At 49.7% G+C, this 68,682-nt stretch overlaps 1 protein-coding gene across 1 annotated transcript; it reads right to left on the reverse strand.

The window, feature by feature from the left end:
- Window positions 1-28,811: 28,811 nt before the first annotated feature.
- Window positions 28,812-58,938, reverse strand: C4H8orf82 (chromosome 4 C8orf82 homolog). Its single transcript, XM_075272037.1, has 3 exons — window positions 58,729-58,938; window positions 48,136-48,184; window positions 28,812-29,723 (listed from the first exon to the last, which is right to left on the reverse strand). Exons 1-3 carry the CDS (start codon window positions 58,897-58,899, stop codon window positions 29,290-29,292), a joined length of 654 nt encoding a protein of 217 aa, XP_075128138.1. The 5' UTR covers window positions 58,900-58,938; the 3' UTR covers window positions 28,812-29,289.
- Between the last annotated feature and the right edge of the window lie 9,744 nt (window positions 58,939-68,682).

Here is a 68,682-nt window from a genome sequence, read left to right on the forward strand (position 1 = left end):
TGGCCGAGCATGGACAGCCCGCTTCAAATCATCCCACAGATGTTCAATGATATTCAGGTCTGGGGACTGGGATGGCCATTCCAGAACATTGTAATTGTTCCTCTGCATGAATGCCTGAGGATTTGGAGCGGTGTTTTGGATCATTGTCTTGCTGAAATCTCCATCCCCGGCGTAACTTCAACTTCGTCACTGATTCTTGAACATTATTCTCAAGAATCTGCTGATACTGAGTGGAATCCATGCGACTCTCAACTTTAACAAGATTCCCGATGCCGGCATTGGCCACACAGCCCCAAAGCATGATGGAACCTCCACCAAATTTTACAGTGGGTAGCATGTGTTTTTCTTGGAATGCTGTTTCTTTTTGGACGCCATGCATAACGCCTTTTTTTATAACCAAACAACTCAATTTTTGTTTCCAAAATGAAGCTGCCTTGTCCAAATGTGCTTTTTCATACCTCAGGCAACTCTATTTGTGGCGTACGTGCAGAAACGGCTTCTTTCTCATCACTCTCCCATACAGCTTCCATTTCCTTACTATGTTCCTCACAGTGGAAACTGACAGGTTAAATCTCTGAGACAACGTTTTGTATCCTTCCCCTGAACAACTATGTTGAACAATCTTTGTTTTCAGATCATTTGAGAGCGGGCTGTCCATGTTCAGCGACCATCAAACTTAACTGAACTTGAATTGTTTTGTAAAAAGAAATGGTCCAAAATCCCTTCATCCAGGATCCAGGAACTGATTAAAAGCTACAGGAAGCGACTAGAGGCTGTTATCTTTGCAAAAGGAGGATCTACTAAATATTAATGTCACTTTTCTGTTGAGGTGCCCAGACTTTTGCACCGGTCAAATTTTGGTTTAATGCATATTGCACATTTTCTGTTAGTACAATAAACCTCATTTCAATCCTGAAATATTACTGTGTCCATCAGTTATTAGATATATCAAACTGAAATGGCTGCTGCAAATACCAAAATATTTAGAACTAAAAATGATTAAGATTAATAGGGGTGCCCAAACATTTTCATAGGACTGTATATAACTGCATATCATATGTCATGTGGCTGCTCCTAATGACATCATACATTAACCCTTTATGAACCCATATGATAAGCCTGACGTGTAGCGCTCTCTCGGCCGTGCCCTCATTGATCTTCCCCGTCTTGTATTGTTCCGTAGACGTGTGCTGCAGATTTGCTGCTGTCCTTCGTGGTGTCGTCCCGGCTTCCTGTGTCTTCTTTATTGTATAATTGATGAATATAAGATGATTCAGGGGCCACTTAATAATGATGATTAATCAGAGGCGCGCGGCGGTGAGGAGTTCGCTCGCTGCCAAGCCACAATGTTTCCTGAACCCGCGCCGAGACGTTAATCAGATCTAATTAACCGGGGACGTTTTTCCTTTGTTGAAGTGTCGGCCTCGTCCGTGTCCCCAGATGTGGCGGCTGCAACGCGGACATAATAAAGGATCCTCCATGGTAACCACTTATAATAACCACATTATAATCACCGGTCATTACCACAAGGTCCCGTCTCATCCTCCTCCCAGGGGCGGTCATCATGGAAGGCCCAAAATGGCAGACCTATCAGACAGTGGGGGAGGGAGAGCTCTACTCCAGTCACACCTAGAGCTGCATTTACAGTCCTGCTGGAGTCCTCTGTGCAACAACTCTGCAGGACAAACCATGATACATGTCACATATAACACAATACTGACACACGTCACGTATAACACAATATTGTCACAGGTAACACAACACACGTCACATGTGAGTAACACGCCTGTGACTGCCACTTTGTGACTCTTCCCTTAGTTAGGGGTTAATAATCCTCCGGCTGCTCTCTGTACATCTGTATATAATATGAGCGGCTGCCAGAGGACGCAGGAACAATCGGAAGAGTCCCCGGGATTCTATAAATGAAGGCAATATGGCTGAGGAGATTTTCTTGGCCGCCATCCATGGATGATCCAGGCGCAGCGCTCAGCCGAGTCCCCGCTTCTCCAATGACCTCTAAAAGAAAACGGAATAAACTTTACAAATAAATCTGCGCAGCCGAGGGCAGAAGAGAAAGACCGCCAGACTGTGAGCACGTGTACAACCACCAGACTGTACAGCACCAGACTGTGCAACCACCAGACTGTGCAACCACCAGACTGTACAACCACCAGACTGTGCAACCACCAGACTGTGCAACCACCAGACTGTGCAACCACCACACTGTACAGCACCAGACTGTACAACCACCAGACTGTACAACCACCAGACTGTACAGCACCAGACTGTGCAACCACCAGACTGTACAACCACCACACTGTACAGCACCAGACTGTACAACCACCAGACTGTACAACCACCAGACTGTGCAACCACCAGACTGTACAACCACCAGACTGTGCAACCACCACACTGTACAGCACCAGACTGTGCAACCACCAGACTGTGCAACCACCAGACTGTGCAACCACCAGACTGTGCAACCACCAGACTGTACAACCACCAGACTGTGCAACCACCACACTGTACAGCACCAGACTGTACAACCACCACACTGTACAGCACCAGACTGTGCAACCACCAGACTGTACAACCACCACACTGTACAGCACCAGACTGTACAACCACCAGACTGTACAACCACCAGACTGTGCAACCACCAGACTGTGCAACCACCAGACTGTGCAACCACCAGACTGTGCAACCACCAGACTGTACAACCACCAGACTGTGCAACCACCACACTGTACAGCACCAGACTGTGCAACCACCAGACTGTGCAACCACCAGACTGTGCAACCACCAGACTGTGCAACCACCAGACTGTACAACCACCAGACTGTACAACCACCACACTGTACAACCACCACACTGTACAACCACCACACTGTACAACCACCACACTGTACAGCACCAGACTGTGCAACCACCAGACTGTACAACCACCAGACTGTGCAACCACCAGACTGTACAACCACCAGACTGTACAACCACCACACTGTACAGCACCAGACTGTGCAACCACCAGACTGTACAACCACCAGACTGTACAACCACCAGACTGTGCAACCACCAGACTGTACAACCACCAGACTGTGCAACCACCAGACTGTACAACCACCAGACTGTACAGCACCAGACTGTGCAACCACCAGACTGTACTGTTGCATCCTCTTATAGGGGCTCCCTCTCCCTCCGTTCTTTCTTACTTACCACAGTGGCTTTACTGAACGAGCTGGGCTGGCTAGTAAACTGGCAGAAGTCGGTGGTGGTTCCATCAACCCGGATCAAGTTCCTGGGATTTATCTTGGGCTCTCTCAGTATGACGATCTCCCTGCCCTCTCCTCGCAAGGAGAAGATTGGTCGAGCGGCTCATCACCTGTCCATCACCTGGAAGGTTACTATCAGGACGGCCATGAAGGTCCTAGGTCTTATGTCCGCCACCATTGAGGCAGTTTCGTGGGACCTGTGGCACATGCGCCTGTTACAAAGCGAGGTCTTGAGAGTCTGGAACCACAGTCCTTCAGGACTACAGAAGCCTATCCAGTTATCCATCAGAACCCGTCGATCACTGGCTTAGTGGTCTCATCTCCAAGATGGGAAGTCCACGGTCCAGACCTCTTGGACCCTGTTGACTACAGATGCCTCCCTCACAGGATGGGGAGCGCATCTAGGGGAGACCCCAGTACAAGGTGCATGGAATCAACGGGAGAGAACGCGCTCATCCAATTGGCGCAAGCTTATGGCAGTCCACCGAGCACTTCTGACGTTTGCACCCCAACTGCAGGGACAAGCTGTGAAGATAAGGACGGACAACTTAACAGCAGTCCATTACATCAACAAGCAAGGGGGAACCAGATCCCCCTCTCTCCTTCAGGTGACCAACCTAATATTTTCCTGGGCAGAGGAGAATCTGTCCCAGGTGACGGCAGTTCACATCCGAGGCCGATTGAACATCCTAGCGGATCAGCTCAGCAGAGGCCTGGTGACGTCAGGTGGATGGTCCCTAGACCAGGACATCTTTCATTGTCTCACCGAGATGTGGAGTCCCCCCGAGGTGGATCTGAAGCCCACCCAATACAACACCAAAGTGGAAAGGTTTTGCTCCCTGTACTGGGAAGACAACCCTTTGGCGGTGGATGCCCTGTCAATACCTTGGAGGTTCAGACTGACGTACGTTTTTCCTCTGATTCCGATGATACCGAAGGTATTGGCAAAACTCAGGCAGGACCAGACCTCGGCAATAGTGCTCATGCCGTTCTGGCCAAAGAGGGCATGGTTTACCCACCTCATCCTAATGAGTCGGGGGAACTACTGGAGACTTCCATCAGTCCACAACCTGGTAACTCTAAACAGACAGATCTGCCAGGACCTGGACAGGTTCAACCTCACTGCCTGGAGGTTAACCGCGCCGTATGTGGAGATAGAGGATTGTCCCAGGGAGCGCTAAGGACGCTAGCCCATTCAAGAGTGGAATCAACTAACTGGAGCTACCAGAGGATCGCCCGGATATTCCAAAACTGGTGTACGAATAACCAGCGCAATTCGGATAGAAATTCAGTCGTGGAATTCCTGCAAGATGGCCTAGAGAGGGGGCTATCACCAGCCACCCGGAAGTTTCAAGCTTCAGCGCTATCCGCTCTCCTGGAGACTCAGTTATCACAAGATCCTCTAATCAAGCAATTCCTAAGAGGGGCCGCCAGGCTCCTCCCCCAGGTACAGCCTCCAGTCCCTAAGTGGGACCTGGCTGCGGTTCTACAGGGGCTCTGTGCTCCTCCCCTTGAACCCCTATCTGAAGTGGATTGGAAGTACCGGTCATACAAGGTTACCTTTCTGTTGGCAATAACCTCCGCCAAGAGGGTTGGAGAACTACAGGCCCTGGCGGCCTCCGAACCCTTTATAACCTTCTTCCCGGACAGGGTACAACTAAGGTTCGTCCCGGGATTCTTGCCAAAGGTACCAACACTTCAGAACATCAACCAGGTAATTTCTTTACCGGCCTTCTTTCCCTCTCTCACTTCTGAGTGGGAGGAGAAGATGCACAAGCTGGACTTGGTCAGAGCACTGCGGATTTACCTGGACCGCACAGCCTCCTTCCGAAGGTCGGAGAATCTGTTAGTCAATGTGTTTGGCCACAACTGGTGGTGGAGGCAGAATAATGTGATACAACCCCATACCCCCATACAACCCCATAGGATTAGATACGCGGCTCGGTATACGGTATCGCGCGGGATAGGATTAGATACGCGGCTCGCTATACGGTATCGCGCGGGATAGGATTAGATACGCGGCTCGCTATACGGTATCGCGCGGGATAGGATTAGATACGCGGCTCGCTATACGGTATCGCGCGGGATAGGATTAGATACGCGGCTCGCTATACGGTATCGCGCGGGATAGGATTAGATACGCGGCTCGCTATACGGTATCGCGCGGGATAGGATTAGATACGCGGCTCGCTATAACGGTATCGCGCGGGATAGGATTAGATACGCGGCTCGCTATACGGTATCGCGCGGGATAGGATTAGATACGCGGCTCGCTATACGGTATCGCGCGGGATAGGATTAGATACGCGGCTCGCTATACGGTATCGCGCGGGATAGGATTAGATACGCGGCTCGCTATACGGTATCGCGCGGGATAGGATTAGATACGCGGCTCGCTATACGGTATCGCGCGGGATAGGATTAGATACGCGGCTCGCTATACGGTATCGCGCGGGATAGGATTAGATACGCGGCTCGCTATACGGTATCGCGCGGGATAGGATTAGATACGCCGGCTCGCTATACGGTATCGCGCGGGATAGAGATCCCTCGCTATACGGTATCGCGCGGATATACCGCTCGCTATACGGTATCGCGCGGGATAGGATTAGATACCCGGCTCGCTATACGGTATCGCGCGGGATAGGATTAGATACCCGGCTCGCTATACGGTATCGCGCGGGATAGGATTAGATACCCGGCTCGCTATACGGTATCGCGCGGGATAGGATTAGATACCCGGCTCGCTATACGGTATCGCGCGGGATAGGATTAGATACCCGGCCTCGCTATACGGTATCGCGCGGGATAGGATTAGATACCCGGCTCGCTATACGGTATCGCGCGGGATAGGATTAGATACCCGGCTCGCTATACGGTATCGCGCGGGATAGGATTAGATACCCGGCTCGCTATACGGGTATCGCGCGGGATAGGATTAGATACCCGGCTCGCTATACGGTATCGCGCGGGATAGGATTAGATACCCGGCTCGCTATACGGTATCGCGCGGGGATAGGATTAGATACCCGGCTCGCTATACGGTATCGCGCGGGATAGGATTAGATACCCGGCTCGCTATACGGTATCGCGCGGGATAGGATTAGATACCCGGCTCGCTATACGGTATCGCGCGGGATAGGATTAGATACCCGGCTCGCTATACGGTATCGCGCGGGGACCTAGGATTAGATACCCGGCTCGCTATACGGTATCGCGCGGGGATAAGGAACCCCGGCTCGCTATACGGTATCGCGCGGGATAGGATTAGATACCCGGCTCGCTATACGGTATCGCGCGGGATAGGATTAGATACCCGGGCTCGCTATACGGTATCGCGCGGGATAGGATTAGATACCCGGCTCGCTATACGGTATCGCGCGGGATAGGATTAGATACCCGGCTCGCTATACGGTATCGCGCGGGATAGGATTAGATACCCGGGCTCGCTATACGGTATCGCGCGGGATAGGATTAGATACCCGGCTCGCTATACGGTATCGCGCGGAGATAGGATTAGATACCCGGCTCGCTATACGGTATCGCGCGGGATAGGATTAGATACCCGGCTCGCTATACGGTATCGCGCGGGATAGGATTAGATACCCGGCTCGCTATACGGTATCGCGCGGGATAGGATTAGATACCCGGCTCGCTATACGGTATCGCGCGGGATAGGATTAGATACCCGGCTCGCTATACGGTATCGCGCGGGATAGGATTAGATACCCGGCTCGCTATACGGTATCGCGCGGGATAGGATTAGATACCCGGCTCGCTATACGGTATCGCGCGGGATAGGATTAGATACCCGGCTCGCTATACGGTATCGCGCGGGATAGGATTAGATACCCGGCTCGCTATACGGTATCGCGCGGGATAGGATTAGATACCCGGCTCGCTATACGGTATCGCGCGGGATAGGATTAGATACCCGGCTCGCTATACGGTATCGCGCGGGATAGGATTAGATACCCGGCTCGCTATACGGTATCGCGCGGGATAGGATTAGATACCCGGCTCGCTATACGGTATCGCGCGGGATAGGATTAGATACCCGCTCGCTATACGGTATCGCGCGGGATAGGATTAGATACCCGGCTCGCTATACGGTATCGCGCGGGATAGGATTAGATACCCGGCTCGCTATACGGTATCGCGCGGGATAGGATTAGATACCCGGCTCGCTATACGGTATCGCGCGGGATAGGATTAGATACCCGGCTCGCTATACGGTATCGCGCGGGATAGGATTAGATACCCGGCTCGCTATACGGTATCGCGCGGGATAGGATTAGATACCCGGCTCGCTATACGGTATCGCGCGGGATAGGATTAGATACCCGGCTCGCTATACGGTATCGCGCGGGATAGGATTAGATACCCGGCTCGCTATACGGTATCGCGCGGGATAGGATTAGATACCCGGCTCGCTATACGGTATCGCGCGGGATAGGATTAGATACCCGGCTCGCTATACGGTATCGCGCGGGATAGGATTAGATACCCGGCTCGCTATAACGGTATCGCGCGGGATAGGATTAGATACCCGGCTCGCTATACGGTATCGCGCGGGATAGGATTAGATACCCGGCTCGCTATACGGTATCGCGCGGGATAGGATTAGATACCCGGCTCGCTATACGGTATCGCGCGGGATAGGATTAGATACCCGGCTCGCTATAACGGTATCGCGCGGGATAGGATTAGATACCCGGCTCGCTATACGGTATCGCGCGGGATAGGATTAGATACCCCGGCTCGCTATACGGTATCGCGCGGGATAGGATTAGATACCCGGCTCGCTATACGGTATCGCGCGGGATAGGATTAGATACCCCGGCTCGCTATACGGTATCGCGCGGGATAGGATTAGATACCCGCTCGCTATACGGTATCGCGCGGGATAGGATTAGATACCCGGGCTCGCTATATACGGTATCGCGCGGGATAGGATTAGATACCCGGCTCGCTATAACGGTATCGCGCGGGATAGGATTAGATACCCGGCTCGCTATACGGTATCGCGCGGGATAGGATTAGATACCCGGCTCGCTATAACGGTATCGCGCGGGATAGGATTAGATACCCGGCTCGCTATAACGGTATCGCGCGGGATAGGATTAGATACCCGGCTCGCTATAGCGGTATCGCGCGGGATAGGATTAGATACCCGGCTCGCTATACGGTATCGCGCGGGATAGGATTAGATACCCGGCTCGCTATACGGTATCGCGCGGGATAGGATTAGATACCCCGGCTCGCTATACGGTATCGCGCGGGATAGGATTAGATACCCGGCTCGCTATACGGTATCGCGCGGGATAGGATTAGATACCCGGCTCGCTATAACGGTATCGCGCGGGATAGGATTAGATACCCGGCTCGCTATACGGGTATCGCGCGGGATAGGATTAGATACCCGGCTCGCTATACGGTATCGCGCGGGATAGGATTAGATACCCGGCTCGCTATACGGTATCGCGCGGGATAGGATTAGATACCCCGGCTCGCTATACGGTATCGCGCGGGATAGGATTAGATACCCGGCTCGCTATACGGTATCGCGCGGGATAGGATTAGATACCCGGCTCGCTATAGCGGTATCGCGCGGGATAGGGATTAGATACCCGGCTCGCTATACGGTATCGCGCGGGATAGGATTAGATACCCCGGCTCGCTATACGGTATCGCGCGGGATAGGATTAGATACCCGGCTCGCTATACGGTATCGCGCGGGGATAGGATTAGATACCCGGCTCGCTATACGGTATCAGCGCGGGATAGGATTAGATACCCGGCTCGCTATACGTATCGCGCGGGATAGGATTAGATACCCGGCTCCGCTATACGGTATCGCGCGGGATAGGATTAGATACCCGGCTCGCTATACGGTATCGCGCGGGATAGGATTAGATACCCGGCTCGCTATACGGTATCGCGCGGGATAGGATTAGATACCCGGCTCGCTATACGGTATCGAGCGCGGGATAGGATTAGATACCCGGCTCGCTATACGGTATCGCGCGGGATAGGATTAGATACCCGGCTCGCTATACGGTATCGCGCGGGATAGATTAGATACCCGGCTCGCTATACGGTATCGCGCGGGATAGGATTAGATACCCGGCTCGCTATACGGTATCGCGCGGGATAGGATTAGATACCCGGCTCGCTATACGGTATCGCGCGGGATAGGATTAGATACCCGGCTCGCTATAACGGTATCGCGCGGGATAGGATTAGATACCCGGGCTCGCTATACGGTATCGCGCGGGATAGGATTAGATACCCGGGCTCGCTATTACGGTATCGCGCGGGATAGGATTAGATACCCGGCTCGCTATACGGTATCGCGCGGGATAGGATTAGATACCCGGCTCGCTATACGGTATCGCGCGGGATAGGATTAGATACCCGGCTCGCTATACGGTATCGCGCGGGATAGGATTAGATACCCGGCTCGCGATAACGGTATCGCGCGGGATAGGATTAGATACCCGGCTCGCTATACGGTATCGCGCGGGATAGGATTAGATACGCGGCTCGCTATACGGTATCGCGCGGGATAGGATTAGATACGCGGCTCGCTATACGGTATCGCGCGGGATAGGATTAGATACGCGGCTCGCTATACGGTATCGCGCGGGGATAGGATTAGATACGCGGCTCGCTATACGGTATCGCGCGGGATAGGATTAGATACGCGGCTCGCTATACGGGTATCGCGCGGGGATAGGATTAGATACGCGGCTCGCTATAACGGTATCGCGCGGGATAGGATTAGATACGCGGCTCGCTATACGGGTATCGCGCGGGATAGGATTAGATACGCGGCTCGCTATACGGTATCGCGCGGGATAGGATTAGATACGCGGCTCGCTATACGGTATCGCGCGGGATAGGATTAGATACGCGGCTCGCTATACGGTATCGCGCGGGATAGGATTAGATACGCGGCTCGCTATACGGTATCGCGCGGGATAGGAATTAGATACGCGGCTCGCTATACAGTATCGCGCCGGGATAGGATTAGATACGCGGCTCGCTATACAGTATCGCGCGGGATAGGATTAGATACGCGGCTCGCTATACAGTATCGCGCGGGATAGGATTAGATACGCGGCTCGGTATACAGTATCGCGCGGGATAGGATTAGATACGCGGCTCGGTATACAGTATCGCGCGGGATAGGATTAGATACGCGGCTCGGTATACAGTATCGCGCGGGATAGGATTAGATACGCGGCTCGGTATACAGTATCGCGCGGGATAGGATTAGATACGCGGCTCGGTATACAGTATCGCGCGGGATAGGATTAGATACGCGGCTCGGTATACAGTATCGCGCGGGATAGGATTAGATACGCGGCTCGGTATACAGTATCGCGCGGGATAGGATTAGATACGCGGCTCGGTATACAGTATCGCGCGGGATAGGATTAGATACGCGGCTCGGTATACAGTATCGCGCGGGATAGGATTAGATACGCGGCTCGGTATACAGTATCGCGCGGGATAGGATTAGATACGCGGCTCGGTATACAGTATCGCGCGGGATAGGATTAGATACGCGGCTCGGTATACAGTATCGCGCGGGATAGGATTAGATACGCGGCTCGGTATACAGTATCGCGCGGGATAGGATTAGATACGCGGCTCGGTTATACAGTATCGCGCGGGATAGGATTAGATACGCGGCTCGGTATACAGTATCGCGCGGGATAGGATTAGATACGCGGCTCGGTATAACAGTATCGCGCGGGATAGGATTAGATACGCGGGCTCGGTATACAGTATCGCGCGGGATAGGATTAGATACGCGGCTCGGTATACAGTATCAGCGCGGGATAGGATTAGATTACGCGGCTCGGTATACAGTATCGACGCGGGATAGGAAGTTAGAATACGCGGCTCGGTATACAGTATCACACGGGATAGGATTAGATACGCGGCTCGGTATACAGTATCACACGGGATAGGATTAGATACGCGGCTCGGTATACAGTATCACACGGGATAGGATTAGATACGCGGCTCGGTATACAGTATCACACGGGATAGGATTAGATAGCGCGGCTCGGTATACAGTATCACACGGGATAGGCACGGGATAGGATTAGATACGCGGCTCGGTATACAGTATCACACGGGATAGGATTAGATACGCGGCTCGGTATACAGTATCACACGGGATAGGATTAGATACGCGGCTCGGTATACAGTATCACACGGGATAGGATTAGATACGCGGCTCGGTATACAGTATCACACGGGATAGGATTAGATACGCGGCTCGGTATACAGTATCACACGGGATAGGATTAGATACGCGGCTCGGTATACAGTATCACACGGGATAGGATTAGATACGCGGCTCGGTATACAGTATCACACGGGATAGGATTAGATACGCGGCTCGGTATACAGTATCACACGGGATAGGATTAGATACGCGGCTCGGTATACAGTATCACACGGGATAGGATTAGATACGCGGCTCGGTATACAGTATCACACGGGATAGGATTAGATACGCGGCTCGGTATACAGTATCACACGGGATAGGATTAGATACGCGGCTCGGTATACAGTATCACACGGGATAGGATTAGATACGCGGCTCGGTATACAGTATCACACGGGATAGGATTAGATACGCGGCTCGGTATACAGTATCACACGGGATAGGATTAGATACGCGGCTCGGTATACAGTATCACACGGGATAGGATTAGATACGCGGCTCGGTATACAGTATCACACGGGATAGGATTAGATACGCGGCTCGGTATACAGTATCACACGGGATAGGATTAGATACGCGGCTCGGTATACAGTATCACACGGGATAGGATTAGATACGCGGCTCGGTATACAGTATCACACGGGATAGGATTAGATACGCGGCTCGGTATACAGTATCACACGGGATAGGATTAGATACGCGGCTCGGTATACAGTATCACACGGGATAGGATTAGATACGCGGGCTCGGTATACAGTATCACACGGGATAGGATTAGATACGCGGCTCGGTATACAGTATCACACGGGATAGGATTAGATACGCGGCTCGGTATACAGTATCACACGGGATAGGATTAGATACGCGGCTCGGTATACAGTATCACACGGGATAGGATTAGATACGCGGCTCGGTATACAGTATCACACGGGATAGGATTAGATACGCGGCTCGGTATACAGTATCACACGGGATAGGATTAGATACGCGGCTCGGTATACAGTATCACACGGGATAGGATTAGATACGCGGCTCGGTATACAGTATCACACGGGATAGGATTAGATACGCGGCTCGGTATACAGTATCACACGGGATAGGATTAGATACGCGGCTCGGTATACAGTATCACACGGGATAGGATTAGATACGCGGCTCGGTATACAGTATCACACGGGATAGGATTAGATACGCGGCTCGGTATACAGTATCACACGGGATAGGATTAGATACGCGGCTCGGTATACAGTATCACACGGGATAGGATTAGATACGCGGCTCGGTATACAGTATCACACGGGATAGGATTAGATACGCGGCTCGGTATACAGTATCACACGGGATAGGATTAGATACGCGGCTCGGTATACAGTATCACACGGGATAGGATTAGATACGCGGCTCGGTATACAGTATCACACGGGATAGGATTAGATACGCGGCTCGGTATACAGTATCACACGGGATAGGATTAGATACGCGGCTCGGTAATACAGTATCACACGGGATAGGATTAGATACGCGGCTCGGTATACAGTATCACACGGGATAGGATTAGATACGCGGCTCGGTATACAGTATCACACGGGATAGGATTAGATACGCGGCTCGGTATACAGTATCACACGGGATAGGATTAGATACGCGGCTCGGTATACAGTATCACACGGGATAGGATTAGATACGCGGCTCGGTATACAGTATCACACGGGATAGGATTAGATACGCGGCTCGGTATACAGTATCACACGGGATAGGATTAGATACGCGGCTCGGTATACAGTATCACACGGGATAGGATTAGATACGCGGCTCGGTATACAGTATCACACGGGATAGGATTAGATACGCGGCTCGGTATACAGTATCACACGGGATAGGATTAGATACGCGGCTCGGTATACAGTATCACACGGGATAGGATTAGATACGCGGCTCGGTATACAGTATCACACGGGATAGGATTAGATACGCGGCTCGGTATACAGTATCACACGGGATAGGATTAGATACGCGGCTCGGTATACAGTATCACACGGGATAGGATTAGATACGCGGCTCGGTTATACAGTATCACACGGGATAGGATTAGATACGCGGCTCGGTATACAGTATCACACGGGATAGGATTAGATACGCGGCTCGGTATACAGTATCACACGGGATAGGATTAGATACGCGGCTCGGTATACAGTATCACACGGGATAGGATTAGATACGCGGCTCGGTATACAGTATCACACGGGATAGGATTAGATACGCGGCTCGGTATACAGTATCACACGGGATAGGATTAGATACGCGGCTCGGTATACAGTATCACACGGGATAGGATTAGATACGCGGCTCGGTATACAGTATCACACGGGATAGGATTAGATACGCGGCTCGGTATACAGTATCACACGGGATAGGATTAGATACGCGGCTCGGTATACAGTATCACACGGGATAGGATTAGATACGCGGCTCGGTATACAGTATCACACGGGATAGGATTAGATACGCGGCTCGGTATACAGTATCACACGGGATAGGATTAGATACGCGGCTCGGTATACAGTATCACACGGGATAGGATTAGATACGCGGCTCGGTATACAGTATCACACGGGATAGGATTAGATACGCGGCTCGGTATACAGTATCACACGGGATAGGATTAGATACGCGGCTCGGTATACAGTATCACACGGGATAGGATTAGATACGCGGCTCGGTATACAGTGAATCACACGGGATAGGATTAGATACGCGGCTCGGTATACAGTATCACACGGGATAGGATTAGATACGCGGCTCGGTATACAGTATCACACGGGATAGGATTAGATACGCGGCTCGGTATACAGTATCACACGGGATAGGATTAGATACGCGGCTCGGTATACAGTATCACACGGGATAGGATTAGATACGCGGCTCGGTATACAGTATCACACGGGATAGGATTAGATACGCGGCTCGGTATACAGTATCACACGGATAGGATTAGATACGCGGCTCGGTATACAGTATCACACGGGATAGGATTAGATACGCGGCTCGGTATACCAGTATCACACGGGATAGGATTAGATACGCGGCTCGGTATACAGTATCACACGGATAGGATTAGATACGCGGCTCGGTATACAGTATCACACGGGATAGGATTAGATACGCGGCTCGGTATACAGTATCACACGGGATAGGATTAGATACGCGGCTCGGTATACAGATATCACACGGGATAGGACGGCTCGGTATACAGTATCACACGGGATAGGATTAGATACGCGGCTCGGTATACAGTATCACACGGGATAGGATTAGATACGCGGCTCGGTATACAGTATCACACGGGATAGGATTAGATACGCGGCTCGGTATACAGTATCACACGGGATAGGATTAGATACGCGGCTCGGTATACAGTATCACACGGGATAGGATTAGATACGCGGCTCGGTATACAGTATCACACGGGATAGGATTAGATACGCGGCTCGGTATACAGTATCACACGGGATAGGATTAGATACGCGGCTCGGTATACAGTATCACACGGGATAGGATTAGATACGCGGCTCGGTATACAGTATCACACGGGATAGGATTAGATACGCGCTCGGTATACAGTATCACACGGGATAGGATTAGATACGCGGCTCGGTATACAGTATCACACGGATAGGATTAGATACGCGGCTCGGTATACAGTATCACACGGGATAGGATTAGATACGCGGCTCGGTATACAGTATCACACGGGATAGGATTAGATACGCAGCTCGGTATACAGTATCACACGGGATAGGATTAGATACGCAGCTCGGTATACAGTATCACACGGGATAGGATTAGATACGCAGCTCGGTATACAGTATCACACGGGATAGGATTAGATACGCAGCTCGGTATACAGTATCACACGGGATAGGATTAGATACGCAGCTCGGTATACAGTATCACACGGGATAGGATTAGATACGCAGCTCGGTATACAGTATCACACGGGATAGGATTAGATACGCAGCTCGGTATACAGTATCACACGGGATAGGATTAGATACGCAGCTCGGTATACAGTATCACACGGGATAGGATTAGATACACCGCTCGGTATACAGTATCACACGGGATAGGATTAGATACACCGCTCGGTATACAGTATCACACGGGATAGGATTAGATACACCGCTCGGTATACAGTATCACACGGGATAGGATTAGATACACCGCTCGGTATACAGTATCACACGGGATAGGATTAGATACACCGCTCGGTATACAGTATCACACGGGATAGGATTAGATACACCGCTCGGTATACAGTATCACACGGGATAGGATTAGATACACCGCTCGGTATACAGTATCACACGGATAGGATTAGATACACCGCTCGGTATACAGTATCACACGGGATAGGATTAGATACACCGCTCGGTATACAGTATCACACGGGATAGGATTAGATACACCGCTCGGTATACAGTATCACACGGGATAGGATTAGATACACCGCTCGGTATACAGTATCACACGGGATAGGATTAGATACACCGCTCGGTATACAGTATCACACGGGATAGGATTAGATACACCGCTCGGTATACAGTATCACACGGGATAGGATTAGATACACCGCTCGGTATACAGTATCACACGGGATAGGATTAGATACACCGCTCGGTATACAGTATCACACGGGATAGGATTAGATACACCGCTCGGTATACAGTATCACACGGGATAGGATTAGATACACCGCTCGGTATACAGTATCACACGGGATAGGATTAGATACACCGCTCGGTATACAGTATCACACGGGATAGGATTAGATACACCGCTCGGTATACAGTATCACACGGGATAGGATTAGATACACCGCTCGGTATACAGTATCACACGGGATAGGATTAGATACACAGCTCGGTATACAGTATCACACGGGATAGGATTAGATACACAGCTCGGTATACAGTATCACACGGGATAGGATTAGATACACAGCTCGGTATACAGTATCACACGGGATAGGATTAGATACACAGCTCAGGTATACAGTATCACACGGGATAGGATTAGATACACAGCTCAGTATACAGTATCACACGGGATAGGATTAGATACACAGCTCAGTATACAGTATCACACGGGATAGGATTAGATACACAGCTCAGTATACAGTATCACACGGGATAGGATTAGATACACAGCTCAGTATACAGTATCACACGGGATAGGATTAGATACACAGCTCAGTATACAGTATCACACGGGATAGGATTAGATACACAGCTCAGTATACAGTATCACACGGGATAGGATCAGATACACAGCTCAGTATACAGTATCACACGGGATAGGATCAGATACACAGCTCAGTATACAGTATCACACAGGGTAGGATTAGATATACAGCTCAGTATACAGTATCACACAGGATAGGATCAGATACAGCTCAGTATACAGTATCACACAGGATAGGATTAGATACACAGCTCAGTATACAGTATCACACAGGATAGGATTAGATACACAGCTCAGTATACAGTATCACACAGGATAGGATTAGATACAGCACAGTATACAGTATCACACAGGATAGGATTAGATACACAGCTCAGTATACAGTATCACACAGGATAGGATTAGATACACAGCTCAGTATACAGTATCACACAGGATAGGATTAGATACACAGCTCAGTATACAGTATCACACAGGATAGGATTAGATACACAGCTCAGTATACAGTATCACACAGGATAGGATTAGATACACAGCTCGGTATACAGTATCACACAGGATAGGATTAGATACACAGCTCGGTATACAGTATCACACAGGATAGGATTAGATACAGCTCAGTATACAGTATCACACAGGATAGGATTAGATACACAGCTCAGTATACAGTATCACACAGGATAGGATTAGATACACAGCTCAGTATACAGTATCACACAGGATAGGATTAGATACACAGCTCAGTATACAGTATCACACAGGATAGGATTAGATACACAGCTCAGTATACAGTATCTACACCGCTGACCTCTACACCTCCTATACCTACGCCCCTGACCAAGACTAATCTGTTCTAGCCATAAATCTTGGGTCATGTGATCACTAATGACAGCAGGTTTCCACGTTTCCTTGTTTCGTTACAATGTATCACTATGTGCAGACCTTTCTTTAGATCTAATTTGCAGCTTTTTTCCAGAATCCCTCAAACCCATAAGAGGAACCGGATAAAAGTATTAACCCCTTCCTCCCCCCAGCTGGCTAATCAGCTGTATCCAGGAGCCACAAACAGCAGCTTAATCTCAGCGCCGGCCGGTAACTGGGGCATCGTCTCCTTATAAGTCACTGCCAGGAAGACATTTCAATTAAACTAAAAGTAGTGGAATTATAGGAGCGGGCACACGGGGCGGTCTGCATGCGTCCTGCGGCCTGGCTGATAACACCGAGCGCCCGCCGCACATTTAACGCCTTTTCTGGGTTTCATTTCTTGGTGTTTTGAAGAGATGTGAAGGATCTTTGAGCCAATTCCTTGTATTCTCTCCAGTAGTCAGCACAGTGGGGAAGGGGAGGAGGAGGGGGGGCTATAGTCTTGATTTTCCGACCTCCTCTTTACACAACTTTCATGCAGATTCGCTGACATTCTCAGAATATTCATCTTCACCTCATTTGCATTTCTCATTTTCCTCATCGGCTTCTATCTGGATGAGTTAGCGCAGAGCTCGGAGTGTGGCGAGTGGCGGAGAGGAGTGGGAGCGAACCCTGGAGAAACCCAGACATTACAGAGGAGAGGGAGCGAACCCTGGAGAAACCCAGACATTACAGAGGAGAGGGAGCGAACCCTGGAGAAACCCAGACATTACAGAGGAGAGGGAGCGAACCCTGGAGAAACCCGCACATTACAGAGGAGTGAGAGCGAACCCTGGAGAAACCCACACATTACAGAGGAGTGAGCGCGGACCCTGGAGAAACCCGCACATTACAGAGGAGTGAGAGCGAACCCTGGAGAAACCCGCACATTACAGAGGAGTGAGAGCGAACCCTGGAGAAACCCGCACATTACAGAGGAGTGAGAGTGAACCCTGGAGAAACCCAGACATTACAGAGGAGAGGGAGCGAACCCTGGAGAAACCCAGACATTACAGAGGAGAGGGAGCGAACCCTGGAGAAACCCAGACATTACAGAGGAGAGGGAGCGAACCCTGGAGAAACCCAGACATTACAGAGGAGAGGGAGCGAACCCTGGAGAAACCCGCACATTACAGAGGAGTGAGAGCGAACCCTGGAGAAACCCGCACATTACAGAGGAGTGAGCGCGGACCCTGGAGAAACCCGCACATTACAGAGGAGTGAGAGCGAACCCTGGAGAAACCCGCACATTACAGAGGAGTGAGAGCGAACCCTGGAGAAACCCACACATTACAGAGGAGTGGGAGCGAACCCTGGAGAAACCCAGACATTACAGAGGAGTGAGAGCGAACCCTGGAGAAACCCAGACATTACAGAGGAGAGGGAGCGAACCCTGGAGAAACCCGCACATTACAGAGGAGTGAGAGCGAACCCTGGAGAAACCCGCACATTACAGAGGAGTGAGAGCGAACCCTGGAGAAACCCAGACATTACAGAGGAGTGAGCGCGGACCCTGGAGAAACCCGCACATTACAGAGGAGTGAGAGCGAACCCTGGAGAAACCCGCACATTACAGAGTGACAGTGAACCCTGGAGAAACCCGCACATTACAGAGGAGTGAGCGCGGACCCTGGAGAAACCTGCACATTACAGAGGAGTGAGAGCGAACCCTGGAGAAACCCGCACATTACAGAGGAGTGACAGTGAACCCTGGAGAAACCTGCACATTACAGAGGAGTGGGAGCAAACCCTGGAGAAACCCGCACATTACAGAGGAGTGACAGTGAACCCTGGAGAAACCCACACATTACAGAGGAGTGACAGTGAACCCTGGAGAAACCCGCACATTACAGAGGAGTGAGAGCGAACCCTGGAGAAACCCGCACATTACAGAGGAGTGAGAGCGAACCCTGGAGAAACCCGCACATTACAGAGGAGTGGGAGCAAACCCTGGAGAAACCCGCACATTACAGAGGAGTGAGAGCAGACCCTGGAGAAACCTGTACATTACAGAGGAGTGACAGCGAACCCTGGAGAAACCTGCACATTACAGAGGAGTGACAGCGAACCCTGGAGAAACCCGCACATTACAGAGGAGTGAGAGCGAACCCTGGAGAAACCCGCACATTACAGAGGAGTGACAGTGAACCCTGGAGAAACCCGCACATTACAGAGGAGTGACAGTGAACCCTGGAGAAACCTGTACATTACAGAGGAGTGACAGTGAACCCTGGAGAAACCTGTACATTACAGAGGAGTAAGAGCGAACCCTGGAGAAACCCGCACATTACAGAGGAGTGGGAGCGAACCCTGAAGAAACCTGCATATTACAGAGGAGAGGGAGCGAACCCTGAAGAAACCCGCACATTACAGAGGAGTGAGCGCGGACCCTGGAGAAACCCGCACATTACAGAGGAGTGAGAGCGAACCCTGGAGAAACCTGCATATTACAGAGGAGTGGGAGCGAACCCTGAAGAAACCTGCATATTACAGAGGAGAGGGAGCGAACCCTGAAGAAACCCGCACATTACAGAGGAGTGAGCGCGGACCCTGGAGAAACCCGCACATTACAGAGGAGTGAGAGCGAACCCTGGAGAAACCCGCACATTACAGAGGAGTGAGCGCCATACCCTCGAGAAACCCGCACATTACAGAGGAGTGAGCGCCATACCCTCGAGAAACCCGCATATTACACACCAGGCCGAAAGATGCCACATACACAGGACTGACTGGACTGTATATAACAAAAGGATTGTAAATGCAGATTCTAATGTGACTGGAGTATATTGGACATAACAATATACTGTACATAAGATAAGATAATCCTTTAATAGTCCCACAATGGGTACATTCAGTGATACAGTTTCATAGATGGTACAGTAGTATATAACAAGAGAGAAAACACATACAAGCTCATGGCAGATAGAGAAATCCTAGGAATCAGAGCAACTAAAAAGAAAGAAACACAGACACACTGCAGGATCATATAGTTCTCTATGTGAAGTGATGTTAATAATACAGCCCGTGGTTGGAGGACACGAGGAGGGGAGTCACAGCATGTAGATATAACAGGCAGAAACGTTTTTTTGCAGAGGTGGGGGACATAGGTAGCTATCATGATAACATGTGGCAGTTCCTCTGGTAGGTGGTGAGATCTCCTGCTCACAGCTGATAGTTCGGTATCTTGCATCAGCACTATTGTCCATTAACCACAAAAAATGCCCCAAATGTCCTCCATCACAAGCCCTCCTCCTCCTCCTCCTCCTTTCTTCTTACCACTGTGTTCTACTGCCCAGAGAGGTCTGAAGCCATCCAGGTATACATGGTGCTGCTCTCTTGCCAAGCTTCCATAACTCCTGGGGTAGGTGGGTGTTGGTTCCCAGGCTGTAGCAGAGTCCCACGTGTCCACAGTAATAGATGGAAATACCAGTCAGCTGTAGCATCTTCACACACCAGCAATAGCCGCCAAAAATCATCTCCTTGAAAGAAGAAGTCCACACTTCCATGTAGGTTTGTCCTCCATGCCGCATGGTGTCCATGCTGTCCGTAGCTCCTGGGGGGATGGTAACAGGCACATGTGCAAACAGGAAAACTCCAGCTGATTCAGGTCTTGAGACCCAACAGTTTAATAATAGCAGTTTCAGTTTGAACATATTGGGTCTGAATGGAGCTGCCAGGTGAACCTCTTCAGAAGAATCTCACAGGGATCACTCAACAAATAACATTACTGTGTGCCCGTGGCCTTATTAACCAATCCCCACTTCTGCTCACGTCCACCTCCCCGTCTGCAGTCAGTAAAGTTGTGAGCAGGACAGGGGATCGATAAGTAAACAGGGTCCATTACTTCCTGGAGCCTATGTATCAGCAGGGGCCCACCGGGCCCCGTAAGGTCCATGGCCTCAAAGCAGATGAAACGGCTCTTTATGGTAAATTTAGACACTGTGATGCTATCCTATCTGCAGGGCTGGGGTGATATGCTGGGGTCTGGTGACAGTAACCTATCTATCTGCAGGGCTGGGGTGATATACAGGTTCTGGTGACAGTAACCTATCTATCTGCAGGGCTGGGGTGATATGCTGGGTCTGGTGACAGTAACCTATCTATCTGCAGGGCTGGGGTGATATACAGGTTCTGGTGACAGTAACCTATCTATCTGCAGGGCTGGGGTGATATGCTGGGTCTGGTGACAGTAACCTATCTATCTGCAGGACTGGGGTGATATACTGGTTCTGGTGACAGTAACCTATCTATCTGCAGGACTGGGGTGATATACTGGTTCTGGTGACAGTAACCTATCTATCTGCAGGGCTGGGGTGATATGCTGGTTCTGGTGACAGTAACCTATCTATCTGCAGGGCTTGGGTGGTGTCCTGGTTCTGGTGACAGTAACCTATCTATCTGCAGGGCTGGGGTGATATGCTGGTTTTGGTGACACTAACCTATCTATCTGCAGGGCTGGAGTGATATGCTGGTTCTGGTGACAGTAACCTATCTATCTGCAGGGCTGGAGTGATATGCTGGGATCTGGTGACAGTAACCTATCTATCTGCAGGGCTGGAGTGATATGCTGGGGTCTGGTGACAGTAACCTATCTATCTGCAGGGCTTGGGTGATGTCCTGGTTCTGGTGACAGTAACCTATCTATCTGTAGGGCTGGGGTGATATGCTGGGATCTGGTGACAGTAACCTATCTATCTGCAGGGCTTGGGTGATGTCCTGGTTCTGGTGACAGTAACCTATCTATCTGCAGGGCTGGAGTGATATGCTGGTTCTGGTGACAGTAACCTATCTATCTGCAGGGCCGGGGTGATATGCTGGGTCTGGTGACAGTAACCTATCTATCTGCAGGGCCGGGGTGATATGCTGGTTCTGTTGACAGTAACCTATCTATCTGCAGGGCTGGGGTGATATGCTGGTTCTGGTGACAGTAACCTATCTATCTGCAGGGCTGGGGTGATATGCTGGTTCTGGTGACAGTAACCTATCTATCTGCAGGGCTGGGGTGATATGCTGGTTCTGGTGACAGTAACCTATCTATCTGCAGGACTGGGGTGATATGCTGGGTCTGGTGACAGTAACCTATCTATCTGCAGGACTGGGGTGATATACTGGTTCTGGTGACAGTAACCTATCTATCTGCAGGACTGGGGTGATATACTGGTTCTGGTGACAGTAACCTATCTATCTGCAGGGCTGGGGTGATATGCTGGTTCTGGTGACAGTAACCTATCTATCTGCGGGGTTGGGGTGATATGCTGGTTCTGGTGACAGTAACCTATCTGCAGGGCTGGGGTGATATGCTGGTTCTGGTGACACTAACCTATCTATCTGCAGGGCTTGGGTGATGTCCTGGTTCTGGTGACAGTAACCTATCTATCTGCAGGGCTGGGGTGATATGCTGGTTTTGGTGACACTAACCTATCTATCTGCAGGGCTGGAGTGATATGCTGGTTCTGGTGACAGTAACCTATCTATCTGCAGGGCTGGAGTGATATGCTGGGATCTGGTGACAGTAACCTATCTATCTGCAGGGCTTGGGTGATGTCCTGGTTCTGGTGACAGTAACCTATCTATCTGTAGGGCTGGGGTGATATGCTGGGATCTGGTGACAGTAACCTATCTATCTGCAGGGCTTGGGTGATGTCCTGGTTCTGGTGACAGTAACCTATCTATCTGCAGGGCTGGAGTGATATGCTGGTTCTGGTGACAGTAACCTATCTATCTGCAGGGCCGGGGTGATATGCTGGGTCTGGTGACAGTAACCTATCTATCTGCAGGGCTGGGGTGATATGCTGGTTCTGTTGACAGTAACCTATCTATCTGCAGGGCTGGGGTGATATGCTGGTTCTGTTGACAGTAACCTATCTATCTGCAGGGCTGGGGTGATATGCTGGGTCTGTTGACAGTAACCTATCTATCTGCAGGGCTGGGGTGATATGCTGGGTCTGTTGACAGTAACCTATCTATCTGCAGGGCTGGGGTGATATGCTGGGTCTGGTGACAGTAACCTATCTGCAGGGCTGGGGTGATATGCTGGTTCTGGTGACAGTAACCTATCTATCTGCAGGGCTGGGGTGATATGCTGGTTCTGGTGACAGTAACCTATCTATCTGCAGGGCCGGGGTGATATGCTGGGTCTGGTGACAGTAACCTATCTATCTGCAGGGCTGGGGTGATATGCTGGTTCTGTTGACAGTAACCTATCTATCTGCAGGGCTGGGGTGATATGCTGGTTCTGTTGACAGTAACCTATCTATCTGCAGGGCTGGGGTGATATGCTGGGTCTGTTGACAGTAACCTATCTATCTGCAGGGCTGGGGTGATATGCTGGGTCTGTTGACAGTAACCTATCTATCTGCAGGGCTGGGGTGATATGCTGGGTCTGGTGACAGTAACCTATCTGCAGGGCTGGGGTGATATGCTGGTTCTGTTGACAGTAACCTATCTATCTGCAGGCCTGGGGTGATATGCTGATATGTCCACCACACTCCGACCATAATGGTAAATGAGACGACAACTAGTCCCGAAGACCGGTGTAGCCTGACTTCTCGCATGAGTAAAGACCTTGGTTCTAGATCTGATATTATACTTTGACCAATTTCAAGAATGAGAGCCGCCACCGCCTGTGAGAGCCGCCACCGCCTGTGAGAGCCGCCACCGCCTGTGAGAGCCGCCACCGCCTGTGAGAGCCGCCACCGTCTATGTTAGCCATTTCCATTGCCTGCGAGAGCTGCTGACACCCGTGAGAGCTGCCACTGTGGCAACCGCTGCCTGAGAGCGATGGATCTGTTTTCCTTCAGAAGATGGAATGGGATAGACATTGATTTCCCGTTCGTGCATAGCCGGCTTCATTTGTATTAGTAATGAGGATCTGCAGATAAGATGTCACTGACTAACGGCTGATACGGACAGACTGACAAGCGTTGCGTGCACGGCCTCCTGAGAGCGCCGCCAGCACACACAGGGTTAAATGGCCACCAGATTTCATCTCATTATATCTGGGCGGGAAAGAAAACAGTGAGCAAAGTACTAATGACTGCACGTGTCTCCCGGAGCGACAAGACAGAGCGGCGGCGAAGAAGTCCTGCAGACATAACATCTGCCGACAGCCCGAGTAATGGTGGAGGAGGAAGAGGAGACGGCAAAGGAAGAAGAGACGGGAAAGATGGAGAGAAGAGAAAACCAAGAAGAGATGGAGAGAAAACACACAGAGGACACCGAGAACATGCCGAAGACCGCACTCGTCTGATCCTCACATCCTTCTGGTTCTTTCCTTCAACCTCATCTTACATATCCTCCATTTTTAAAATATCAACCGAAAAATTCCACCAAAACCATGAAGAACGTCCCCGTGGACACCCAGTAGATGAGTCCACCTCCTCATACTGGTCAGTCTCCCAGAAGGTCTTCATCACCACCATTATATCCTTCATGAGGTCTCACAATTTGGAAATGTCAACTGGACAGTCCTTGGATGTGTCCTGGAGTTGTCAGCATTGTGCTACAGGAGACGTCACAAGGCCCTGAGACTCCTCTAAGACAATGGCCAAAAACCAACATTACCATAAGGAGTAAATGAAGACTAAGATGGCAAAACCCCCAGTGCAGTCACCTCCAGTCCGCTACATTTGGTCACCTGTGGTCACCTCCAGTCCGCTGCATCTGGTCTCCTGTGGTCACCTCCAGTCTGCTCCATCTGGTCTCCTGTGGATACCTCCAGTCCACTCCACCTGAACACCTGTGGTCACCTCCAGACCGCTGCATCTGGTCACCTGTGGTCACCTCCAGTCCGCTCCATCTGGTCTCCTGTGGTCACCTCCAGTCCGCTCCATCTGGTCTCCTGTGGTCACCTCCAGTCCGCTCCACCTGGACACCTGTGCTCATCTCCAGTCCGCTCCATCTGGACACCTGTGGTCACCTCCAATCCGCTCCACCTGAACACCTGTGGTCACCTCCAGTCCGCTCCACCTGGACACCTGTGGTCACCTCCAGTCCGCTCCACCTGGACACCTGTGCTCATCTCCAGTCCGCTCCATCTGGTCACCTGTGGTCACCTCCAGTCCGCTCCACCTGGACACCTGTGGTCACCTCCAGTCCGCTCCACCTGGACACCTGTGCTCATCTCCAGTCCGCTCCATCTGGACACCTGTGGTCACCTCCAGTCCGCTCCACCTGGACACCTGTGGTCACCTCCAGTCCATTCCACCTGGACACCTGTAGTCTCCTCCAATCCGCTCCACCTGGACACCTGTAGTCACCTCCATTCCGCTCCACCTGGACACCTGTGGTCATCTCCAGTCCGCTCCATCTGGACACCTGTGGTCACCTCCAGTCCGCTCCACCTGGACACCTGTGGTCATCTCCAGTCCGCTCCATCTGGACACCTGTGGTCACCTCCAGTCTGTTCCATCTGGTCACCTGTGGTCACCTCCAGTCCGCTCCATCTGAACACCTGTGGTCACCTCCAGTCCACTCCATCAGATCACTTGTGGTCATCTCCAGTCTGCTCCACCTGGACACCTGTGGTCACCTCCAGTCCATTCCACCTGGACACCTGTAGTCACCTCCAATCCGCTCCACCTGGACACCTGTAGTCACCTCCATTCCGCTCCACCTGGACACCTGTGGTCACCTCCAGTCCGCTCCACCTGGACACCTGTAGTCACCTCCAATCCGCTCCACCTGGACACCTGTAGTCATCTCCAGTCCGCTCCATCTGGACACCTGTAGTCACCTCCAGTCTGTTCCACCTGGACACCTCCAGTGAATCTATATAATCAGCGTGCGGTCAGCTCCTGAGCTCCCTCTAGTGGTGACTGTATATAATCAGCGTGCGGTCAGCTCCTGAGATCCCTCTAGTGGTGACTGTATATAATCAGTCTGCGGTCAGCTCCTGAGATCCCTCTAGTGGTGTCTGTATATAATCAGTCTGCGGTCAGCTCCTGAGCTCCCTCTAGTGGTGACTGTATATAATCAGTCTGTGGTTAGCTCCTGAGATCCCTCTAGTAGTGTCTGTATATAATCAGTCTGCGGTCAGTTCCTGAGCTCCCTCTAGTGGTGACTGTATATAATCAGTCTGCGGTCAGTTCCTGAGCTCCCCCTAGTGGTGACTGTATATAATCAGTCTGTGGTCAGCTCCTGAGCTCCTGGTATACATGGTGTATACTTAGCCTCACTTTACTGCTTGTTTTACTTCCTGCCCCTCACACGATCTTCTATCTGACCTCTGGCCTTGTAGGACCCTCCATGGAGTCCCCACTTTGTAGATCCTGACATCTGTGGAGGATTCCTGAATGCCTGGCCATGTTTCGCTATGTGCAGTGTCCGCTGAGACTCGCCCATCACTCTATGGATTATATGACAACTCTCATCATCTGCTTTTCGATTTGTCTTAATTACTTTTAGATTTAATTATTCAGCTAATGGATTTGGCACTGCAGGGACTACTGAGGTATCAGCGCCAGACAAACAACATCATGGACTGACACAAGGAAGAGACTGTCCATGACCATTACAATCAGCCGCCAAGCTCATCATCCAGCTTTCCTGAGAACCTGAACATAAAACCATTTTGGACTATGATATAAGGGTCAGTACACACAGGACATCACAGCTTGTGTATATGGGGTGTCAGCTCTCACATGTGTTCTTGGCGGTCTCTTGTGAATCTTCTCGGCGCTCATGCATGTGTTTTCGACTCTCTTTCATGTTCTCGGTGCTCTCACACGTCTTCCTGGCTCTCTTACGTGTTCTCGGCGCTCTCACACGTGTTCTTGGCTCTCTTACGTGTTCTAGGCGCTCTCACACGTGTTCTTGGCGCTCTCACACGTCTTCTTGGCTCACTTATGTGTTCTTGGCGCTCTCACGCGTGTTCTTGGTGCTCTCGCGTGTGTTCTCAGCGCTCTTTCCTTGTTCGGATAGTCGGGGTCATCCATCATGTCCTCGCAGATTTCAGTGTCGCTCTCCACCTGTTACGTGTAATCTGCTCCACATTTATCTCGCCTCCTTTCTATGGACGCCGCGGTCGCGTTACTGATGGATGAAGCCACAAAGTCCTGATTATACAGAGGCGAGGACGGCGGATTTATCATCCCTCGGAGAGGAGGCAGCGGGGGAGGGGGAGTTATGGAGCCGGATTCAGGAGGTAACACCGCATATACAGACAGTCACAGATTATCTATAGGGGAAGGCCGGGGGGGCCAAGGACCAGACTGTAAGTGTAAGGAGTCTCCAAGGTCACAACATAGAATAGCGCCCCCTGCCTTCTAAGATAAACTGAAGTTTCAGAGACAACCTCCGTATACTAATCAGTCCACCCAGCGACAACCCCCGTATACTACTGACCCCAACTAGCACTGACCCCAATAATACTACTCAGTACACTATTCATCCCACCTGAAGGCAAGCTCTGTATACTACTCAGCCAATTTGGCTTTATTAGGCCCCACTCCTGCTCGAATCCAGTGTCCTCTACATTGCACCTGTCACTGTCTCTGCCCCATGGCATCCTATACGCGGAATATTCCTGTAAGGTTCTGTAGACAATGTCACTGCTATAGATAACACAAGAGTCCAAGCCAGAACCTTCAGCAGGATCCTCTCCCCATCCCCGCCCGTGCACCAGCAGGAGGCGCCGCTCTCGTTCTATGGTTTGGTATCTTCCCCGGAGAGATTTTGGCGCTTCCTCTTCATCCGGACTGATACTAATAAAATCTGGTCTGAATGAGGAGAGACGGGACGAAACGTCACCGCAACAAACCGGACATTGTCATCTACAGTTTGTTGCGCCCTCCAAACCATAAACCAAATACCCTCCCAGCTCTGCTACATCAATACCCCATGTAACTGGAGAGTCGCCCATCAGGTTCAGATCTGGCAGTGACATTTCCTGTTCGTCTCGGTCTACAATTATAGTTTCACATCGTAAACCCTTTTCCTCACTGCGATACCGTCCTCTAGCAGGGTCACATGACACGAGATTTACGTTGACTGCCTGTTATGTCCCCTCCCCCTCTACACGGCTCTTATATACAGAGAGAGAGAACACAGCACTACATCCCGCTCCACCAGATTGGTCAATCATTGCTGTGATGACAGCGCCCCCTCTGTCCCCAGACACACATAGCCGTCGATGTGAATGTATCCTTGTATTTATTGTTATCAGCCGCACTCCGTCTATAGCTGACCGTCCCAGGATGGCCGCACCTCTCCGTCCTCTAGATCTCCGAGCAAGGACTGGACATTGGGCCGGAGCACAGGGGTGGAGGTTAACCCTTCATTAACCATTCTCTCAGCAAATTCAACAATCTAAAAAAAGCAAAAAGACCCGAAACACACCAAAGCAACTGAGATTGAGTGCGGAGATCGAGGTCCTTCAGTGTGCAAAATCCAGAGCAAAAGGGGCCGTCAACATGGGGGCCCCGGGCGAGTGTGACCTCAGCCCCCCGGATGGGAAGAATCTTAGTGGGCACCAAGTAGAAGACAAAACCATGAATGGGGCCTCAACTACACCTAACGCTGACCCCCACTCCGTGCTCTTCACCTCCCCATTGTTGGCTCCTTCTTCTTCGCCCCCATGTGCCCAATGTCTACGGATTCATTCCAGATCCAGAAGAACCTCACCACATCTCAGAGGAGGTCGAGGAGCTCATTAGTCAGATCGTAACGCTGCCCCTTCCAGTGGAAACAGACGGGCGTCCCAGTATTGGCTCCTGCAGGAAATTCAAAGCAAGGACTCAACTCGAACGCCAGAGACGACTTCACCAGTCCCACCCCTCCGGCCTTCTCTGGCGCTGGGTGATACACTCGCCCGTTCTCGGGTAACATGACCAGTTTTTCAGGCTCAAACTTGACCATGAGCTTGTCCCCCCCTCCGCAGTATGACAAGTGCTGGGCGCCGGAGCTCTCCTCGCTTAGCAGGTGGGTGAAGACTATCGGGCGGTCGTCACAGCGGATGTAATTCCTCTCCCTGCCACAGGGGGAGATGTAAGCGAAATCCTTCACGTAACGGCCGCTCTCATTTCTCCGAACTTGTTTGAAGAAGAAAACCAAAAATTGTTTGTCTGAAAAAGAAGAGAAATGACAGGGAATTAGGGAAAGGCAGAGGATCATGGGAGGAGCACAAAGAACTAGGCCCAGCTACAGCCCAGTGACCACCCCTTATAGACCAGACCCGCACCGAGGATGGGTCACCTACCGAAAGACAAGGAGGACCAATGGCTGCAGGGAGAGGACTGCGAATCGTAGGGGCATATTCACACTAAATATGGCAGCACCACATGGCAGAAATCAATGGCCGAGAGTCTCTAGAAGTGAATCTTGGATCTGAATGGACATGAAGCTGCACAATGTCAGTCAGCTACTGCTAAAGTCTGCAGGATATTAAAAGATTCATGGACCATAATATTACAATAAGAAGATCACAAGGAGGACACCCTGAAGATGTAGAACAAGTAAAAAGAGGTCTAGAGAACCCTCTCATAAGACCCCTGACATTCATGCAGTGATGCTGGTGGTAATGTCTGATATGAGTGACCAATCTAGTAACTCTATGTATGTATATATATATATATATATATGTATATACATACACACACACTTCCTATAGGTCATTACGGCAGGTTCTTGTCTCTGGGTCCTAGTGCTCTCCTGCTGTTCTTTTTTGGGTCAGTTCTGTATTAAGGGTTAACTATGAATTGTTTGGATAAGGGGCTGGGGCTTAAGTACCAGGGTAGCAACTGTCACAGGGCCCGGGAAATTAGGGGCCCCTGCCTCCCGGCACTTGCATAATGACAGCGGGAAGAAACTTCTATCTCCTGCCCGCTGTCCCCAAGCCCTGGTACCTTTTGCCGGCATCTATCTTAGTAGGTTTAAGACCTGTGTTATGACGTCATCAAAGGTCCTTTAATCTACTAAGATAGAATCAAAGTATTGTGTGGACAGAGCCATCTGGATTGTACAGGTCAGTGTAGAATGGGGGGAATAGGTTACAGGCTGCCTGTGAGCAAGAGGGGTACATGGCGGTGCAGGCTGTGTGTGAGAAAGAAAGGGGAATGGGGGTGCAGGCTGTGTGTGAGAAAGAAGGGGGAATGGGGGTGCAGGCTGTCTGTGAGAAAGAAGGGGGAATGGGGGTGCAGGCTGTGTGTGAGAAAGAAGGGGGAATGGGGGTGCAGGCTGTGTGTGAGAAAGAAAGGGGAATGGGAGTGCAGGCTGTGTGTGAAAAAGAAGGGGGAATGGGAGTGCAGGCTGTGTGTGAGAAAGAAGGGGGAATGGGAGTGCAGGCTGTGTGTGAGAAAGAAGGGGGAATGGGGGTGCAGGCTGTGTGTGAGAAAGAAGGGGGAATGGGGGTGCAGGCTGTGTGTGAGAAAGAAGGGGGAATGGGAGTGCAGGCTGTGTGTGAGAAAGAAGGGGGAATGGGGGTGCAGGCTGTGTGTGAGAAAGAAGGGGGAATGGGGGTGCAGGCTGTGTGTGAGAAAGAAGGGGGAATGGGGGTGCAGGCTGTGTGTGAGAAAGAAGGGGGAATGGGGGTGCAGGCTGTGTGTGAGAAAGAAGGGGGAATGGGGGTGCAGGCTGTGTGTGAGAAAGAAGGGGGAATGGGGGTGCAGGCTGTGTGTGAGAAAGAAGGGGGAATGGGGGTGCAGGCTGTGTGTGAGAAAGAAGGGGGAATGGGGGTGCAGGCTGTGTGTGAGAAAGAAGGGGGAATGGGGGTGCAGGCTGTGTGTGAGAAAGAAGGGGGAATGGGGGTGCAGGCTGTGTGTGAGAAAGAAGGGGGAATGGGGGTGCAGGCTGTGTGTGAGAAAGAAGGGGGAATGGGGGTGCAGGCTGTGTGTGAGAAAGAAGGGGGAATGGGGGTGCAGGCTGTGTGTGAGAAAGAAGGGGGAATGGGGGTGCAGGCTGTGTGTGAGAAAGAAGGGGGAATGGGGGTGCAGGCTGTGTGTGAGAAAGAAGGGGGAATGGGAGTGCAGGCTGTGTGTGAGAAAGAAGGGGGAATGGGAGTGCAGGCTGTGTGTGAGAAAGAAGGGGGAATGGGGGTGCAGGCTGTGTGTGAGAAAGAAGGGGGAATGGGGGTGCAGGCTGTGTGTGAGAAAGAAGGGGGAATGGGGGTGCAGGCTGTGTGTGAGAAAGAAGGGGGAATGGGGGTGCAGGCTGTGTGTGAGAAAGAAGGGGGAATGGGGGTGCAGGCTGTGTGTGAGAAAGAAGGGGGAATGGGGGTGCAGGCTGTGTGTGAGAAAGAAGGGGGAATGGGGGTGCAGGCTGTGTGTGAGAAAGAAGGGGGAATGGGAGTGCAGGCTGTGTGTGAGAAAGAAGGGGGAATGGGGGTGCAGGCTGTGTGTGAGAAAGAAGGGGGAATGGGGGTGCAGGCTGTGTGTGAGAAAGAAGGGGGAATGGGGGTGCAGGCTGTGTGTGAGAAAGAAGGGGGAATGGCGGTGCAGGCCGTGTGTGAGAGAGTATGGTGGAATAAGGGGTTCCCCGCCCCATATCACCCTCTTGCTCGCACACAGGTTGCACCCCTATTCCCCCCACTTTTTCATACATACTCTGCACCCCACGTCACCCTCTTGTTCACAAACAGCCTGCACGCCCACATACCCCTCTTGAGGAGGGGGGGGGGAGACCATGTCAAAAGTTTGCCACAGAGCCCCGCCATTACTAGTTACGCCACTGATAAGGAGTACCTGGTACTAGAGTCATGAATCTAGAACTGTGACACCGTTTGTACCTGGGAATGGAGATTACTATTAGGTGGAGTCCAGTGATGCCCCTGGGGGTCTTTTTAGACCAATGTTATATCACCGATACACTGAACCAGTGAGTATCTGTCACATGATATCATGTAGTGTTACGTCACCTTCATTACTCTTACACCCGCTCCATATGGGACAGGGGGCACCAGGACATCTATAACCTGCGCTATACTTACACCCCTCTCCATGTCTCTAGGTCAGACTATATGGGACAGGGGGCACCAGGACATCTATAACCTGCGCTATACTTACACTCCTCTCCGTGTCTCTAGACCAAACCATATGGGACAGGGGGCACCAGGACATCTATAACCTGCGCTATACTTACACCCCTCTCCATGTCTCTAGGTCAGACCATATGGGACAGGGGGCACCAGGACATCTATAACCTGCGCTATACTTACACTCCTCTCCGTGTCTCTAGGTCAGACCATATGGGACAGGGGGCACCAGGACATCTATAACCTGCGCTAGATTTACACCCCTCTCCATGTCTCTAGGTCAGACCATATGGGACAGGGGGCACCAGGACATCTATAACCTGCGCTATACTTACACCCCTCTCCGTGTCTCTACGTCGGACCATATGGGACAGGGGGCACCAGGACATCTATAACCTGCGCTATACTTACACCCCTCTCCATGTCTCTAGGTCAGACCATATGGGACAGGGGGCACCAGGACATCTATAACCTGCGCTATACTTACACCCCTCTCCGTGTCTCTACGTCGGACCATATGGGACAGGGGGCACCAGGACATCTATAACCTGCGCTATACTTACACCCCTCTCCATGTCTCTAGGTCAGACCATATGGGACAGGGGGCACCAGGACATCTATAACCTGCGCTATACTTACACCCCTCTCCGTGTCTCTACGTCGGACCATATGGGACAGGGGGCACCAGGACATCTATAACCTGCGCTATACTTACACCCCTCTCCATGTCTCTAGGTCAGACCATATGGGACAGGGGGCACCAGGACATCTATAACCTGCGCTATACTTACACCCCTCTCCGTGTCTCTACGTCGGACCATATGGGACAGGGGGCACCAGGACATCTATAACCTGCGCTATACTTACACCCCTCTCCGTGTCTCTACGTCGGACCATATGGGACAGGGGGCACCAGGACATCTATAACCTGCGCTATACTTACACCCCTCTCCGTGTCTCTACGTCGGACCATATGGGACAGGGGGCACCAGGACATCTATAACCTGCGCTATATTTACACCCCTCTCCATGTCTCTAGGTCAGACCATATGGGACGACAGAAGGTAAAGACAATCCAATGCTTCATATACGCCATTATAGAGGAGGATGTAACATGGCTAGACTGTTAGCGTGTTTTTGGATCGAGGACAGAACTGATGTCCTGGGGTTCTGGTGCCTGCAAGGACCCAGGAGAGAATACTGCCCCCTCCTGCGCCGCACATGTACTGCAGCCCCAGAGCTGCTTTGTGCCTGTACAGTATAATGTGATGTATACAGACGCGGCGGCAGATGGCGAAGACAATTAACTGCCTAATGATACGGCAAATGCAAAATGAGACAAAATAATAACAAATCAAATCCTGAAAAATATCACAATTCTGGGAGTGGGAGGGGGCGCACAAAGCAGGAGGGGGACGCTCGGCATCCATCACAGCAAGGAACTCACCAGAGAGGGTCAGCGGCTACACGGGGCCCCTGGAATGACACCTGTGGCCCCTGTGAGGTTATACACATTCCCAGCACTGGTGCATCTGATATATAGTATACAGCGGCCGCCCCCGGCAAACAAAACTGTCAGCGACGTCTTATCACATTAACTAATGTGCGGTGCTAATATGTTATTGTGCTAGATGAGCGGAGACGTGTGAGTGAGAGAGCGCGAGGAGGAGGGCGAGGACAGAACCTGCACGGGATACTGAAACACTCTGTGCTGCTGGGGACCCTGCACTATACACTACATAACTCTCAGCCTATGACCTCCCCATCAGCAGAATAGTGAGCGCAGCTCTGGAGTATAATACAGGATAAGTAATGTAATGTATGTACACAGTGACTGCACCGGCAGAATAGTGAGCGCAGCTCTGGAGTATAATACAGGATAAGTAATGTAATGTATGTACACAGTGACTGCACCGGCAGAATAGTGAGCGCAGCTCTGGAGTATAATACAGGAGAAGTAATGTAATGTATGTACACAGTGACAGTACCGGCAGAATAGTGAGCGCAGCTCTGGAGTATAATACAGGAGAAGTAATGTAATGTATGTACACAGTGACTGTACCGGCAGAATAGTGAGCGCCGCTCCGGGGTATAATACAGGATAAGTAATGTAATGTATGTACACAGTGACTGTACCGGCAGAATAGTGAGCGCAGCTCCAGAGTATAATACAGGATAAGTAATGTAATGTATGTACACAGTGACTGTACCGGCAGAATAGTGAGCGCAGCTCTGGAGTATAATACAGGATAAGTAATGTAATGTATGTACACAGTGACTGTACCGGCAGAATAGTGAGCGCCGCTCCGGGGTATAATACAGGATAAGTAATGTAATGTATGTACACAGTGACTGTACCGGCAGAATAGTGAGCGCAGCTCCGGAGTATAATACAGGATAAGTAATGTAATGTATGTATACAGTGACTGCACCAGCAGAATAGTGAGCGCAGCTCTGGAGTATAATACAGGATAAGTAATGTAATGTATGTACACAGTGACTGTACCAGCAGAATAGTGAGCGCAGCTCTGGAGTATAATACAGGATAAGTAATGTATGTACACAGTGACTGTACCAGCAGAATAGTGAGCGCAGCTCTGGAGTATAATACAGGATAAGTAATGTAATGTATGTACACAGTGACTGCACCAGCAGCATAGTGAGCGCAGCTCTGGAGTATAATACAGGATAAGTAATGTAATGTATGTACACAGTGACTGCACCAGCAGAATAGTGAGCGCAGCTCTGGAGTATAATACAGGATAAGTAATGTAATGTATGTACACAGTGACTGCACCAGCAGAATAGTGAGCGCAGCTCTGGAGTATAATACAGGATAAGTAATGTAATGTATGTACACAGTGACTGCACCAGCAGAATAGTGAGCGCAGCTCTGGAGTATAATACAGGATAAGTAATGTAATGTATGTACACAGTGACTGCACCAGCAGAATAGTGAGCGCAGCTCTGGAGTATAATACAGGATAAGTAATGTAATGTATGTACACAGTGACTGCACCAGCAGAATAGTGAGCGCAGCTCTGGAGTATAATACAGGATAAGTAATGTAATGTATGTACACAGTGACTGCACCAGCAGAATAGTGAGCGCAGCTCTGGAGTATAATACAGGATAAGTAATGTAATGTATGTACACAGTGACTGCACCAGCAGAATAGTGAGCGCAGCTCTGGAGTATAATACAGGATAAGTAATGTAATGTATGTACACAGTGACTGCACCAGCAGAATAGTGAGCGCAGCTCTGGAGTATAATACAGGATAAGTAATGTAATGTATGTACACAGTGACTGCACCAGCAGAATAGTGAGCGCAGCTCTGGAGTATAATACAGGATAAGTAATGTAATGTATGTACACAGTGACTGCACCAGCAGAATAGTGAGCGCAGCTCTGGAGTATAATACAGGATAAGTAATGTAATGTATGTACACAGTGACTGCACCAGCAGAATAGTGAGCGCAGCTCTGGAGTATAATACAGGATAAGTAATGTAATGTATGTACACAGTGACTGCACCAGCAGAATAGTGAGCGCAGCTCTGGAGTATAATACAGGATAAGTAATGTAATGTATGTACACAGTGACTGCACCAGCAGAATAGTGAGCGCAGCTCTGGAGTATAATACAGGATCAGTATTGAATGTACACAGGGCTTCATTATGCATGATATAGTTACTAGAGAATAAGTGACAGTATAAATATTGATGTAATAATTATATCGTGTTCCTATAAGAAATGGCAAGTCCTGCAGAGCTGAACTCCTGTGTTCTCCTCTTGTCATATGTACAGTACAAGGAGAACCCAGCATGTGTCAGCAGGAAGCTGTAGATAGCTGCGGTGCTGTCACAGTGTTGTCTCTTCCAGGGCAGGCCTCTTTTCAAGCTCTCTACAGGAGGCCGCCATACTGCTGACTGATAATGATCTGTAGACTCCGGGATGAATCTTCTCCTCCGCTCCAGGACATGACATGTCTGTCTGGATGTCTCTGAACTTCATAAAACTTCTATCTTCAGGACACAATTGAGCAGTGCACGTGTAATATACCGCACATGTAATATACCGCACAGGCCAGGACTGGGTCACACGTGCTGCACATAATACACTGTGTGAACCACGACTTACACACCGCACTTCATTATATTACTGCAGGTGACAGATGGGAGTGACAGTCCTGAGCAGAGGAGCTTACAATCTATACGGAGCTAGTCATTGCTCTAAGGAAGGGTCTTAGCTTTTAGTGTTTCCAGCACTATAACCCCCAGGATGTCTAGCAGAAGGGGCCCCTTCGGTGCTGCCCTGACGCCCCCTCCTCACACAGTCTTGCGCCGGTTTGGTTGTATTTCGTGGTATTTCTGGTCCATTTACACGTAACATTTAGATTCCGATGTGTAGCGGTGCGATTAAGTCGTCTCCTGGCTGCTCGGAGCGGAGTCTCCTGAAATATAATTAATTCTTCGCTTCCTCTGCCCTTTTCGTTTCCATGTGCCCAGGACATGTCTGGCATGCTGAGTGAGGGGCCGGCGCGGCCTGGACATAATGAATACACAGGAGTGGGGGCCGCCGCTGATGTCGCATCTACAATGAAAGGAGGGAGAAGAGGCCCAAGAGGTGAGCGGAGATAACCCCGTCCTATCCACCGCCTCAAGAAATGTCAGCGCAAAATCCACTGGTTTTACTACACGCGGAGGCAAAAAAGTGACAGTGACCTGCAGCCGAGGATTATGGGAGCAGAGAATATGGAAAAGCCAGCACAGGAAATATACAGGCGTGAGACGATATTCAAGAGGATACACGGAAAGGACTAGAACATGAACAATATGAACAGTCATCAATACAAACACCGATCAGGACCATCCACCTAAGAGCTGCAGTACCAGACATAGCCACTACCAAATGTACGGCGCTGTGCCTGACCGATAAGTAAAGAGTAATGTCTACACCACTGACTGATGGAAGAGCGAGGAGTCAGACCCCGACCAATATCATGTACAGAAACAGTCCAAAGGATCAAGATAATCGGCCACAGAAAAGAACAGATTTACTAAAGATACTATCATGTCCAATGAAGTTCAAAGTAGTTTATAAGTTTTATTAGTGAAAGATTCACCTGAGACCAGAGACCGAACGAGATGAAGAGATGAAGTACAAGAATATAACTACTATAATACTGCCCCCTACGTACAAGAATATAACTACTATAATACTACCTCCTACGTACAAGAATATAACTACTATAATACTACCTCCTACGTACAAGAATATAACTACTATAATACTACCTCCTACGTACAAGAATATAACTACTATAATACTACCTCCTACGTACAAGAATATAACTACTATAATACTACCTCCTACGTACAAGAATATAACTACTATAATACTGCTCCTATGTACAAGAATATAACTACTATAATACTGCTCCTATGTACAAGAATATAACTACTATAATACTACTCCTATGTACAAGAATATAACTACTATAATACTACCTCCTATGTACAAGAATATAACTACTATAATACTGCTCCTATGTACAAGAATATAACTACTATAATACTACTCCTATGTACAAGAATATAACTACTATAATACTACTCCTATATACAAGAATATAACTACTATAATACTACTCCTATGTACAAGAATATAACTACTATAATACTACTCCTATATACAAGAATATAACTACTATAATACTACTCCTATATACAAGAATATAACTACTATAATACTACCTCCTATGTACAAGAATATAACTACTATAATACTACTCCTATGTACAAGAATATAACTACTATAATACTACTCCTATGTACAAGAATATAACTACTATAATACTACCTCCTATATACAAGAATATAACTACTATAATACTACTCCTATGTACAAGAATATAACTACTATAATACTACTCCTATATACAAGAATATAACTACTATAATACTACTCCTATATACAAGAATATAACTACTATAATACTACCTCCTATGTACAAGAATATAACTACTATAATACTACTCCTATATACAAGAATATAACTACTATAATACTACTCCTATATACAAGAATATAACTACTATAATACTACCTCCTATGTACAAGAATATAACTACTATAATACTACTCCTATGTACAAGAATATAACTACTATAATACTACTCCTATGTACAAGAATATAACTACTATAATACTACTCCTATGTACAAGAATATAACTACTATAATACTACTCCTATGTACAATAATATAACTACTATAATACTACCTCCTACGTACAAGAATATAACTACTATAATACTACTCCTATGTACAAGAATATAACTACTATAATACTGCCCCTATGTACAAGAATATAACTACTATAATACTACTCCTATGTACAAGAATATAACTACTATAATACTACTCCTATGTACAAGAATATAACTACTATAATACTACTCCTATGTACAATAATATAACTACTATAATACTACCTCCTACGTACAAGAATATAACTACTATAATACTACCTCCTACGTACAAGAATATAACTACTATAATACTGCTCCTACGTACAAGAATATAACTACTATAATACTGCCCCTACGTACAAGAATATAACTACTATAATACTACTCCTATGTACAAGAATATAACTACTACTATACTACTCCTATGTACAAGAATATAACTACTATAATACTACTCCTATGTACAAGAATATAACTACTATAATACTACCTCCTATGTACAAGAATATAACTACTATAATACTACTCCTATGTACAAGAATATAACTACTATAATACTGCCTCCTATGTACAAGAATATAACTACTATAATACTACTCCTATGTACAAGAATATAACTACTATAATACTACTCCTATGTACAAGAATATAACTACTATAATACTACTCCTATGTACAAGAATATAACTACTATAATACTACCTCCTATGTACAAGATGGAGGCGACTGAAGAGACACAGACGTATCCGGCAAACACGGGGCGGGGAAAAGCGACATGAGGGGTGCAGTATAAATACAGCGACACCCCAGCTCTACACAGGGGAGTCTGCTCAGGACTCTGCTGCCATCTAGTGGCCAGTATATGAACTACAGTGATGTTAACAATGAGGGGTCAGATCGGAGACCCTTCCTCTACTGGACTCTTCCTATAAGACAGATATTGTACAATAAAGCGGTGCTTTAAAGTTTGTGAACCCTTCAGAATTATTTATATTTGTGCAGAAATGTGACCTAAGAATTTCACACAAGTCAGAAAGACTTCTATAAGAAAAGGCTCCGATGTGACTTATGTGTGAACCTTTAAAGGGATCCTATCAGTCAGACACAATGTTTTGTAGGTACCACGTCGGATTAGCCTTAAGAAAAGCTATTCGCCTCCTACCTTTCATCGTCTTCTCTGCGCCACCGTTCGCCTACAATCCCGGTTCTTGTCGGTATGTAAATGAGTTCTTTCGCAGCACTAGGGGCGTCTCCAATGCTGCGACAGAACTCTCTCCAGTGTCGCCTCCTCTTCTTCCGGCGGTGGCTTGTAACTTCTAAGGCCTCGGGCAGAGCAGACTGCGCATGCCCAAAGGCCACGAGAAAATGGCCACTTACAATACTGTGCAAGCGGCCATTTTCTCGTGGCCTGTGGGCATGCACAGTCTTCTCTGCCCATTCCCACATATGATGTAAAGATCCCTGTGTGTAGAAACTCAGACATTTCTGAAAGCCATGCAGAGAATGCATTCATCTACTGAACAGAAAAACCAATTGTTCAGAATATGGCTTCCTATTGATTGTACAGAACATTTGTCTGCAAAAATGTCTTCTGATAATGAGTCGAATGAATGGTTAAAAGACAGTGATGTGGAGAGAGTAAAGAAAGTAATCTGGTGCACTGGAGGTGACAACATCTGAGATACTGAATGAGATAAAGATAGGAAGAAATGAAGGCACATTCACATTCATGTCTGAATTTGAGAGAACATACAAAACTGTCATTAAAAACATGAACTCGTCATCTATGGGGAAAAGTTTTGTTAAAAAGTTCACATTTTTGGATCCAGTCCAGTATTGCGTATAAACCATATTTATATTCCATACAAGGAAGTCCACAAATTAGAATTCCATTCTCAACTGAAAATACAGAGAAATTGGATCAGCCAAACCTATTGCTACTGATAGTCCAAAGATTGTATCTGAGAATGGACCAGGTGTCTCCAAGATGTCCGATCTTCCCAGTCACCCAGTGAGATCTGAGCTGCCTCATATTGTTAGGAGAAGGGCAAGCTTGGCAATCTCATGACCTGTTGGAGTTATTGTGGGATGTGACTGACAGGAAAGTCAGGGGGCGAATGTAAAAGTATCTCTGAAGGAATGGCGGCCTACTGAGGGTTACTTATGTACTATCTGGCTATATAAGGAGAAATCCGTTCTATATGAGAAGTCCAATGATCAGGTATAAGCCACATGGTTATGTTATGAGGTTTATAAATCAATCCTAATTATGCTATTGTGAATAATACTATGGATTATATATATATATATATATATATAGATATAGAGAGAGAGAGAGAGAGAGAGAGAGAGAGAGAGAGAGAGAGAGAGAGAGAGAGAGAGAGAGAGAGAGAGAGAGAGAGAGAGAGAGAGTCAAGTATGTTGATCTCACTCTGATGTGTGGTGATATCTTTCTGCCATAGGCCACTCTCTGGGTGCAGGGAGAGCAGGGACATGTTCTATACAATATATGAATATGATCAGATAGTATTAGGAGTCCATAAAGTTATTAAGCTTGCCAATGGTTACATTCATTATTGTATCACTTTGGTTTTTGCTAAAGTTTATCTATTTTTTCTCTTCACATAGGTCATATATGGAGCAATGCAGCCGTTCAATCAGTGATGTCCATTCATTTATCATTCCTTCCTTATAGCCAAAAGAATACATGGAGTGTCTGGATATTAAATGTGATAAACAGATTAATATGGTGTGACTAATAACAATACATGATAAAGTGATAGAAGTTATAACTTACCTTAGGCATGTTTTTAGTATTTTCATGTACAGTCATGCCCAAAAGTTCTGAGACTGCCACAAATCTCCTCTCGTCACATGATCTGCTCCCTCTGGTTTCTGTGTGTTTGTCAGATGTTTTTATCACATACAGAAATAGAATTGCAATCATATTCTGAGTAATAAAAGCTTATAGTGACAGTTAGAAGGAGTTAGTGCAGCGGTGTAATATTTGCAGTGTTGCCCCTTCTTCTTCTTCAGGACCTCTACAATTCTCCCTGGCAGCTCTCAATCACCTTCTGCACCAAATCCTGACTGATAGCCCTCCATTCTTGCACAATCAATGCTTGCATTTTGTCAGAATTTGTAGGTTTTTGTTTGGCCACCCGTCTCTTGATGATTGACCACAAGTTCTCAATGGGATTAAGATCTGGGGAGTTTCCAGGCCATGGACCCAAAATCTCTCTGTTTTGTTCCCTGAGCCATTTAGTTCTCCCCTTTGCTTTATGGCAAGGTGCTCCATCATGCTGGAGAAGGCATTGTTGATGGCCAAACTGCTCTTGGAGGGTTGGGAGAAGTTGATCTTGGAGGACATTCTGGTCCCATTCTGTATTCATGGCTGTGTTTTTAGGCGAGACTGTGAGAGCCGATTCCCTTGGCTGAGAAGCCACCCCACACATGAATGGTTTCAGGATGCTTTACAGTTGGCATGAGACAAGACTAGTGGTAGCGCTCACCTCCTCTTCTCCCAATAAGCTGTTCTCCAGATGTCCCAAACAATCGAAAAGGGGATTCATCAGAGAAAATGACTTTCCCCCAGTCCTCAGCAGTCACTCCCTGGACCTTCTGCAGAATATCAGTCCGTCCCTGATGTGTTTTCTGGAGAGAAGTGGCTTCTTTGCTGCCCTCCTTGAGACCAGGCCTTGTTCCAAGAGTCTCCGCAGTCTCACAGTGCGTGCAGATGCACTCACACCTGCCTGCTGCCATTCCTGAGCAAGCTCTGCACTGCTGGTAGCCCGATCCCGCAGCTGAAACACTTTTAAGAGACGGTCCTGGCGCTTGCTGGTCTTTCTTGGGCGCCCTGGAGCCTTTTTGCCAACAATGGAACCTCTCTCCTTGAAGTTCTTGATGATGTGATAGATTGGTGACTGAGGTGCAATCTTTCTAGCTGTGATACTCTTCCCTGTTAGGCCATTTTTGTGCAGTGCAATGATGACTGCACGTGTTTCTTTAGAGATAACCATGGTTAACAGAAGAGAAACAATGATGCCAAGCACCAGCCTCCTTTTATAGTGTCCAGTGGTGTCATTCTTACTTACTTAATCATGACAGATTGATCTCCAGCCCTGTCCTCATCAACACCCACACCTGTATTACTGGAGCAATCACTGAAACGCTGTTAGCTGGTCCTTTTAAGGCAGGGCTGCAATGATGTTGAAATGTGTTTTGGGGGATAAAGTTCATTTTCTAGGCAAATATTGACTTTGTAAGTAATTGCTGTTAAGCTGATCACTCTGTATAACATTCTGGAGTAGATGCAAATTGCCATTAGAACAACTGAAGCAGTAGACTTTGTAACAATTAATATTTGTATCATTCTCAAAACTTCTGGCCATGACTGTATAATGCATTGTGTATGACAGCATGTGACTAGGCATGGAGCTCTTACTGTGAATCAGTGTCCGTTCATGTGGTCAGCTGATTGACAGCGACACACTGTGACCTGTGACCCCCGATGGGCTGGTCAGTATAAGTGTTATGTGTGGACTGGTGTATACTGCAGATCTGTGATGTCACAAATAGGCCTAAGAAAATCAGGATGCATCCAATAAGGAAGAAATATAATACATGTAAGAGACGTCTATTCCTATTCTTTATCTTATGTGATCCTCTATATTATATCGGGAAATCAGGAAATATATTAGAAATCCATCAGAAGGAATCTGATATATTTATAGCTACAGGAAAACCAAGTGATTGTGTAAGTCACATGAGCGGAGGAAAGGCGACGGCTGCACTGGAATATCAGGTGGTGACGTTTCTGTAGGAAGAAGGAGATTTGGACAAAGAAGATACAGAAAGCTTATATAGATTTGTTCAAACCTGACAAATAATAAAAGGTTTATCCATGAAAGGAGAAGTATCAGAATATTATCAAAGAATATGGGATATCAAGAGAGATTGTCTGGTTTATTCTTCAAACTTCTGATTATAGGATGTGACATACTGAAAGGTTTATGCTTCATATATATCTGGTGCTCACACACAGCCAGTATACAAGAATACATGTAGTTATGTTTAAAAATAATGTATTTTTACATTTGCTCCTGATCAGAGTCATGAGTGTCGTCTCTATTCTTGGTGACAGGAGTCTGTGAAGGAGCGAGGTGGCAGCGGTAACAAATGTGACGGGGAATGTAATCTTTAGTCACATACGTTTCTATGAATAAAGGATAATATTATGTCTCAGATAAAGAACACAATGATAGCTCATAAAGGAATGTTCAAAATAAAATTATTTCTTATTAAAAAGGAAAATCAAGTGACTAAACTGTAGGACTATGAGAAGTATAAGAACACATCCATATAGGAACATAGGTCTAGTGTTATTGGTGATAACTAAAGACTAAATATAGTGATTGTCTATAGAATGGTAATAATGAGATCACATTATATTACAGAGTTATGATGGAATCTGTCATCACAAGTAAAGCGCACATATATATACATACATAGAGATAGAAAGAGATATATGTTGATACATGATGTTTATATATTACTGTATTCAAGTTTGATAGAAATATGAATATTTTGATAAGTCAGTTATGACTACTGATACAATATAAAGAGGAGTCTGATACATAGATGAATGGTACGGGACACTGTGATATTAGAGTTTAGGTAATTCCCGAGTTTGGCTTAGTTATTAGGGAAAGAAAACCTCTCTCCAATCAAGTCCAAGATTATGAGAAAGTTTGATATCAAATGTTAATAAAAGACTTTGACAGTTACAAGAAGAAGAAGTTATTGGGAAAAATAACCTGAAGGTATGAGACTATATGCTTAAGCTTATGCCAAGGACTGTGCTTAATAATGATTGCTGGAGGTTGGATCCTGTGACCAGCCGATGACTGGACAGATATAAGATTGTTCCTTATCAATGGTCGGTGGAATCTTCTCTATTTCAAGACTTCAAGTTGTTTGGTGAGCAGAAGGGTTCTGAATGATAAAACCCAGAACACTGATATTGTGTATCCAAGAGACTGAGATTCCAGGACTGAACCTTAAAGGGCTATTCCCATGTCCCTTGCTCACCAGTCTTCACTGCTGCAAAGACTTCTTTCTTCCTGTTTTTTCAACGTCAATTGGTGGGCGGAGTTTTATATGCAAAGCCACACTGTCCAACTACCTCCCGTTTAGCCTCGCCCCCAAATTAGCGTGTAGCTCCGCCCACCATAGCGTGATGCTATGGGACGACTGAAGGGCCTGTGATGTCATCAAAGGTCCTATAACACTTGGATTTAGCTTGTTCTATATAGAGCCGGCTAAATCCTAGTGAGCAGAGGGACCAGGTCCTTTAGCCCACTCGGATTTAGACTGTTTTATATAAGAAAGCAGCACTCATTTCCCCCCCTCCTTTATCTGAGAGCAGGGAGCTAGGTCATGTGTGGTGTAGACACAGGAATAGCTAGATACACAGGCTCACTCCCCTGCACTTAGCCCCTCCCCCCTCAGAGCAGCAGATACATCACTGGACTCATGAGCAGCTAAGTCAGGGCTGTGGCCACAAAGAATTGAATAAAGTAAGTGACAGGCGGTCGAGGTAATTACAGAAGGAAACCCCCTCTACAGTCTGTGTCTTGGTGAAGTGAAACATATGGACTTGTTGTTCTATCAATATCTTCTCAATATGAACTGTAATGGACAATGTTATAATATCTGCACAACATGGAGGAAATCTATAAAGGACTCTAAGTCAAGAACTAGATTTGTGGAAAGCCTTCTATTATGATGGAAGAAGATGATGAGCGAGCCATCATTAGGTGTAGGGTAGATGTGTATCAAATTGACATAGACGTGTATCAAATTGTCTTCATCTTTCATCACACTTACCATAACATTCATTAATGTCAAAATGTATTGCAAATGGATGAAATTATTGTTATGTGGACAATTAATGAAAATTAAGTTCCAGTATTCAGAAAGAAGATATAATGTAATTGTATGAATATTGTCGTATGACATTTATCGGAGATATTTCACTCTCAAAAGGGGGAATGTTAAATATTATAAACTCTACTGCCATCACACTGCTATATTCTGGGTGCGGATAGAGTATTCTAGGTTAGACATCTGCTTACATAGCAATAAGATGAAAGGTAACACCACTCTCATGAATATAAAGGAGTAAGAAATACACATGTCGGAGTCTGTCTTTGGGAAGACCAGAGTGGGTGACCCTGGCCGGTGATCAGTCATGAAGGACGTCGTGACCAGCCCAAGTCCACCAACCAGATGACAAGGATGAGCCAAGCTGTAACTACAGGATATCCAGATGAAGCAATCTAACTTCTCTGCAGATGGAAACTACTCAGACATTGACTGATATTTCTGTTCCTGTGTTTTCCTTCAAGATTTTAATTAAACTCTACACTGATTTATAACAAGCGGACTCCTCACATCGTGTTATGGCCTACAACGCGTGGTAGGTACAGGTACCTACAAAAAATTGTGTCTGTCTGATAGGATCCCGTTAAGAGCAGCAGGAGACATGTTGTATGTGCAGAACAGGGATCTATAAAGTCTGATCCTCACAGCAGGTATATAGGAGGGGATCATGGCGTGAGCTAAGGAGATTCCCCAGGACCTCACAAGGAGACTTGTTGAGGCTCCTCAGGCTGGAAATCTATAAAGAGCCTGGACTAAACCAATCCACAGACAGACAGATGGTGTGCAAATGGAGCAGACCATTATATCCCCCTCCAGGAGGGGTTATCAACACAGATCACACCAGGAGCAAGATGGAGAAGTCTGACCACAAGGTGACCATCAGGAGGACACTGACCAAGAGTGGTGAGCAGGTCAGGATGGCGAGAAGAAAGACGAAGAACACGGCGGATAAAGATCACCTGGACAAGCCGGAAGGTGAGTGGAACAACGTTCTGTGGACGGAGGAGATTGCCGCACCATCATCAATAGGACAAAGAGCTCAGAAATGTCAGGACAGCGGTCTGTGAGCCGAACCTCAAGAGACCAGGCAGAAGAGACAACCCTGAGAACCTGAGGCACGCTAAGAAGGAAGGTCAAACAATTCTGGAAATGGTGAAGTCACAGTCCTGGCCTTAATCTAATCATGTTGTGGAAGGACCTGAAGCAAAAAGATCATGGGAGGAGACCATCAGCAGAACAGAACATGGGAGGAGACCATCAGCAGAACAGATCATGGGAGGAGACCATCAGCAGAACAGAGCAGACCCTTTTCTTTTTTTCTTTTTATGGTAGAGTTGGAAGGGACCTCAAGGGCTATCGGGTCCAACCCCCTGCGAGTGCAGGTTTTCCTAAATCATCCCAGCTATATGTTTCTCCAGATTCCGCTTGAAGATTTCCATTGATGGAGCGCCCACCACCTCCCGTGGCAGCCTATTCCACTCTCTCACTCCCCTCACTGTCAGAAAGTTTTTCCTAATGTCTAATCTGTATCTCTTTCCCTTTCGTTTCATCCCATTGCTTCTTGTACTTCCTTGTGCTAATGAGAATAGGGGAGATCCCTCTGCACTGTGACTACTTTTCAGATATTTGTAGACTGCTATTAAATCTCCCCTCAGCCTTCTCTTCTGCAAACTAAACAGTCCCAGTTCTTTTAGCCGCTCCTCATAGGACATGGTTTGCAGACCCCCCAAAAGGAAACCCAGGCACATATGTGAACCAAGTCTTTGAGGGTCCCGAGTCTGTAAAAAAGCAGTAAGGGATGCAGGACAGTCACATGACCGCACGTCAGCCTATCACAGATCTCCACACATGTATTACTAGTAAGGGGGCGTTCACACTACCGTCGGTGTCCGACAGGTAGTGTCCGCTCAAAATCTGTCACGGAGCGGACACTACCTGTCGGACACCGACGGTAGTGTGAACGCTCCCTAAGAATTTACGGAGATCTGTGCACCCTGCGGAGAGAACACGACAGCGCCGGCTGCTCCGCACTAGTGTAGGTTGCGACACACCCTGTACTACCGTCACATGCACCGTAAGCCACCGGGGGGAGCCGTTTCCTGCCCTTCGGTTGTCCATTCTATTGCACTATAGCACTTGGGCAGTAGGTGGAGCTGCTGCTGCTGCTGCTTTTCCATGCATTAATGACCCATCCATTAGGTGGCGCTGTTTTTTCTAATTAAGTTTTATTCCATTACAATTATCTTAAGGTCAGAAAATGCCCCGACCGCCCGTCTGTTCACACTCGGCCGCACACCCCGCACTCTACCTTTAAAGCAGGTGATGAAGTTCTTGACTTTGGCGTCATCAAGGAAGAGCTGGAAGACAAAAAGGAAGAATTACCCAACGACCAAGTCAGGACCTAACGTCTCCTCCTCAACCCTGAGCACCAGGAGGGAGAAGCCTGGAGGTCACCGGCTGCAGAGATGTGTAACTGGTATGTAAGTGATGAGTAGTGTAGAGTGTGAGCGCCCCCCGCAGGAGTCCCCGCACTTACACACCCCGGCCGGCTCTCTATGAGGGTATTAATGCTTGTCAGGATTGTTATGTCTCACTGACTGTACTTGGGGGGCGGATTGTCTGCTGACCGCGCCCTATACAATGGCCGACCAATGGAGACAAGTCCGGAGAGGCCGCAGGTCGCGGTGACACGTTCAGGCTGCTCATAGTAACACCAGGAACATCAGGACCATGAATGGTGAGGTCCTGAGGAAAAACATCTCCTGGGACACAGAAACGGCCGCACTACTGGACCAGCACCAAATCAATGTAACCCCGAGCTGTGAGTGCACCCGAAATATAGACTGGGGGGGGGGTCCGAATATTGTACATTATATCACCCCAAACCATCATACCAGGACCGGAGTGAAGACCTCTCCATGGTGATGTCCACGAGGTCTCCAGACCAATCTCCAGCTACCACTGTATCCTACACAAAAGCAATACTATGGAGGATATAGAGGATAGACCTCCAATACCAGGACCCCCCCACTATAGAGGATAGACCTCCATTCCAGGACCCCTCACTATAGAGGATAGACCTCCAATACCAGGACCCCTCACTATAGAGGATAGACCTCCAATACCAGGACTCCTCACTACATAGAGGACAGACCTCCATTCCAGGACCCCTCACTATAGAGGATAGACCTCCAATACCAGGACCCCTCACTATAGAGGATAGACCTCCAATACCAGGACTCCTCACTACATAGAGGATAGACCTCCAATACCAGGACCCCTCACTATAGAGGATAGACCTCCAATACCAGGACCCCTCACTATATAGAGGATAGACCTCCAATACCAGGACCCCTCACTATATAGAGGATAGACCTCCAATACCAGGACTCCTCACTACATAGAGGATAGACCTCCAATACCAGGACCCCTCACTATAGAGGATAGACCTCCAATACCAGGACCCCTCACTATAGAGGATAGACCTCCAATACCAGGACCCCTCACTATAGAGGATAGACCTCCAATACCAGGACCCCTCACTACATAGAGGATAGACCTCCAATACCAGGACCCCTCACTATAGAGGATAGACCTCCAATACCAGGACCCCTCACTATAGAGGATAGACCTCCAATACCAGGACTCCTCACTATAGAGAATAGACCTCCAATACCAGGACCCCTCACTATAGAGGATAGACCTCCAATACCAGGACTCCTCACTATATAGAGGATAGACCTCCAATACCAGGACTCCTCACTATAGAGGATAGACCTCCAATACCAGGACCCCTCACTATAGAGGATAGACCTCCAATACCAGGACCCCTCACTATATAGAGGATAGACCTCCAATACCAGGACCCCTCACTATAGAGAATAGACCTCCAATACCAGGACCCCTCACTATATAGAGGACAGACCTCCAATACCAGGACCCCTCACTACATAGAGGATAGACCTCCAATACCAGGACCCCTCACTACATAGAGGATAGACCTCCAATACCAGGACCCCTCACTATAGAGGATAGACCTCCAATACCAGGACCCCTCACTATAGAGGATAGACCTCCAATACCAGGACCCCTCACTACATAGAGGATAGACCTCCAATACCAGGACCCCTCACTATAGAGGATAGACCTCCAATACCAGGACCCCTCACTATAGAGGATAGACCTCCAATACCAGGACCCCTCACTATATAGAGGATAGACCTCCAATACCAGGACCCCTCACTATAGAGGATAGACCTCCAATACCAGGACTCCTCACTACATAGAGGATAGACCTCCAATACCAGGACCCCTCACTACATAGAGGATAGACCTCCAATACCAGGACCCCTCACTATAGAGGATAGACCTCCAATACCAGGACCCCTCACTATAGAGGATAGACCTCCAATACCAGGACCCCTCACTACATAGAGGATAGACCTCCAATACCAGGACCCCTCACTATAGAGGATAGACCTCCAATACCAGGACCCCTCACTATAGAGGATAGACCTCCAATACCAGGACCCCTCACTATAGAGGATAGACCTCCAATACCAGGACCCCTCACTACATAGAGGATAGACCTCCAATACCAGGACTCCTCACTACATAGAGGATAGACCTCCAATACCAGGACTCCTCACTACATAGAGGATAGACCTCCAATACCAGGACTCCTCACTATATAGAGGATAGACCTCCAATACCAGGACTCCTCACTACATAGAGGACAGACCTCCAATACCAGGACTCCTCACTACATAGAGGACAGACCTCCAATACCAGGACCCCCCACTATAGAGGATAGACCTCCAATACCAGGACCCCTCACTATAGAGGATAGACCTCCAATACCAGGACTCCTCACTATAGAGGATAGACCTCCAATACCAGGACCCCCCACTATAGAGGATAGACCTCCAATACCAGGACCCCCCACTATAGAGGATAGACCTCCAATACCAGGACCCCTCACTATAGAGGATAGACCTCCAATACCAGGACCCCTCACTATAGAGGATGGACCTCCAATACCAGGACCCCTCACTATAGAGGATAGACCTCCAATACCAGGACCCCCCACTATAGAGGATGGACCTCCAATACCAGGACCCCCCACTATAGAGGATAGACCTCCAATACCAGGACTCCTCACTATAGAGGATAGACCTCCAATACCAGGACTCCTCACTATATAGAGGATAGACCTCCAATACCAGGACCCCTCACTATAGAAGACAGACCTCCAATACCAGGACCCCTCACTGTAGAGGATAGACCTCCAATACCAGGACTCCTCACTATATAGAGGATAGACCTCCAATACCAGGACCCCCCACTATAGAGGATAGACCTCCAATACCAGGACCCCTCACTATAGAGGATAGACCTACAATACCAGGACTCCTCACTATAGAGGATAGACCTCCAATACCAGGACCCCTCACTATAGAGGATAGACCTCCAATACCAGGACTCCTCACTATATAGAGGATAGACCTCCAATACCAGGACCCCCCACTATAGAGGATAGACCTCCAATACCAGGACCCCTCACTATAGAGGATAGACCTACAATACCAGGACCCCTCACTATAGAGGATAGACCTCCAATACCAGGACTCCTCACTGTAGAGGATAGACCTCCAATACCAGGACTCCTCACTGTAGAGGATAGACCTCCAATACCAGGACCCCCCACTATAGAGGATAGACCTCCAATACCAGGACCCCTCACTATAGAGGATAGACCTCCAATACCAGGACCCCTCACTATAGAGGAGGATAGACCTCCAATACCAGGACCCCTCACTATAGAGGATAGACCTCCAATACCAGGACCCCTCACTATAGAGGATAGACCTCCAATACCAGGACCCCTCACTATAGAGGATAGACCTCCAATACCAGGACTCCTCACTATAGAGGATAGACCTCCAATACCAGGACTCCTCACTATAGAGGATAGACCTCCAATACCAGGACCCCTCACTGTAGAGAATAGACCTCCAATACCAGGACTCCTCACTGTAGAGAATAGACCTCCAATACCAGGAACCCTCACTGTAGAGAATAGACCTCCAATACCAGGACCCCTCACTATAGAGGATAGACCTCCAATACCAGGACCCCCCACTATAGAGGATAGACCTCCAATACCAGGACCCCTCACTATAGAGGATAGACCTCCAATACCAGGACCCCTCACTGTAGAGAATAGACCTCTATTCCGGCCTCCATTGCCATCTTGCTGTGCACCCTGATATCCTGTAGATTGGTGAGGTCAGTGATCTCCTGTAGTTGGATGTATGGCTCGTAGCCCAATGTGGTGTTTAACCCCTTCTGCTGGGCTGTGTCCGCACTGTTTGCTACCCTTGACTTGAGATGTGACAATGTCACTTGTAGTACAGACTGGATGACTAGACCCCATTCTTCTGCTCAGACGACCCCCCCCCCCCCTTGCAGTGGTCGCCTCCTCCTCGCACCTCTTACTGTCATTCTAGTCCATCCTTGTTCTGACAACCACCAGGTCACACAGCATTGAGCAGCGCTGACGTCTCGGCCTAGACACTTAGTGATCTATAGGAGTGATAAAGTCAGATCTGTGCGGTGATGGATTCTCCCCCTCTCGGTGTGTGACAAGTGGTGATGTCCGGCAGTGCCATGACCAGGAGACCTCGCACTACACTGGAGACCACTGCTGAGGGCTCAGGAAGAGAAAGCACGTTTCTTCCCATCTGTCTTTTCTGCCCCTCCCACATGTCACATATTGGACCTGGGGTTGGAGAACGTCATCATGTGCAGATCTTAGTGACACCGGTGACCTCCCCGATCTGCAAAACCGCAGAGCGCCTCCTGGTGGTGGAATGTCAGTGCTGAGGAGTCTAATACATTGGGGGCCCTCATTCTGGCATTACTATAAACCTGCACTCCTCTTTTGGGGCCCCTGACCTCCTCTATACGTTACTCTGGGGCCCCTGACCTCCTCTATACGTTACTCTGGGGCCCCTGGCCTCCTCTATACGTTACTCTGGGGCCCCTGGCCTCCTCTATACGTTACTCTGGGGCCCCTGGCCTCCTCTATACGTTACTCTGGGGCCCCTGACCTCCTCTATACGTTACTCTGGGGCCCCTGACCTCCTCTATACGTTACTCTGGGGCCCCTGACCTCCTCTATACGTTACTCTGGGGCCCCTGACCTCCCCTATACGTTACTCTGGGGCCCCTGACCTCCCCTATACATTCCTCGGGGGCCCCTGACCTCCTCTATACATTCCTCTGGGGCCCCTGACCTCCTCTATACGTTACTCTGGGGCCCCTGGCCTCCTCTATACGTTCCTCTGGGGCCCCTGACCTCCTCTATACGTTCCTCTGGGGCCCCTGACCTCCTCTATACGTTCCTCTGGGGCCCCTGACCTCCTCTATACGTTCCTCTGGGGCCCCTGACCTCCTCTATACATTCCTCTGGGGCCCCTGACCTCCTCTATACGTTACTCTGGGGCCCCTGACCTCCTCTATACGTTACTCTGGGGCCCCTGACCTCCTCTATACGTTACTCTGGGGCCCCTGACCTCCTCTATACGTTACTCTGGGGCCCCTGGCCTCCTCTATACGTTACTCTGGGGCCCCTGGCCTCCTCTATACGTTACTCTGGGGCCCCTGACCTCCTCTATACGTTACTCTGGGGCCCCTGACCTCCTCTATACGTTACTCTGGGGCCCCTGGCCTCCTCTATACGTTACTCTGGGGCCCCTGGCCTCCTCTATACGTTACTCTGGGGCCCCTGACCTCCTCTATACGTTACTCTGGGGCCCCTGACCTCCTCTATACGTTACTCTGGGGCCCCTGACCTCCTCTATACGTTACTCTGGGGCCCCTGGCCTCCTCTATACGTTACTCTGGGGCCCCTGGCCTCCTCTATACGTTACTCTGGGGCCCCTGGCCTCCCCTATACGTTACTCTGGGGCCCCTGACCTCCTCTATACGTTACTCTGGGGCCCCTGACCTCCTCTATACGTTACTCTGGGGCCCCTGACCTCCTCTATACGTTACTCTGGGGCCCCTGACCTCCTCTATACGTTACTCTGGGGCCCCTGACCTCCTCTATACGTTACTCTGGGGCCCCTGGCCTCCTCTATACGTTACTCTGGGGCCCCTGGCCTCCTCTATACGTTACTCTGGGGCCCCTGACCTCCTCTATACGTTACTCTGGGGCCCCTGACCTCCTCTATACGTTACTCTGGGGCCCCTGACCTCCTCTATACGTTACTCTGGGGCCCCTGGCCTCCTCTATACGTTACTCTGGGGCCCCTGGCCTCCTCTATACGTTACTCTGGGGCCCCTGGCCTCCCCTATACGTTACTCTGGGGCCCCTGACCTCCCCTATACGTTACTCTGGGGCCCCTGACCTCCTCTATACGTTACTCTGGGGCCCCTGACCTCCTCTATACGTTACTCTGGGGCCCCTGACCTCCTCTATACGTTACTCTGGGGCCCCTGACCTCCTCTATACGTTACTCTGGGGCCCCTGACCTCCTCTATACGTTACTCTGGGGCCCCTGACCTCCTCTATACGTTACTCTGGGGCCCCTGACCTCCTCTATACGTTACTCTGGGGCCCCTGACCTTCTCTATACGTTACTCTGGGGCCCCTGACCTCCACTATACGTTACTCTGGGGCCCCTGACCTCCTCTATACGTTACTCTGGGGCCCCTGGCCTCCTCTATACGTTACTCTGGGGCCCCTGGCCTCCTCTATACGTTACTCTGGGGCCCCTGGCCTCCTCTATACGTTACTCTGGGGCCCCTGACCTCCCCTATACGTTACTCTGGGGCCCCTGACCTCCTCTATACGTTACTCTGGGGCCCCTGACCTCCTCTATACGTTACTCTGGGGCCCCTGACCTCCTCTATATATCACTCTGAGGCCCCTGACCTCCTCTATACATTACTGTGGGGCCCCTGGGCATGTGTATGAATTACTCTGGGGCCCCTGACCTCCTCTATACATTACTCTGGGGCCCCCGACCTCCTCTATACATTACTCTGGGGCCCCCGACCTCCTCTATACATTACTCTGGGGCCCCCGACCTCCTCTATACGTTACTCTGGGGCCCCCGACCTCCTCTATACGTTACTCTGGGGCCCCCGACCTCCTCTATACATTACTCTGGGGCCCCTGACCTCCTCTATACGTTACTATGGGGCCCCTGGCCTCCTCTATACGTTACTCTGGGGCCCCTGACCTCCTCTATACGTTACTCTGTGGCCCCTGACCTCCTCTATACGTTACTCTGGGGCCCCTGACCTCCTCTATATATCACTCTGAGGCCCCTGACCTCCTCTATACATTATTCTGGGGCCCCTGACCTCCCCTATACGTTACTCTGGGGCCCCTGACCTCCTCTATACGTTACTCTGGGGCCCCTGACCTCCTCTATACGTTACTCTGGGGCCCCTGACCTCCTCTATACGTTACTCTGGGGCCCCTGACCTCCTCTATACATTCCTCTGGGGCCCCTGACCTCCTCTATACGTTACTATGGGGCCCCTGACCTCCTCTATACGTTACTCTGGGGCCCCTGACCTCCTCTATACGTTACTCTGGGGCCCCTGACCTCCTCTATACGTTACTCTGGGGCCCCTGACCTCCTCTATACGTTACTCTGGGGCCCCTGACCTCCTCTATACGTTACTCTGGGGCCCCTGACCTCCTCTATACGTTACTCTGGGGCCCCTGACCTCCTCCATACGTTACTCTGGGGCCCCTGACCTCCTCTATACGTTACTCTGGGGCCCCTGACCTCCCCTATACGTTACTCTGGGGCCCCTGACCTCCTCTATACGTTACTCTGGGGCCCCTGACCTCCCCTATACGTTACTCTGGGGCCCCTGACCTCCTCTATACGTTACTCTGGGGCCCCTGACCTCCTCTATACGTTACTCTGGGGCCCCTGACCTCCTCTATACGTTACTCTGGGGCCCCTGACCTCCTCTATATATCACTCTGAGGCCCCTGACCTCCTCTATACATTACTGTGGGGCCCCTGGGCATGTGTATGAATTACTCTGGGGCCCCTGACCTCCTCTATACATTACTCTGGGGCCCCCGACCTCCTCTATACATTACTCTGGGGCCCCCGACCTCCTCTATACATTACTCTGGGGCCCCCGACCTCCTCTATACATTACTCTGGGGCCCCCGACCTCCTCTATACGTTACTCTGGGGCCCCCGACCTCCTCTATACATTACTCTGGGGCCCCTGACCTCCTCTATACGTTACTATGGGGCCCCTGGCCTCCTCTATACGTTACTCTGGGGCCCCTGACCTCCTCTATACGTTACTCTGTGGCCCCTGACCTCCTCTATACGTTACTCTGGGGCCCCTGACCTCCTCTATATATCACTCTGAGGCCCCTGACCTCCTCTATACATTATTCTGGGGCCCCTGACCTCTTCTATACATTACTCTGGGGCCCCTGACCTCCTCTATACGTTACTCTGCGGCCCCTGACCTCCTCTATACGTTACTCTGCGGCCCCTGACCTCCTCTATACGTTACTCTGGGGCCCCTGACCTCCTCTATACATTCCTCTGGGGCCCCTGACCTCCTCTATACGTTACTCTGGGGCCCCTGACCTCCTCTATACGTTACTCTGGGGCCCCTGACCTCCTCTATATATCACTCTGAGGCCCCTGACCTCCTCTATACATTACTCTGGGGCCCCTGACCTCCCCTATACGTTACTCTGGGGCCCCTGACCTCCTCTATACGTTACTCTGGGGCCCCTGACCTCCTCTATACGTTACTCTGGGGCCCCTGACCTCCTCTATATATCACTCTGAGGCCCCTGACCTCCTCTATACATTACTGTGGGGCCCCTGGGCATGTGTATGAATTACTCTGGGGCCCCTGACCTCCTCTATACATTACTCTGGGGCCCCCGACCTCCTCTATACATTACTCTGGGGCCCCCGACCTCCTCTATACATTACTCTGGGGCCCCCGACCTCCTCTATACATTACTCTGGGGCCCCTGACCTCCTCCATACGTTACTCTGGGGCCCCTGACCTCCTCTATACGTTACTCTGGGGCCCCTGACCTCCCCTATACGTTACTCTGGGGCCCCTGACCTCCTCTATACGTTACTCTGGGGCCCCTGACCTCCCCTATACGTTACTCTGGGGCCCCTGACCTCCCCTATACGTTACTCTGGGGCCCCTGACCTCCTCTATACGTTACTCTGGGGCCCCTGACCTCCTCTATACGTTACTCTGGGGCCCCTGACCTCCTCTATACGTTACTCTGGGGCCCCTGACCTCCTCTATATATCACTCTGAGGCCCCTGACCTCCTCTATACATTACTGTGGGGCCCCTGGGCATGTGTATGAATTACTCTGGGGCCCCTGACCTCCTCTATACATTACTCTGGGGCCCCTGACCTCCTCTATACATTACTCTGGGGCCCCCGACCTCCTCTATACATTACTCTGGGGCCCCCGACCTCCTCTATACATTACTCTGGGGCCCTCGACCTCCTCTATACGTTACTCTGGGGCCCCCGACCTCCTCTATACATTACTCTGGGGCCCCTGACCTCCTCTATACGTTACTATGGGGCCCCTGGCCTCCTCTATACGTTACTCTGGGGCCCCTGACCTCCTCTATACGTTACTCTGTGGCCCCTGACCTCCTCTATACGTTACTATGGGGCCCCTGGCCTCCTCTATACGTTACTCTGGGGCCCCTGACCTCCTCTATACGTTACTATGGGGCCCCTGGCCTCCTCTATACGTTACTCTGGGGCCCCTGACCTCCTCTATACGTTACTCTGTGGCCCCTGACCTCCTCTATACGTTACTCTGGGGCCCCTGACCTCCTCTATATATCACTCTGAGGCCCCTGACCTCCTCTATACATTATTCTGGGGCCCCTGACCTCTTCTATACATTACTCTGGGGCCCCTGACCTCCTCTATACGTTACTCTGCGGCCCCTGACCTCCTCTATACGTTACTCTGTGGCCCCTGACCTCCTCTATACATTACTCTGGGGCCCCTGACCTCCTCTATACATTCCTCTGGGGCCCCTGACCTCCTCTATACGTTACTATGGGGCCCCTGACCTCCTCTATACATTACTCTGGGGCCCCTGGCCTCCTCTATACATTATTCTGGGGCCCCTGACCTCTTCTATACATTACTCTGGGGCCCCTGGCCTCTATACGTTACTCTGGGGCCCCTGACCTCCTCTATACATTACTCTGGGGCCCCTGACCTCCTCTATACATTACTCTGGGGCCCCTGACCTCCTCTATACGTTACTCTGGGGCCCCTGACCTCCTCTATACATTACTCTGGGGCCCCTGACCTCCTCTATACGTTACTCTGGGGCCCCTGACCTCCTCTATACGTTACTCTGGGGCCCCTGACCTCCTCTATACATTACTCTGGGGCCCCTGACCTCCTCTATACATTACTCTGGGGCCCCTGACCTCCTCTATACATTACTCTGGGGCCCCTGACCTCCTCTATACATTACTCTGGGGCCCCTGGGCATGTGTATGGATTACTCTGGGGCCCCTGGGCATGTGTATGGATTACTCTGGGGCCCCTGACCTCCTCTATACATTACTCTGGGGCCCCTGACCTCCTCTATACGTTACTCTGGGGCCCCTGACCTCCTCTATACATTACTCTGGGGCCCCTGACCTCCTCTATACATTACTCTGGGGCCCCTGACCTCCTCTATACATTACTCTGGGGCCCCTGACCTCCTCTATACATTACTCTGGGGCCCCTGGGCATGTGTATGGATTACTCTGGGGCCCCTGACCTCCTCTGTCATACCTCTAGTCTTCTTCTATACCTCAGACAGTGGCCCCGTCCTCACCTGCCCCTGGTGGTCGATGTAATAGAAGTATTCCCGGATCCGGGGCTCGGGGCTCTGACCCTGCACATAATGAAGGCGCCGGCGGGGGCCCCTGAGAGCCGGGAGCGGGGCCAGACCGCTGTGAAGGGCCCTGAGACCCGAGAACCCGCGAAGCAGCGCTGGGCAAGTCATAACTACTACAGGCCAAGGATTTATCAGCGCTGACAGGCCGCACGGTCACCATGGAAACCGGTCCAGTTATCTATGTGCTCCGGAGGAAACCGAAGCCCGGGAGAAAGGTTCCGAGTGCAGAGAATGAAGAAGGAAGTGTGAGGAGTGGGGAAGGATTTACTGCCGTGTCTGAGGGCTTGTATACAGAGTATACCATATAGGGGTCTGGGGTCACCTACCATGAGTACAGGGGCCATGTCTGAGGGCTTGTATACACAGTGTATCATATAGGGGTCTGGGGTCACCTACCATGAGTACAGGGGCCATGTCTGAGGGCTTGTATACAGCATATACCATATAGGGGTCTGGGGTCACCTACCATGAGTACAGGGGCCATGTCTGAGGGCTTGTATACAGAGTGTATCATATAGGGGTCTGGGGTCACCTACCATGAGTACAGGGGCCATGTATAAGGGCTTGTATACAGAGTATACCATATAGGGGTCTGGGGTCACCTACCATGAGTACAGGGGCCATGTCTGAGGGCTTGTATACAGCATATACCATATAGGGGTCTGGGGTCACCTACCATGAGTACAGGGGCCATGTCTGAGGGCTTGTATACAGCATATACCATATAGGGGTCTGGGGTCACCTACCATGAGTACAGGGGCCATGTCTGAGGGCTTGTATACAGAGTGTATCATATAGGGGTCTGGGGTCACCTACCATGAGTACAGGGGCCATGTATAAGGGCTTGTATACACAGTGTATCATATAGGGGTCTGGGGTCACCTACCATGAGTACAGGGGCCATGTCTGAGGGCTTGTATACACAGTGTATCATATAGGGGTCTGGGGTCACCTACCAGGAGTACAGGGGCCATGTCTGAGGGCTTGTATACACAGTGTATCATATAGGGGTCTGGGGGTCACCTACCATGAGTACAGGGGCCATGTATAAGGGCTTTGTATACAGAGTGTATCATATAGGAGTGTGGGGTCACCTACCATGAGTACAGGGGCCATGTCTGAGGGCTTGTATACAGCATATACCATATAGGGGTCTGGGGTCACCTACCATGAGTACAGGGGCCATGTCTGAGGGCTTGTATACAGAGTGTATCATATAGGGGTCTGGGGTCACCTACCATGAGAACAGGGGCCATGTCTGAGGGCTTGTATACACAGTGTATCATATAGGGGTCTGGGGTCACCTACCATGAGTACAGGGGCCATGTATAAGGGCTTGTATACAGAGTATACCATATAGGGGTCTGGGGTCACCTACCATGAGTACAGGGGCCATGTCTGAGGGCTTGTATACAGCATATACCATATAGGGGTCTGGGGTCACCTACCATGAGTACAGGGGCCATGTCTGAGGGCTTGTATACAGCATATACCATATAGGGGACTGGGGTCACCTACCATGAGTACAGGGGCCATGTCTGAGGGCTTGTATACACAGTGTATCATATAGGGGTCTGGGGTCACCTACCATGAGTACAGGGGCCATGTATAAGGGCTTGTATACACAGTGTATCATATAGGGGTCTGGGGTCACCTACCATGAGTACAGGGGCCATGTCTGAGGGCTTGTATACACAGTGTATCATATAGGGGTCTGGGGTCACCTACCATGAGTACAGGGGCCATGTATAAGGGCTTGTATACACAGTGTATCATATAGGGGTCTGGGGTCACCTACCAGGAGTACAGGGGCCATGTCTGAGGGCTTGTATACACAGTGTATCATATAGGGGTCTGGGGGTCACCTACCATGAGTACAGGGGCCATGTCTGAGGGCTTGTATACAGAGTATACCATATAGGGGTCTGGGGTCACCTACCATGAGTACAGGGGCCATGTCTGAGGGCTTGTATACGGCATATACCATATAGGGGACTGGGGTCACCAACCAGGAGTACAGGGGCCATGTCTGAGGGCTTGTATACACAGTGTATCATATAGGGGTCTGGGGGTCACCTACCATGAGTACAGGGGCCATGTATAAGGGCTTTGTATACAGAGTGTATCATATAGGAGTGTGGGGTCACCTACCATGAGAACAGGGGCCATGTATAAGGGCTTTGTATACAGAGTGTATCATATAGGGGTCTGGGGTCACCTACCATGAGAACAGGGGCCATGTCTGAGGGCTTGTATACAGCATATACCATATAGGGGTCTGGGGTCACCTACCATGAGTACAGGGGCCATGTATAAGGGCTTTTCTATACAGAGTGTACCATATAGGGGTCTGGGGTCACCTACCATGAGAACAGGGGCCATGTCTGAGGCCTTGTATACAGAGTGTACCATATAGGGGTCTGGGGTCACCTACCATGAGAACAGGGGCCATGTCTGAGGGCTTGTATACACAGTGTATCATATAGGGGTCTGGGGTCACCTACCATGAGAACAGGGGCCATGTCTGAGGGCTTGTATACAGAGTGTATCATATAGGGGTCTGGGGTCACCTACCATGAGAACAGGGGCCATGTATAAGGGCTTGTATACAGAGTATACCATATAGGGGTCTGGGGTCACCTACCATGAGTACAGGGGCCATGTCTGAGGGCTTGTATACAGCATATACCATATAGGGGTCTGGGGTCACCTACCATGAGTACAGGGGCCATGTATAAGGGCTTTGTATACAGAGTGTATCATATAGGGGTCTGGGGTCACCTACCATGAGTACAGGGGCCATGTCTGAGGGCTTGTATACACAGTGTATCATATAGGGGTCTGGGGGTCACCTACCATGAGTACAGGGGCCATGTCTGAGGGCTTGTATACACAGTGTATCATATAGGGGTCTGGGGTCACCTACCATGAGTACAGGGGCCATGTATAAGGGCTTTGTATACAGAGTGTATCATATAGGAGTGTGGGGTCACCTACCATGAGTACAGGGGCCATGTCTGAGGGCTTGTATACACAGTGTATCATATAGGGGTCTGGGGTCACCTACCATGAGAACAGGGGCCATGTCTGAGGGCTTGTATACAGCATATACCATATAGGGGTCTGGGGTCACCTACCATGAGAACAGGGGCCATGTCTGAGGGCTTGTATACACAGTGTATCATATAGGGGTCTGGGGTCACCTACCATGAGAACAGGGGCCATGTCTGAGGGCTTGTATACAGCATATACCATATAGGGGTCTGGGGTCACCTACCATGAGTACAGGGGCCATGTATAAGGGCTTTGTATACAGAGTGTATCATATAGGGGTCTGGGGTCACCTACCATGAGAACAGGGGCCATGTCTGAGGGCTTGTATACAGCATATACCATATAGGGGTCTGGGGTCACCTACCATGAGTACAGGGGCCATGTATAAGGGCTTGTATACACAGTGTATCATATAGGGGTCTGGGGTCACCTACCATGAGTACAGGGGCCATGTCTGAGGGCTTGTATACACAGTGTATCATATAGGGGTCTGGGGTCACCTACCATGAGTACAGGGGCCATGTATAAGGGCTTGTATACAGAGTGTATCATATAGGGGTCTGGGGGTTACCAACCATGAGTACAGGGGCCATGTCTGAGGGCTTGTATACAGCATATACCATATAGGGGTCTGGGGTCACCTACCATGAGTACAGGGGCCATGTCTGAGGGCTTGTATACACAGTGTATCATATAGGGGTCTGGGGTCACCTACCATGAGTACAGGGGCCATGTCTGAGGGCTTGTATACAGCATATACCATATAGGGGTCTGGGGTCACCTACCATGAGTACAGGGGCCATGTATAAGGGCTTTGTATACAGAGTGTATCATATAGGAGTGTGGGGTCACCTACCATGAGTACAGGGGCCATGTATAAGGGCTTGTATACACAGTGTATCATATAGGGGTCTGGGGTCACCTACCATGAGTACAGGGGCCATGTCTGAGGGCTTGTATACAGCATATACCATATAGGGGTCTGGGGTCACCTACCATGAGTACAGGGGCCATGTCTGAGGGCTTGTATACACAGTGTATCATATAGGGGTCTGGGGTCACCTACCATGAGTACAGGGGCCATGTCTGAGGGCTTGTATACAGAGTGTATCATATAGGGGTCTGGGGTCACCTACCATGAGAACAGGGGCCATGTCTGAGGGCTTGTATACACAGTGTATCATATAGGGGTCTGGGGTCACCTACCATGAGTACAGGGGCCATGTCTGAGGGCTTGTATACAGCATATACCATATAGGGGTCTGGGGTCACCTACCATGAGTACAGGGGCCATGTCTGAGGGCTTGTATACAGCATATACCATATAGGGGTCTGGGGTCACCTACCATGAGTACAGGGGCCATGTCTGAGGGCTTGTATACAGAGTGTATCATATATGGGTCTGGGGTCACCTACCATGAGTACAGGGGCCATGTCTGAGGGCTTGTATACAGCATATACCATATAGGGGACTGGGGTCACCAACCAGGAGTACAGGGGCCATGTATAAGGGCTTGTATACACAGTGTATCATATAGGGGTCTGGGGTCACCTACCATGAGTACAGGGGCCATGTATAAGGGCTTGTATACACAGTGTATCATATAGGGGTCTGGGGTCACCTACCATGAGTACAGGGGCCATGTCTGAGGGCTTGTATACACAGTGTATCATATAGGGGTCTGGGGTCACCTACCATGAGTACAGGGGCCATGTATAAAAGCTTGTATACACAGTGTATCATATAGGGGTCTGGGGTCACCTACCATGAGTACAGGGACCATGTCTGAGGGCTTGTATACACAGTGTATCATATAGGGGTCTGGGGGTCACCAACCATGAGTACAGGGGCCATGTCTGAGGGCTTGTATACAGCATATACCATATAGGGGTCTGGGGTCACCTACCATGAGTACAGGGGCCATGTCTGAGGGCTTGTATACACAGTGTATCATATAGGGGTCTGGGGTCACCTACCATGAGTACAGGGGCCATGTCTGAGGGCTTGTATACAGCATATACCATATAGGGGTCTGGGGTCACCTACCATGAGTACAGGGGCCATGTATAAGGGCTTGTATACAGAGTATACCATATAGGGGTCTGGGGTCACCTACCATGAGTACAGGGGCCATGTCTGAGGGCTTGTATACAGCATATACCATATAGGGGTCTGGGGTCACCTACCATGAGTACAGGGGCCATGTCTGAGGGCTTGTATACACAGTGTATCATATAGGGGTCTGGGGTCACCTACCATGAGTACAGGGGCCATGTCTGAGGGCTTGTATACAGAGTGTATCATATAGGGGTCTGGGGTCACCTACCATGAGTACAGGGGCCATGTATAAGGGCTTGTATACACAGTGTATCATATAGGGGTCTGGGGTCACCTACCATGAGTACAGGGGCCATGTCTGAGGGCTTGTATACAGCATATACCATATAGGGGTCTGGGGTCACCTACCATGAGTACAGGGGCCATGTCTGAGGGCTTGTATACACAGTGTATCATATAGGGGTCTGGGGTCACCTACCATGAGTACAGGGGCCATGTCTGAGGGCTTGTATACAGAGTGTATCATATAGGGGTCTGGGGTCACCTACCATGAGTACAGGGGCCATGTATAAGGGCTTGTATACAGAGTATACCATATAGGGGTCTGGGGTCACCTACCATGAGTACAGGGGCCATGTCTGAGGGCTTGTATACAGCATATACCATATAGGGGTCTGGGGTCACCTACCATGAGTACAGGGGCCATGTCTGAGGGCTTGTATACAGCATATACCATATAGGGGTCTGGGGTCACCTACCATGAGTACAGGGGCCATGTCTGAGGGCTTGTATACAGAGTGTATCATATAGGGGTCTGGGGTCACCTACCATGAGTACAGGGGCCATGTATAAGGGCTTGTATACACAGTGTATCATATAGGGGTCTGGGGTCACCTACCATGAGTACAGGGGCCATGTCTGAGGGCTTGTATACACAGTGTATCATATAGGGGTCTGGGGTCACCTACCAGGAGTACAGGGGCCATGTCTGAGGGCTTGTATACACAGTGTATCATATAGGGGTCTGGGGGTCACCTACCATGAGTACAGGGGCCATGTATAAGGGCTTTGTATACAGAGTGTATCATATAGGAGTGTGGGGTCACCTACCATGAGTACAGGGGCCATGTATAAGGGCTTGTATACACAGTGTATCATATAGGGGTCTGGGGTCACCTACCATGAGTACAGGGGCCATGTCTGAGGGCTTGTATACAGCATATACCATATAGGGGTCTGGGGTCACCTACCATGAGTACAGGGGCCATGTCTGAGGGCTTGTATACAGAGTGTATCATATAGGGGTCTGGGGTCACCTACCATGAGAACAGGGGCCATGTCTGAGGGCTTGTATACACAGTGTATCATATAGGGGTCTGGGGTCACCTACCATGAGTACAGGGGCCATGTCTGAGGGCTTGTATACAGCATATACCATATAGGGGTCTGGGGTCACCTACCATGAGTACAGGGGCCATGTATAAGGGCTTGTATACAGAGTATACCATATAGGGGTCTGGGGTCACCTACCATGAGTACAGGGGCCATGTCTGAGGGCTTGTATACAGCATATACCATATAGGGGTCTGGGGTCACCTACCATGAGTACAGGGGCCATGTCTGAGGGCTTGTATACAGCATATACCATATAGGGGACTGGGGTCACCTACCATGAGTACAGGGGCCATGTCTGAGGGCTTGTATACACAGTGTATCATATAGGGGTCTGGGGTCACCTACCATGAGTACAGGGGCCATGTATAAGGGCTTGTATACACAGTGTATCATATAGGGGTCTGGGGTCACCTACCAGGAGTACAGGGGCCATGTCTGAGGGCTTGTATACACAGTGTATCATATAGGGGTCTGGGGTCACCTACCATGAGTACAGGGGCCATGTATAAGGGCTTGTATACACAGTGTATCATATAGGGGTCTGGGGTCACCTACCATGAGTACAGGGGCCATGTCTGAGGGCTTGTATACACAGTGTATCATATAGGGGTCTGGGGTCACCTACCATGAGTACAGGGGCCATGTATAAGGGCTTGTATACACAGTGTATCATATAGGGGTCTGGGGTCACCTACCATGAGTACAGGGGCCATGTCTGAGGGCTTGTATACACAGTGTATCATATAGGGGTCTGGGGTCACCTACCATGAGTACAGGGGCCATGTATAAGGGCTTGTATACACAGTGTATCATATAGGGGTCTGGGGTCACCTACCAGGAGTACAGGGGCCATGTCTGAGGGCTTGTATACACAGTGTATCATATAGGGGTCTGGGGTCACCTACCATGAGTACAGGGGCCATGTCTGAGGGCTTGTATACAGAGTATACCATATAGGGGTCTGGGGTCACCTACCATGAGTACAGGGGCCATGTCTGAGGGCTTGTATACGGCATATACCATATAGGGGACTGGGGTCACCAACCAGGAGTACAGGGGCCATGTCTGAGGGCTTGTATACACAGTGTATCATATAGGGGTCTGGGGGTCACCTACCATGAGTACAGGGGCCATGTATAAGGGCTTTGTATACAGAGTGTATCATATAGGAGTGTGGGGTCACCTACCATGAGAACAGGGGCCATGTATAAGGGCTTTGTATACAGAGTGTATCATATAGGGGTCTGGGGTCACCTACCATGAGAACAGGGGCCATGTCTGAGGGCTTGTATACAGCATATACCATATAGGGGTCTGGGGTCACCTACCATGAGTACAGGGGCCATGTATAAGGGCTTTTCTATACAGAGTGTACCATATAGGGGTCTGGGGTCACCTACCATGAGAACAGGGGCCATGTCTGAGGCCTTGTATACAGAGTGTACCATATAGGGGTCTGGGGTCACCTACCATGAGAACAGGGGCCATGTCTGAGGGCTTGTATACACAGTGTATCATATAGGGGTCTGGGGTCACCTACCATGAGAACAGGGGCCATGTCTGAGGGCTTGTATACAGAGTGTATCATATAGGGGTCTGGGGTCACCTACCATGAGAACAGGGGCCATGTATAAGGGCTTGTATACAGAGTATACCATATAGGGGTCTGGGGTCACCTACCATGAGTACAGGGGCCATGTCTGAGGGCTTGTATACAGCATATACCATATAGGGGTCTGGGGTCACCTACCATGAGTACAGGGGCCATGTATAAGGGCTTTGTATACAGAGTGTACCATATAGGGGTCTGGGGTCACCTACCATGAGAACAGGGGCCATGTCTGAGGGCTTGTATACACAGTGTATCATATAGGGGTCTGGGGGTCACCTACCATGAGTACAGGGGCCATGTCTGAGGGCTTGTATACACAGTGTATCATATAGGGGTCTGGGGTCACCTACCATGAGTACAGGGGCCATGTATAAGGGCTTTGTATACAGAGTGTATCATATAGGAGTGTGGGGTCACCTACCATGAGTACAGGGGCCATGTCTGAGGGCTTGTATACACAGTGTATCATATAGGGGTCTGGGGTCACCTACCATGAGAACAGGGGCCATGTCTGAGGGCTTGTATACAGCATATACCATATAGGGGTCTGGGGTCACCTACCATGAGAACAGGGGCCATGTCTGAGGGCTTGTATACACAGTGTATCATATAGGGGTCTGGGGTCACCTACCATGAGAACAGGGGCCATGTCTGAGGGCTTGTATACAGCATATACCATATAGGGGTCTGGGGTCACCTACCATGAGTACAGGGGCCATGTATAAGGGCTTTGTATACAGAGTGTATCATATAGGGGTCTGGGGTCACCTACCATGAGTACAGGGGCCATGTCTGAGGGCTTGTATACACAGTGTATCATATAGGGGTCTGGGGGTCACCTACCATGAGTACAGGGGCCATGTCTGAGGGCTTGTATACACAGTGTATCATATAGGGGTCTGGGGTCACCTACCATGAGTACAGGGGCCATGTATAAGGGCTTTGTATACAGAGTATACCATATAGGGGTCTGGGGTCACCTACCATGAGTACAGGGGCCATGTCTGAGGGCTTGTATACAGCATATACCATATAGGGGTCTGGGGTCACCTACCATGAGTACAGGGGCCATGTATAAGGGCTTGTATACACAGTGTATCATATAGGGGTCTGGGGTCACCTACCATGAGTACAGGGGCCATGTCTGAGGGCTTGTATACACAGTGTATCATATAGGGGTCTGGGGTCACCTACCATGAGTACAGGGGCCATGTATAAGGGCTTGTATACAGAGTGTATCATATAGGGGTCTGGGGGTTACCAACCATGAGTACAGGGGCCATGTCTGAGGGCTTGTATACAGCATATACCATATAGGGGTCTGGGGTCACCTACCATGAGTACAGGGGCCATGTCTGAGGGCTTGTATACACAGTGTATCATATAGGGGTCTGGGGTCACCTACCATGAGTACAGGGGCCATGTCTGAGGGCTTGTATACAGCATATACCATATAGGGGTCTGGGGTCACCTACCATGAGTACAGGGGCCATGTCTGAGGGCTTGTATACACAGTGTATCATATAGGGGTCTGGGGTCACCTACCATGAGTACAGGGGCCATGTCTGAGGGCTTGTATACACAGTGTATCATATAGGGGTCTGGGGTCACCTACCATGAGAACAGGGGCCATGTCTGAGGGCTTGTATACACAGTGTATCATATAGGGGTCTGGGGTAACCTACCATGAGTACAGGGGCCATGTCTGAGGGCTTGTATACAGCATATACCATATAGGGGTCTGGGGTCACCTACCATGAGTACAGGGGCC

The sequence above is a fragment of the Leptodactylus fuscus genome, chromosome 4 (genome assembly GCF_031893055.1).
Source record: "Leptodactylus fuscus isolate aLepFus1 chromosome 4, aLepFus1.hap2, whole genome shotgun sequence".
NCBI lineage: Eukaryota > Metazoa > Chordata > Amphibia > Anura > Leptodactylidae > Leptodactylus > Leptodactylus fuscus.

What these genes read in the sequence shown, in the direction of transcription:
- C4H8orf82 (XM_075272037.1), bottom strand. Translation starts at nt 58,899, where the DNA reads ATGACTTGCCCAGCGCTGCTTCGCGGGTTCTCGGGTCTCAGGGCCCTT. An exon ending in ACATCGACCACCAGGGGCAG is followed by an intron (nt 48,185 to 58,728) that starts GTGAGGACGGGG and finishes TTTGTCTTCCAG; the next exon opens with CTCTTCCTTGATGACGCCAA. An exon ending in CTTCATCACCTGCTTTAAAG is followed by an intron (nt 29,724 to 48,135) that starts GTAGAGTGCGGG and finishes CTTCTTTTTCAG; the next exon opens with ACAAACAATTTTTGGTTTTC.